General features: G+C 38.3%; 3 protein-coding genes across 3 annotated transcripts; 2 read left to right on the top strand and 1 right to left on the bottom strand.

Annotated features, from left to right (window-relative positions):
• Positions 1 to 32,609: 32,609 nt before the first annotated feature.
• On the top strand, positions 32,610 to 34,555 carry LOC141641435 (protein FAR1-RELATED SEQUENCE 11-like). The gene is made up of 3 exons (XM_074450095.1): positions 32,610 to 32,738; positions 33,221 to 33,699; positions 34,268 to 34,555. The coding sequence occupies exons 1-3, from the start codon at positions 32,696 to 32,698 to the stop codon at positions 34,553 to 34,555; spliced, it is 810 nt and encodes a 269-aa protein (XP_074306196.1). The 5' UTR covers positions 32,610 to 32,695.
• Positions 34,556 to 34,950: 395 nt separating this feature from the next.
• On the top strand, positions 34,951 to 36,449 carry LOC141641434 (protein FAR-RED ELONGATED HYPOCOTYL 3-like). Its single transcript, XM_074450094.1, has 2 exons — positions 34,951 to 35,405; positions 35,867 to 36,449. The coding sequence occupies exons 1-2, from the start codon at positions 34,951 to 34,953 to the stop codon at positions 36,447 to 36,449; spliced, it is 1,038 nt and encodes a 345-aa protein (XP_074306195.1).
• A 1,487-nt stretch (positions 36,450 to 37,936) lies between these two features.
• LOC141630592 (uncharacterized) lies at positions 37,937 to 38,958 on the bottom strand. Its single transcript, XM_074443379.1, has 3 exons — positions 38,840 to 38,958; positions 38,459 to 38,737; positions 37,937 to 38,375 (listed from the first exon to the last, which is right to left on the bottom strand). The coding sequence occupies exons 1-3, from the start codon at positions 38,939 to 38,941 to the stop codon at positions 38,007 to 38,009; spliced, it is 750 nt and encodes a 249-aa protein (XP_074299480.1). The 5' UTR covers positions 38,942 to 38,958; the 3' UTR covers positions 37,937 to 38,006.
• Between the last annotated feature and the right edge of the window lie 33,131 nt (positions 38,959 to 72,089).

Below are 72,089 nucleotides of genomic sequence, written 5' to 3'. Positions count from 1 at the left end.
ACTAAGTCGGTTAACACGTAGTTTAACATGCAATTGGGTCGAAGTAGGAATTAGGTTGATTACGTGTGAGAGCATACAAACAATACAACCAAAGAAATACAATAATAAATACAATAATGAAAATTACAATAATTACATTGGATTTATTGATTTATGTCGAAAATACATTTAAAACGGATAGTTTTAGAAAAGGAAGAATAAATAAATTGACGAACAGGAATTAGGGTGATAATACGATTAATAGTTAATTAATAGGTAACTAATAAACTAGGCCAAGGCAACACGGGAGTTCAGGCGCAGCAGAGCTGCGTCCCTTGGAAGAGGCGCAACAGTTGCTGCGTCCGTTCCTTGGCTCAGTTCTGGCTGTGAAGCCGGAATTGCAAATCATTAATATTCGTTGGTGATTTTAATGATTGATTACAAATAATTGACTCAGATGAAAGTGATTAGCAGGTTATTTACATATGATTAAGGGTGATAAAAACAATAAAACATGGAAGGAACCGATTAGAACTAATATTTACAAGATTAATGAGGATAATTAACAAATTAGACTAAACAAGTTAATTAGACTAAACAAGTTATTAATGACGAATTAATGATGGTGAGGATAAACAACAGATGAAAATATATCAACGACGAATTCCAGAGACTCAATATTGATGAATCGAACCTCTAAAACCCGAATTGATTTTAATGACGAAAACCCGCAAATATGAATTACTTGGGATTTAAGTCGGGAACTAAAAGATGAAAAATTATTAATGATGTATTAATGATATGTCAGATTAATATGCTTAAGTTATTATGTCAAAGAAACAACGAACGATTGAAAACAAAAGAAAAACAAACAAATTATCAAAAGACGAAGGAAGAAAAAAGGAAGCAGGAACTGCGGTAGCCTCACAAAGAGGCGCAGCAGGTGTTGCGTACCTTCGAAGAGGCGCATCAGTTGCTGCGTCCTTTCTCGACGGTTGTCCTCTGATAATCCGTAAAAAGGGTTTAAACACGGTTTTAAGTGTGTTTTCGACGTAAATCTTACAATATGATTACAATAATAAAGAACGATAATTAAAAGAAGGATTATACACCCTCAGACTTACATGTTTGACGAAACGAGATAAACTAAGTATACGTTTAGTGATGCTCGACTCGAATGTAGACCAAAGTGCCCTCGTAAGAGGAAATTAAACAGATTGATTAAGTTGATTATTGTGGAGTTGGTCAAATGGGTAGGTCATGCAAAACGAGGCTGGTACTCAGAAGGATCCGAGCTTACGTGGTCGAATGTTCAAGCACGTAGACGCCAAAAAGTAAGAACGTGGTCTAGAATGCAAAGGGAGAAAAGAAGGGCGGACACTCGCGTGAGAAATATGTGAGACCGAAGGTCTCTATTTATACTAATCACATGGAGGAAGTTAGGGTTTTCGGATAAACTTTGGAAGTGAATCTCGAAAAGATATGAAAAGATACGAAAAATACGCAGAAAGGGACTTGGGAAGAGGCGCAGCAGGCACTGCATCTCTTGGAAGAGGCGCATCACCTGCTGCGTCCTTTCCCAAGTGGTTTCCTCCTGCGGAAGAAAGATTTCCTCGTTTTGGTTATGGAATAACGGATTAATCTTGTTTTCCTTAATATTTTGTGTGAACATTACGGGAAATTATTTGCGAAAGATTAAAAGATTGCGAAAACATGGAATAGAAATATCCGGAACATTCCAGAACATTCTGACTCGGTTTTAGAAAATGAAGATGGTTTTTTTACCCGGACACCAAATGTACTCTAATTACTGTCAAAACGACCGTATCAGCACGTAGATGACAATTAATAGGTAGACACAAGTGTTTGAGCGATCACTTGACGATAAACTTACGAACTGTCATAAATCGTTCCGCATACGAAACATGCGGCCCAATCATCACCGGGTGGTTTGCGGAAGGTGCAGAAATGAGGTATCTACAGTATCTCATCTGGAAGGACATCACCGAACTCTCCCACCACATGTATATCAGATGCTGTCAGCTATTCCGCGCGCCAATCTCTCACTTGGCAAAGATGCAAAGGACACTTCTTCCTCAAACATGACTTTACGATCATTACCGCGATGAACTTACTCTTAGGTCTCACAACAAACCCCTTATATGACACTCTAATACTCTTGGGACCCTTTAAAGACACTTTCTTTTGTCGGCAGTCTATCTTAGCATCATACTTACCCAACCAATCCATCCCAACGATGACCTCAAACCCATCCATAGGAAACTGTAGCAAGTTTACCGGTAAGTCTACCCCTCCAACCAACATGGACACATCCCTATACAACTTGACACAAGACACCGACTCCCCAGAAGTTATGAACACACTATCTTTTACAAGCTCAAACTCCCCCAAACCCATAGACAAAGCATGACTTCTAGATACAAAAGAGTGTGTTGCTTCTGAGTCAAATAAAACAAAAGACGGTGTATTATGAACAAGAAAGGTACCGGTAACCACATGAGTATCATTCTCAGCTTCCTGTTTATCCATCATAAAGAGCTTTCCGCTACTTTTTTGGCCTCCACCCTGGACCAAGGTGTTAGAAGTAGTCGGCTTAGCTGCCGAGTTCTGAGTCACACTGTTGTTCGGGCGCTGATAGGATCCTCCAATGTTGCGGTTGAAGCCGCCATTGTTGTTGTTCTGTCCTCCACGGTTGCCCCAAGACCCAGATGGTTTGTTGCTAGCAAAGCTCTGGCTCAGAGCCTAAGAAAAACTTCCATGGTAAGCCCCTGAGGCTCCTCCAGCTCTGGCACTGGTACAGTCGTACCTCTTGTGACCTATTCCCCCACAGTTGAAGCAAAGTAAGGTTGGAGTTGTCACTAACACTCCGGCCACTACCCCTTCCCCATGCTCGCGATCCCCCATAAAAACCCAGATCCTCCCGAAGAAGCTCTAGACTGGCCATAACTGCCCTTCTTGTGGCTCAAATGATTGCCACTCTCACTGTCTGCTTTCCTCTTTTCAGTGGTGATGCTCTCCATAGCCTCTTTGGATAAATCCACCAACCTCTCAGCTTGCCCAGCCCTCAAGTACATATCCTTTAGATTAGTAATAACTCTGGTTGGTAACCTATTCATGATCTTGGGTGCCAACCCCCTCTCGAAACGAAGAGCCAAACCCCGCTTCCCCAGCTGCATATCTTCTGCATAGCGTGATAACTCAAGGAACCGGTGATAGTACTCCGTAATCGTCATGTCGTTAGTCATGGTGAAAGAATCAAACTCGGATCTCAAATTGTGACGGATGTATTCCGGCATGAATTGCTCCCTCATACCGCTCTTCAGACCTGACCAAGGTATAGCACCGAGCCCCTCATCCCTATAGTATGCCCTGGCAACTTCCTACACGTTTTGCCACCATACTGCAGCCTCACCCCTCAGGTAGTATACTACATGTTCAACAGCTAACTCCGACGGACACTTCACAACTTCAAGGAGACTCTTCATCTCACGGTGCCAGTTATCAAGCAGCTTAGGTTCTCCGGTGCCCTCTTAAGTAGATGGGTTGAAACGGGCAATGATAGTGCTCACGTGGGTAGCATCCACCGGTTTCTCAGCCCCCTTACCCACATTCTTAAGAGCCTCTAGGAGTGCTTCCTGCTTCTCGATCATGCGGGCTAACTCATCTGTGGTCATCTCAGATGCTTGGATAAACGCGGCTGACCTCTTTGGCGCCATTTTGAGCTGATAAAAAGCAAGGAAACGTAAGCTTATAGCCTACGGCTCAAAATAAACATGATCCTCCACCAAAGAAGCACTCGGCCGAGTATGGTGAGATACTCGGTCGAGTATGAACTACTCAATCGAGTATTAATAATACTCGGTCAAGTGTTCCACTCCAGTAGCCAACGTCAAACACACAGAAAACATACTTGGTCGAGTATGGATGATACTCGGTCGAGTGTGCTCGAATACTCGGTCGAGTGATCATAACCAGTAGCTACTGCTACTTACACCCCAAACAACACTCGGTTGAGTGCCTGGTTACTCGGCCGATTACCCCCACTCGGTCGAGTACCCGTCCTGCTCGGTCGAGTCAGGCCAAAAAACAATCTGCAACAATCATAAACATACTTAAACATGCTTTTCTATCAAGATATATATACATATGTACTACTACCCTTTTGAAAGCCACGTGTTAAACAGATAACATGCTCAACATATTTCGTGCTCAAGATCTAACATAGACAAATTCTCAATGCACATTTCAAATAATACCATGTTCCACTTCTTTCATCTTTTCACCCAATCATTTCACAAAATTCAAGTTGCAAGTACCACACACACATGACTCAACATACCACAGTTTCCAAGACTCCCCCTTGTGACCGGCTTGAGATCGTAAGGGCCTCAATGTGACTTCGGGACGTCTCCCAAGTCTTTGCGGTAGTGTAATACTACGGATTTTTATAAGCTAAGTACTCGACCGAGTAGAGCCTACTCGGCCGAATAATGTTAAAAGTGTATTCTGTTTGGCTTCTGCCAAGGAATACTCGGCCGAGTATGATGAATACTCGACCGAGTAGAGGATACTCGGCCGAGTATGCCCTATACTCGGCCGAGTATCCGGTCTGGCGAGTATTATTTCGACGATTAGGTTCGGGAGTAATTAGGGATTTATATATTCGATAATCAGTTTCTAAGAACGTCATTTGCAAACCTAATCATTTTACGATAAACTAATCACTCCCAAATCTCCCACTGTGTGTGTATCCATCGTAGCTCTTGCATTCAATCTCTCGTTCCATCGTCGGTAAGTCCTTATCCCCATGTCATTGATGATTTATTCTAAGGGTTGATTTATGTATAAATTGGGGGAAAGGGAATAGTGAATTGTGCAATGTGTAATTGTGTTATATTATTATTGTATAGGAGAAGACTTTGTAGAGGAGCCATTCTAATTGTCCGATTCTCCATATTGCTGTTATTGTTAAGGTAGGGTTTCCCCTACTCAGTTACTATTGATTGATTAAGATAGTGTTTGTTGTGTAATTGTTGTTATCTGCTGATCATCGGAGTATGGGTGTTGTGGTGACGGTGGTGATGTGGTTGTGTTGTGACGGTTGTGGTGTTGTGGCAGCTGTGATGCTGTGGTGTGTGAGATTGTGGTGGAGTCACTTGCGGGAATGTCTTCACACCCTAGTTCACCCTCCGTGGAACCCGTCACCGGAGGGGATGTGCACATTAAGGGACATGGATTGATAGTCACTTGTTGATGAGCTGGACTTGGTGGGGATGGGCTGCGGTCCCCCACCGGCGGAGTGGATTACCTGTTGCGATGGGTAATCCGGCAGGGCTACACACTTCGGTGCGTAGTCAGTTACTATGGAGGATGATCAGCCGGTTACATTGTTTATTTGTCTTATCTTGATTGAACGGTACTGACCCCGTGTTGTTGTTTTGTAAAAACTGCGGTGATCCATTCGGGGATGGTGAGCAGATTATGACAGGTAATGCAGATGTTTAGCTATGGGACAGTCATGGGGAGTCATCACTTCGAGTCTAGCTTCCGCTGTTACGAGTTTAGCTGTCTTTGATTTCAGTTGTATTGAGGCCCTTACACTTTTATTTTGGGTTGGTCTGAGATAATGTAATCGTTAAACTCTATATACTTTAATATAGTTGTTTTGGATTGTTGCTTTTGATATAATAACCTCGGGCAACCGAGATGGTAACAGCTTCTCATGCTAGGGTAGTCCTTGGTACGGTACCTTGGTATGAGGGGGTGTTACAAAGTGGTATCAGAGCCGACGATCCCGGCACCTAAAACTAATGAACCCAATGAACTTAGGGAGTCTAAATAAAATGAACCCTGGGAGAGTTGTTTGGAGCTACCGCAAAGACTTGGGAGACGTCCCAAAGTCGCATTAAGGCCCTTACGATCTCAAGCCGGTCACTTGGGGGGAAACTGTTGTATGTTTGAGTCATGTGTGTGTAATACTTGTAACTTGAGCCTTGTGAAGTGGTTGGATGACATGGTGAAAGTGTTGGAACATGGTAGTATATGAAAGGTGGGTTTTGAATTCGCATATGATAGATCTTGAGCATGAAGTATATTGAGCATGATGAATGGTAGTGGTACATGTATAAATGAGCATGATGATGTTAATGTTTGGTTTGTTGGTAGTAACATGTGAATAAGGGCATGCGTCTATATATATATGAATGTTGTGTTTAATTTTCATTTGAGTGTGATAAGAGTTCAATAATGTATTGCTTTCTTGAAGTATTGAGTTGTTGTTGTTGCCTTATGCATGTTCAAATTGTTTTGGTTTAGAAAATTTGATTTGTATGACGATCGATTACCGAAGGGTTGTCTTAAAACTGTCATAAGTTGAGTTCTAGAAATGATAGTCCTGTAATTCCAATTGGAGGTGATATATTGTCTTCTTACGATTCTAACTATAGGTCACACGCCCAGATTGACCAAGTAACGAGTGAGATATGACTGTTTTACGAAAACTGGACGGTGCTGAGAACTGCGCCGATACTCAGCCGAGTATCTTTTATACTCGACCGAGTATTCCATATTCGGCCGAGTAATCTCTCTGTGATAATTCTGTTTAGCTTCTGGAGTCGTTAACTCGGCCGAGTAGTCTCATTACTCGACCGAGTACCCTGTACTCGACCTAGTATGCTACATACTCGACCGAGTAACTCAGTGGGCGGCCATTTTGAGTCGGTGGCTATGTTTTTACCTTAATTTTTAATCCGTGGCTATGTTCTTACTTTTGTTATGAGTCGGCAGCTAAGCCGGCTATGTTCTTACATTGTTTTGAGTCGTAGCGTATGTACACATGTATGTTTTGGGTCTTAAAGCGTTCTTTTATATATGTGACGATCTGGATACTTAAGTTACCAAAGGCTATGATGAGGAGAATTCCGGCTTGTGAAGGACATGTGTTGGGTAAGGAAGACATGTGTTAATATGGTTGTGAGGGATAGTGGAAAAAGGAAAGGGAGGAATGATGAGCTAATCAAGGTGAGGAACACGTTGGTGAGATATGGTGAGAGATATAGTTGTGTGTTGAGTAATATAAAAGTCAGTGTTTATGGGCAAGAGTGATATAAGTGTAAAGAAATGCGAGGATGAAAGGTCGAGATGAGGGATGCGAATAGTGGTAAATTGGGATGTTCAAGGATTTATGGAGGGAGACGGTTAGGATTGTGTTGTTTAAGGATATATGTAATGAAGGGTTGCTTTAGAGGGATGAAGTAGAGGTGTATGTAGTGAACGTAGATAGAGTTATGTCACGATGTGGATTTGTAGATAGTGACTGAGTTTGGGAATTTGGAATATCAAGGGGTGAGCCTAGTGTGTAATTGTTTGGGAAATTAACGGTATGAGGTAAATTTTTGGGTTTCTAGAGATACGAAAGGGGGTACGACTAATTGAAGAGTAATTGTTAGTGTGTGGACTTGATGGCGACAAGGGTGAGTGAGAAGAAAGATGAGAGAGGATAAATGATAAGAAGAATGATAAGATATTGATATGAATTAATGGAATTAGAGTTGTGGAGCTATGGAAAAATAAACAAATTACTAAAGAGTTAGGTAGAAAGAGAAAAGAGATGAATTATTAATTGATATTATTGAGTAAAAGGGGGAAAGAGGGATGGAAGTAAGTTGAGAGAACGTTGACCGGAGTTAAGGAGCATGAAGGTAGGAAATTATGGAGATTTACGATAGCCTCACTAGAGGGTGTGAGTTAATGGTTATATAGGAGAGCAAGACGACATGTTAGCCGTGAGTTTCGAGGTATTAAGGGAATAAGAAGCTTGTGGAGTGTTTGCACGATCTGAGATTTTGGTGGAGAGTTAGGTAACGATATGATAAAGGATAGAATTGGGAATAATGTGTGGGATTTATCTGTATGCATCCCTTTAATTTTAAGGACTATAACGAATTATAATGATGAAACTAGTCATAAAATTAAATTGCATAAACAAAAACATAAAGGATTAAGAAATAACCTTCGGTCCTAGCAAAAACGGCTTAAGAACAATATCAAAGTTGATATTCGCCTATCAGTTGCACCCAAGATGATATGAGAAATGCCCTTTTATTATGCTAGAATCGATCCAAAAATTAACTGATTAATTTTTAGGTTTTTTGTGTTTTTTTCGTAGAGATGAGAGGCAAGAGTGAGATAGATAAATTAGGTTAGAAAAATTAACCTAATTCCCTCTCTTAAACCGTGAAAAACAAGAGGAGAGGAATAGGTTTTCTTTCTTCTTATTTTCGGCCCACATACCGAAATAATAAGGAGTATAATTTCCTTATTTTCAGTTATGGCAAAAATGTATAAATGTGTTAAATATAAATTGTCATCTAGTGAGGATCGAACCCATGACCTCTTGGTTTGAGTACCCTCACTATTACCACTATGACACATTCATCTTGTTGATATTAAATATAACCGATTACATTTAAGTACGAATTAACATATTAATTCGTCCAAGCTAAGATTATATACATTAATTAAATATAACTTATTATATTCAATTTTTACGAATTGACAGTTAATTCGTCTCAACTAATATTATTTAATCTTCATTAAATAATTGTCTCATCAACACATTGACTAACTGTTTAGTCATATAAGGCATCAATGTGATTATATTTCAATAACCACATCTCTCAAACACATCCTATAGGTGTGACCTTTAGGGACCAGTTGATCACCGCCATCTGTATGATAATAACATCAAACTTTCTAGCAAGCCAACCGTTATTAGGTAATTGTTAATTAACTGATTAAAATACGAAGTATACCCTTATGAACCTGTAAGAGATTTAAAAATATTATCACACTGATTTGTGGAGGACACAAGCTCCAACAAACTCCCACTTGTCCTCACTAGTGTATGTGCGATAACCGATTCTCATATCCTAAAATTTCTCCCACTCAATGTAAAACAATTTGCAAAACCCGTATTCGCAAAGGTGGTATTTTACAAGCAATCATCATCAAGAGTGGTTTCCCCGACTAGAGAGTAACTTAACTGATAAACGAATCATCATTCGAGCATGGCCATGCATTTCAGTTACAACTCCTCGAGTGGCCATGAGAAATAACTATACCTGATAAGGGTTGGATATTTTCCTCAACTCGAATCCTGCTGATGTAAGCAGAGTATGAAATCACCCAGAAAAAATCTACTTAGCCTCCAGTTACGACAGACCGTGAGAAAGAAACCAAAGTCACCCAAAAACTGCCTTAATCTCAAGAGACAGTCGATAGTCAAAAGAATCGACTCTAGGAACACAATGGATGTCCTATCCACGATCTGGCACCGAATGTTTTTAAACATTTAGGACTCCATTACGTTGTCACAAAAATTTGTCCTACGAGGTATCGTTATAATCTCGCATTTGTGATCGATCAGTCAACAGTTTGACTTATGGCTCGTTGAACCCACCATCAATCGACTGCACAATATAATAGCCGGAGTTATCAGCTCACATGGGCGATTACGGACCAAACAAATATAATGTAATTCAGTTCACTTTGTGGCGTTCAATGTTGTCAGTACAATCCACATGAAAAACAAAATATTATAATAAAACGATGAAGTTATAAATAGTATATGAAAAAGATAATGTATCAAATTCATAATCAACTACTACAACTCAGGAACACGTTTAATTCCCATGGAAATAGCGTGCCCTACATGCTTATCATAATTCAACGATTCAGTAGTAGAATCTGCTACAACACTCTGTCTAGAACTCTTCCAGCTGACCTCAGCACTATTAAGAGTGAAGACGAACCCGGACTGAGATTTTGAATCATCTCGATCCGTTTGGAAGCTAGCATCTGTGTAACCGATTGCGCATAGCTTAGTATTGCCTCCATAAGTCAATACCCTATCCTTAGTCCTCCGTAGGTACATGGATTATTTTGGTACCGACTCATCATACTCAATCCATATGCCACGTCTAGACGTGTGTATATCATGGCATACATGATTGATCCTATTGCAGATGCATAAGGAACACGACTCATGCGCTCAATCCCTTCAGGCGTCGTGGGTGACTGAGACTTGCTCAACTGCATCCAGACGTCATTGGAAGGTTCCCCTTATTGGAGTTGGACTCCTGACTAAGTGATAACGTCCGTCGTGATCTATCTCGGTAGATGCGGATTCCCAAAATGCGTTGTGCCTCACCCAGATCTTTCATCTGGAAATGGTTCTTCAACCATTCTTTAACCGAAGATAGGAGAGGAATGTCATTCCCAATCAGGAGTATGTCATCGACATATAATATTAAAAGTACAATCTTGCTCCCACTCGACTTGATATATAAGCATGGTTCTTCGACCGATCGAGTGAAACCATACTCTTTTATCACCTGGTCGAAACGATGACTCCAACTACGAGAAGCTTGCTTAAGTCCATAAATGGAGCGCTTAAGCTTGCATACTTTCTTAGGATGTTCAGGATCTATGAAACCTTCGGGTTGCACCATGTACAACTCTTCCTCCAAATAACCGTTTAAGAAGGCGTTTTTCACATCCATTTGCCAAATTTCATAATCATGAAAAGCGGCAATCGCTAAGATTATCCGAATGGAACGTAGCATGGCTACAGGTGCAAAAATCTCATCATAATGCAATCCGTGCACTTGAGTGAAACATTTTGCCACTAGTCGTGCCTTATAGGTATCTGGTTGCGCGTCTACAGAACGCTTTATTTTGTAAAGCCACTTGCACTGTAGAGGTTTTACCTTATTAGGTAAATCAACTAGATCCCATACGTCATTCTCATACATGGAGTCCATCTCGGATTGCATGGCTTTGAGCTATAGCTTTGAGTCGGAACAGGCCATAGCACCTTTATAGGTAGCGGGCTCATTACTCTCTAGGAGTAAAACGTCATTCTCCTCGGCCATACCAATGTATCTGTCCGGAGGATGAGAGACTCTACCCGACCTCCTAGGTTCCTCAGGAATATTAACCGTGTCATCAGTTGGAGGAACAACTTCCTCCATCTGTTCCTCGGTTGTTGGTTCTGGAATCTCCGACAGCTCGAAGGTTCTATTACTCGTCTTGTTCTCGAGAAATTCTTTCTCTAAGAACGTCGCACTAGCCGCAACAAAAACTCGATGTTCGGTAGGCGAATAGAAGTAATGACCAAATGTTCCTTTTGAATAACCTATAAAGTATGTCTTGACCGATCGCGGGCCGAGCTTATCCTCGTGTCTCCACTTGACATAAGCCTCGCACCCCCAAACCCGAATAAAGGACAAGTTAGGGACCGTTCCCTTCCACATTTCATATGTAGTCTTGTCGACAGCTTTAGCCGGACTTCGGTTAAGTATATGAGCAATGACAAAGAGCAAAACCCCATAATGAATCAGGCACTATCGTGTGACTCATCATGGATCGAACCATATCAAGTAAGGTTCGATTTCTCCGTTCGGACACACCATTTAATTGAGGTGTTCCAGTGGAGTTACCCGTAGAACGATTCCACATCTTTAAGGTGTTGATCAAACTCATTTGAAAGATATTCGCCACCCCGATCCGAACGGAGTGCTTTAACCTTTCTACCCAGTTGGTTCTCAACCCCGTTCAGTATTCCTTGAATTTCTCAAAGGACTCACTTTTATGCTTCATTAAGTAGACATATCTGTATCTACTCAAATCGTCCGTGAAAGTGATAAAATATCTATAGCCATCTCTAGCGGTAATTGACATAGGTCCACAAACATCAGTATGTATGAGTCCTAATAGGTCACTAGCGCGCATTCCAACACCTTTGAAGGAAATTCGAGTCATTTTGCCAATGAGACATGATTCACACGTGCCATATGTAGAAAAATCGAATGCGGGAATAGTCCCATTATCGACGAGTTTCTTCACGCGTTTCTCATTTATGTGTCCCATTCGACAATGCCATAGATAGGTTTGATCTTTGTCACCAACCTTTAATTTCTTATTATTCATGTGTAATACTTCCGTGGTTTGATCTAAGATGTAAATTCCATTCATGGAAACTGCTTTACCATAAATCATTTCATTGAAAGAGAAAATACAGCTATTATCCTTTATTGAAAATGCAAAACCGTCTTTAGCAAGTACGGAAACAGAAATAATGTTCTTAGACAAACTGGGTACATAGTAACAGTTATTTAAAAATAACTCAAACCCACTAGGGAGTTGGATTACATATGTTCCCTTCGAGACTGCAGCAACTCGTGCTCCATTCCCGAGTCGCAGGTGCACATCACCCTTTTCGAGAGGTATGATATTCTTTAGGTCCTGCAATTAATTACACAGATGAGAACCACAACCAGTATCAAGTACCCAAGTTCCGAAACTTGCATGGTTAATCTCAATCATATGAATATAAGATGACATACCAACAGGAACGACGCGGCCTACTTTAATGTCCTCACGGTAGACGGGACAGTTCCTCCTCCAATGTCCAGTCTTGTGACAATGGTGGCACTCAATGTCACCGCCCTTGCTCTTTGCCTTGCCCTGTGAGCCACTAATCTCACCGGGCCCACTCTTATCGTTTCCTGGCTTTTTAAACTTTGGCTTACCTAAAGCTAGGTCGCCATGAGCCTTGCCCTTACCTTTACCCTTGTTGGAAATCGTGAGAACATCCTGCTTCATGCTCCCACTCAATTTCATATCCTTCTCGGTCTGTACGAGAAGGGAGTGTAGCTCATGAGGACTCTTTTTCAAGTCATTCATGTAGTAGTTCGCCCTGAAAAGGGAAAAACCATCATGAAAGAATGAAGCATTCGGTCAAAATGACATTGCTCTCACTGATTTTGCAATCAAGAGCCTCCAGCTTCTCGACATTCTCAATCATGTGAAGAATGTGTGGGCTAACCGGTTGGCCCTTCTGGAGTTTCGCATCAAAGAAGCGACAGGTACGCTCATATGTAACGATTCTCGGTGCTATTGAGAACTCGTTAGTGAGCGTGGTGAAAATCTTGTTCGCACCTTGGGCAATGAAGCGTCTCTGCAAATTGGTTTCCATTGCAAAGATGAGTACGTTCTTTATCGCACCCGCTTCCATAACGAAGTCACTATAAGCGAGTGACTCGTTGACTCCTGCATTGAGGCCTGGGTTTACCGGTATTGGATCAGTTAAGTACCTGAGCTTACCGTCAGCAATGGCAGCATTCCGTAGTGCTGCCTCCCAATTCGCACAGTTGGACTCATCGTTTTTCAGACGTGTGAACTGATTCATTTGGTCCATGAATATTTTCAGCCAGGACTCGCGTCCAAGTGTGGTACTAGGCATTTGGATTGCGTTATTTTCAGACATTTTGTTGTAACAGTAAAATAAACGTGTTCTACACTGCGAAAAGAAGAATAAATAATAAGCATGTGCATCGATTTTAATTTAAGTCTAATGATCTAATGTCATAACGCGAAGACTCAAAACATTTATACAATTGACCTTCCTCAAGAATTATATAAATGATCCCAAGACTCAATTATCTGTAAATTGATAAGCTAACCTTTTAGCTAATTCTACCGTTAGAATTCTTGGTCAATAAATTTCTGTAAATTCTATCTTTAGTCCATCATAATCACGAGAAACTCTTCGGACTATAATGTTGAGATAAACTAAGTCAACACAAACTACTTACCCAACGTAGAAGGAGTCATATTATGCCTACCAACGAAGAAGGGATTCATATTTGTTTGCCCTTATAAAGACTAATCTCAATTTCCGTTTTAGAGAAAGATCCCATCAACTTTATTTTAATTCATTTTAAGTGAACTAATATCTAGCATGCGAGAATGAATAAACTAAGGTGATGGCTTAATAAGTCTGTGACATCTGTATATCCATGAAAACTAACATACAACCTATATGAGTCAATTTTCATGCATTTTAGTAGTAGGTGGTTTGGTTTTAGGCGGAATATGATGCATAAACTATCATGTGAATGAAAAGCAATATGAATGAAAACGTAAAACAATAAAAGTCCTAGTGTGGCCTATCCTATCAAAATGAACATTAAATACAAGTTTAGAATCCATCCTTGGACCCGAGAGGCTTGTCTTGATGTTCCATCTTGATCCATGTAGCGGGAGTGAGCTCCAATCTCCATCTTTAGTCTTCTTTTGAAAAATACAATAAATAAAATTTACGTAATAAACCTATTTATTACATTCTAATTTCAAAACCCAAAACTAAAGGAAAAATAAAGGAGATTCGAGATCTCATAATTACATAAAAATTATGTTTCCTTCTTTACGAAAACATAATTAACTAAGGCCACACTAAGTATTACAAATTACAACCGATTGCAAAAAAAGATACGTAAATAAATTCATTCAACGATTTATTCAACAAAAATAAAATGCATTAACTAAAAATAAATTAAACACGCAAGACATAATTCTTTAATTATGTTGATTAATTTTATCCAAACCACCTATTTAAATCAAATTAAGTGACAATTCCTCAATTAATCACATTAAATTTAATCTTAATTCATATTAAACTTGTAATATGAATTTAATCCATCAATATTTTAAACTGCTTTAAAATAATTTGGTATCTTAAAATTATGAACCGTTTCACAACAATTAATAAAGGTAATGTACAATTAATATTGGCCAAAACAAACAAAAACAAAATCCCTTTTTTTTCGGCTGAACAGTAAAAAAAACAACTTTTTTTTTTTTTATAATTTCAGCACGGCTAAACTAAAAACAGAAAACAGCTTTCCTTATTTTGTACACGGTTTTATCTGTAAAAACCGAAACAAGACAATTTTTTTTTTTAAATCTGTCCTCTGTGAACAGTAACCACGTGAACAGTAACAAGAAAAAAAAAATCTTTTCTCGGATGCTTTTCAAATCGGCATAAACAAAAACAGCCGCAAAAAAACTTTAATTGGTTTTTCAGGAGAAACCGAAAGAAAAAAACAGAATTTTTTTTTTTAATAATACTGTTCATCCGTGAACAGTAACGGAAACAAAAACTAAAAAATCCACGGCTCATAAAAAAATTCCAGCCGATTATATTTTTTTTCACAAACCGTAATTATTGTTTACAAACAATTTTAAGAAAATCATCAAAAGTAAAATTCGTGGCCTTGGCTCTGATACCACTTGTGGGATTTATCTGTATGCATCCCTTTAATTTTAAGGACTATAACGAAGTATAATGATGAAACTAGTCATAAAATTAAATTGCATAAACAAAAACATAAAGGATTAAGAAATAACCTTCGGTCCTAGCAAAAACGGCCTAAGAACAATATCAAAGTTGATATTCGCCTACCAGTTGCACCCAAGACGATATGAGAAATGCTCTTTAATTATGCTAGAATCGATCCAAAAATTAACTGATTAATTTTTAGGTTTTTTGTGTTTTTTTCGTAGAGATGAGAGGCAAGAGTGAGATAGATAAATTAGGTTAGAAAAATTAACCTAATTCCCTCTCTTAAACCATGAAAAACAAGAGGAGAGGAATAGGTTTTCTTTCTTCTTATTTTCGGCCCACATACCGAAATAATAAGGAGTATAATTTCCTTATTTTCGGTTATGGCAAAAATGTATAAATGTGTTAAATATAAATTGTCATCTAGTGAGGATCGAACCCATGACCTCTTGGTTTGAGTACTCTCACTATTACTACTATGACACATTCATCTTGTTGATATTAAATATAACCGATTACATTTAAGTACGAATTACCATATTAATTCGTCCAAACTAACATTATATACATTAATTAAATATAACTTATTATATTCAATTTTTACGAATTGACAGTTAATTCGTCTCAACTAATATTATTTATTCTTCATTAAATAATTGTCTCATCAACACATTGACTAACTGTTTAGTCATATAAGGCATCAATGTGATTATATTTCTATAACCACATCTCTCAAACACATCCTATAGGTGTGACCTTTAGGGACCAGTTGATCACCGCCATCTGTATGATAATAACGTCAAACTTCCTAGAAAGCCAACCGTTATTAGGTAATCGTTAATCAACTGATTAAAATATGAAGTATACCCTTGTGAACATGTAAGAGATTTAAAAATGTTATCACACTAATTTGTGGAGGACACAAGCTCCAACATAATGTTGAGGTAGATTTTGTTGATGGATTGGATGTTCGTTATTTGGGATGATAACCAAAGAGAGGGAACGGGTTGTTATATTAAGAAGTAATAGTAAGAGAGTAGTCACATGAAGAATGTTGGTGTCATAGTATTGTCACTAGTGATTGAGAATGATGTTACTTTAGGGAAGTTAGTCGTTCTAATGAGGTTGATTTTGTGGAGGTGATTAGTATGTTTGGTTGTAAAGGAGTATAGGATGTGGATATATGAGGTGTTCGCTGGAAGTTGAGTACTGATGTTATGGCTATATTTGCCGGAGGGGTGATAATTGTGTGTATGAGAGGATATGTTATGAAAGGCACCCGAGTTAAGTCCGGATGAGAGGTATTCATTGTCAAGTGGTATTTTACGTGATCAGGATTGGCTAGTTAGATTCGATTATGGGTCCATAATGTGTGTAAAACTTTGTGTGAGGTCCTGGCCTCATGAGTAATGGTGTGGCGTGATAGTTACGAGTCGTTATATGTGTGTTCCGCGTCATATGTTATACTTATATGTGTATGTATGATATCTGTAAGTAATGGTGTGAGGTTCCGACCATAAGAGTCATGGTATGGATAATATTCATAAGGTTGGTATTTGTGATCCCATCTAATGTGCTGCGTCGTGATCTGGTAGAGCAGTTTTAAGAAAGTCTTGTGGTCAAGGAAGTTGTGCTGAGTCAGTGTTATGAGATTGTAAAAGTTGTGATGGCTATCGATGTGGTTTTGTGCACTGTGCATGGTAATTCGTGTTGTGATACGAGTATTTTCGTGTTGTCATCGATCGTTGTTTATTTACTGCTATTTCTTGTTAGTGTCGGTCGGGGCATTTAGACCGTTGTGTTGTTTCCCGATGTTCCTTACCAGTGTCGGTATGGGTATGGTTCTATTGGTTGTATAGAGTATGATATGAAAAAGAGTTGGGTATGGTTCTGTTGTTGTCATGGCATAGTAATATCCTGTTAATAGGACACAGTTCTGAGAGGTTGTTGGAGTACTTTTGATCTTGTGTTAGATGAGGCATTGGTGGACATAGTTGTGGCAAGAGAATTGTGGATCATGTGTGTCATTGAACTAGAACTACAGGTGGTTTAACACCTTTTCTTGGGACAACGAGTACGGAGTTTTTGAACTTAGTATCATGTCAAGTCAAGGGTGAGTTTTGTGGTAATAGAAGAGATGAACTTAAGAAGTTAATGTGAGTATGTGTAACACTTGAGGATTGTGAGATAAGATTGTGGAGATGAGTGTATATGTATATAGAAGTATGTCGTTGTGTGGTAATGTAGAAGAGATGGAGTAGTGGTTATACTGAGGATTCTTTGATATATGTTATGAGAGTACAGATTAATTGGAGGCACGAGAACTGCTAGAGAAAGAGAGTCCTGGATATAGGAATGGTTGTAGGCCTTGAGGTTATAGTGGTTTATCGTTGACATGCGTTGATAATGAGGTTTATGGGAGGTATGGCAATGGACCTAGTATTAGTGAGTTACGAGGACGTAACTTTTATCTTAAGAGGAGTAGGATGCGACAAAGAGAGTTTGATGATTGTACATGTTATAGTACAATTGGAAGTTTGAGTGTTGGTGTAGAGTAAGGTTGGATTTGTGTTGGGGTTGATTTTATTACAGGTAATGGCAGTGCTCGTAGTAGTATGATGTTTAGGAGTATGAGTAACGGATTGTGTGAGGATGTTTATGTGTGTGAGTAAACTTCGAGGATGAAGTTCGTTTAAGGGTGGTAGAATGTAACATTCCGTCTTGAGGGTTGATCTTATTTTGTGGATTGTCTTGGTATTGAGTTGCTAGTGAGTGTTATGGAAGTGAGACAAGGTTGGCAACATTATATTGTGGTTATTCGGTAATATTATGGAGTCAGTATTAGGAGGCTATGTTGAGATGTTATCGTGAGTCGTGTTGGGAAGTAAGCGTGGTTGTTGGACTTAGTGTTAGGTGTCTAGGTTTTATAGGTTGGGTTGGAACTTCGGGGACGAAGTTCTTTTTAAGGGGGGAAGACTGTAATACTACGGATTTTTATAAGCTAAGTACTCGACCGAGTAGAGCCTACTCGGCCGAGTAATGTTAAAAGCGTATTCTGTTTGGCTTCTACCGAGGAATACTCGGCCGAGTATTATGAATACTCGACCGAGTAGAGGATACTCGGCCGAGTATGCCCTATACTCGACCGAGTATCCGGTCTGGCGAGTATTATTTCAGCGGTTAGGTTCGGGAGTAATTAGGGATTTATATATTCGTAATCATTTTCTAAAAATGTCATTTGCAAACCTAATCATTTTATGATAACCTAATCACTCCCAAATCTCCCACTGTGTGTGTTTCCATCGTAGCTCTTGCATTCAATCTCTCGTTCCATCGTCGGTAAGTCCTTATCCCCATGTCATTGATGATTTATTCTAAGGGTTGCTTTATGTATGAATTGGGGGAAAGGGAATAGTGAATTGTGCAATGTGTAATTGTGTTATATGATTATTGTATAGGAGAAGACTTCGTAGAGGAGCCATTATAATTGTCCGATTCTCCATATTCCTGTTATTGTTAAGGTAGGGTTTCCCCTACTCAGTTACTGTTGATTGATTAAGATTGTGTTTGTTTTGTAATGACGGTGGTGATGTGGTTGTGTTGTGACGGTTGTGGTGTTGTGACAGCTGTGATGCTATGGTGTGTGAGATTGTGGTGTAGTCACTTGCGGGAGTGGCTTCACACCCTAGTTCGCCCTCCGTGGAACCCGTCACGGGAGGGGATGTGCACATTAAGGGACAGGGATTGATAGTTGCTCGTTGATGAGCTGGACTTGGTGGGGATGGGCTGCGGTCCCCCACCGGCGGAGTGGATTGTTGCTTTTGATATACTAATCTCGGGCAACCGAGATGGTAACAGCTTCTCATGGCAGGGTAGTCCTTGGTAAGGTACCTTGGTATGAGGGGGTATTACAGGTAGCTCCAAACATCTCTCCCCGGGTTCATTTTATTTAGACTCCATAAGTTCATTGGCTTCATTAGTTTTAGGTTCCAGAATCGTCGCTTTTATACCACTTTGTGACACCCCCACATACCAAGGTGCCTTACCAGAACACCCTAGCATGAGAGAGCGTCACCATCTCGGTTGCCCGAGCTTAGTATATCAAATTTACCAATCCAAAACTTAATTATTGAAGTATAATTAATTAAATTTTAAATGTTCAAAAATCCAAAAACCAAAGTACTGCTACGAATGTTCAACAACTAAAACTGAAAGCTAAATCTCTTGACAGCGGAAGCTAGACTCGTGTGATGACTCCCCACGACGGCCCCATAGCTAGTGAACATCATCACCTGTCATAATCTGCTCACCATCCTCCAATGGATCACCACAGATTTTACAAAACAACAACGACGTCAGTTACTATATAATCAAAATAACACAAGTACAGAAGGCAAACTGCTGATCATCATCCACCTCCAACTCCTGATCTCACATAGTAAATGACTACATACTAAAGTGTGTAGCCCTGCCAAATTAACCATCGCAATAGACAATCCTCACCGCAAGTGGGGGACCGCAGCCAATCCCCACCTAAGCCCCGCTCATCAACGAGCGATAACCCTATTTATTAATGTGCACATCCCCTCTTGTGGCGGGTTCTACAGAGGGCGAAACTAGGGTACAGAGCCACTCCCGCAAGTGACTCCACTAAGGTGAGGACGCATCTCGCGAACATCATCATCAACCATCACCACACCAACACCAAACTCCAATCCAACAACAACAGATAATCACAATGTCAATCGTACAAACAATGACAATACAATCTTAAATCAATTAAACAGTAAACCGAGTAGGGAAACCCTACCTTAGCACAACTGCAATGAGACACAAGCAATCTAGAACGACTCCTCTACGAAGTCCTCACCTAACAAAAATCACATAAACTCCAATTACCATATGCAAAACCCCTTTTCCTCCCCAATTCACAATTTAACGCAAACCCTAAAAGATCAATCAAAAGTACTAATGAAATCAAGGACTTACCGACACCAACGATACAATGAATGATGAAGAAGACTTGCTGACAATCCACGCACTCGAGAGACATTTGGAGAGGATTAGAGTTACGTTGAAATGTTTAGGTTTTGTGAAAATGATTAGAAACTGTTAATCCACAATTATATAACTCTAATCCTTTCTAAATCAAACCACGGAAATAACACCCGTCAGACCGGATACTCAGTTGAGTATAGAGAATACTCGGCCGAGTATCCTCTACTCAATCGAGTATTCCCATACTCGGCCGAGTATTCCTGGGCAGTGAACTGTCCAGAAACACACGACATCCTTACTCGGTCGAGTAAGCTATATTCGGCCGAGTACAGGCTTAAGAAAAATCGTAGTACTACACTTAATAAGTCCATAGTCCTTGTTTAAGGATAGTTTGTGATAATCAAACTTGATGGACTTACCTATGTGAATGTGGGGGAAATGCTCTACCCCCTATGAGGTTCTTAGGCTTTAGGACCTCTAGAGCATTCACGAGATCCCAGACATGTGAGGGGCACCTTTTATGACATTTCGCGAGAACGAACACAGATTTGAATGCAGGTTTGTATGCAGTTATCCGTTACAAACCACCGTGGAGAGTCCAATGCCGAGAGCAACTCGATACGGTTGTAGCAGGTAATTGTATGCACTGCGTGACAATTTAATTCCTTAGGAACATTGTCATCTTAAGACTTATGTTCTGTTGCCTTATATCAGCTATTCCTTTTCTCTTCTTTTGAATCATGTGGGGGATTGTTGGAGTTAGTGCTTGAAAAGAAGCAAATTATAATTCCCAATTTATTCATGGGATAGTTTTCCAAATTGATTGTGCATTCTCCCATATTTGATTTATGAGATTTTCCACATTGATTGTGTACTATCCTAAAATTACCATTTTACGATACTAACTTTGTGATTTACCATACCCATTTCACTACTATATAAACCCCCAACTCTACCACAAAAAAAGACGTAACAATTATTCTCTCTTCTATTCCTCTCTAAATATTTCTCTTGTATAAAGCTGATATTTGGTAATGTTCTGCAAGTAGTCCTCATTCTGAGTTTTTGTCTTACACCTTAGACTCAGACGTCGTGTAACCCTGGGGGTTGGTTGCCAAGAGGTCGTGTGTATCGAGCGGGGCAAATTCAACTTTAGGGCAGTGATTATATCACGCCACGACATCTTTCTCTTCAAGTTCTGTAAGTTTATTGTAAGTCCTGCTCCATGATCAACCTAGCATAAACCACCTCTTCGTCATCATTTTCACTAGCTTCCTCATCATAATCAGTTATATCATTAGCCAAATTCTCTAGAGATGTTATATTTCTAAGATGAATATCAAGTTCACTACTTTCATTATTATTTTGTTGCTCGATGATTCCTTGGCCCGTTTCTTGCTTCATTCAATAGAGACATAAATAAAATAGTTGTATCCAACTCTCTATTAAACCCAACTTCAGAATCATGTTCACAAAATAGGTGTACAATACCATATTCCCTTAAAAATGAGATAAGAGTATCAAAAGACATGTGATCAACCAAGATTCGTAAGCCATTATCCATATTTGTTATCGGATCCAAGAAATGAGTCTTGGTAATGTTATCATTGTTGTATAAGTTAGGGTGTTTGACAAATCGAACTTGGATGAATCGATGATCACGTAGTATATCGTTTTCCTTAAAGAGTATTTCTACCCTATATAGCCTTTGGGTTACAAGAAATCTCTCGCAGGATAATACACCGATTTCCCTCTTGTTCTAGGCAAGAAACAAGAGTATACCAATGAAGTTTTATTTTATTTGTTATACCAAAATCTGAAAAATAATTATATTGTTATTATTCTACGTTTTTTCGCATGCACATGTATGTGTATATATATACTAAGTCATGCACTCACATAGAAATTGTCAGTTTTTCCTGAAAAGGAACCTTAAAGGATAAGTTTGATACAAGCAAATGACGGTTCCCTGCATTTAATGCTACACAAACTAATTTCCTGCAACCCCAAAGCAAGGCCCCGATCGGGGCCGTAGTTTACTTGCTCAAATAACAAAAATTTGCTAAGTAATTGTTGTATAAACCAGCCCCATCCATTGACCCCGATCGGGGTCATGATGAATCATGCGAGATAGTGTAAAATACATGGAGTATAAATACTTTAATCTCCCAAAGCCTTACAGGAGTTCGTGATAAATACTTCCGTCTTAACAAACGATATTTAGCTATATATCACTATTTGCATTGTAACTTATTCCTAAAAGCCGCAAAATCAAACCTCGTTTATATGAGTGTGCACTCCACACTTCCGAACTCATTTATAACTGTCAGACTTGTTACGATCTTGGTTGAATCCCAATTGCATCCAAATGATTATCATGATTCACTTAAATCACCAACATTCCTCCCCCATTTAAATGCAATCCTTGATTCAAAACAACAAACCAAATCAAACTTATACATAAAACGAAAATGTCACGAAGATTGAATTTTCATCTTAGTGAATTATACATTCTGCATTCGAGTATCGGGGTGTCACAATGGATTGAACCCTTCAAAGTCATTTGAATACATGAAGATAAAACACATATAAATTTATTACAACTTCATAAGCTTATTAACCGACACTATATTACACGGCCTAGTGTCCCTATCCATTCATGAGTGCTTAAAAGCCAAGCCCGAGCTTCCTGAAGCGGCCAACTTCACACTCACATAGGTAGACTCTTTTCTTCATGCTCCTACAAAACCAGTTTTTTAAAAGATCCATTAAGAAGATAAACTTCATCCTAACATATCATGTAGGTCTAAGCACATACCTTCGGGATTATCTAAACTTGTGCTTCAACTTAAGATAATGGGCTTTCCACATTGAATTCTACCTCTAATGTTATATTAGAGGGGAATTAGGTGTCCTACCACCATAAGTTAAAAAGGCTTTAAACCCATCCCGATCATTGACTTGTACACCAAGTCCCTAGCCAATCCTTTGGTCAAATGATCAGCTAGATTTTGTTGAGATCTCACGAAACTCACCGATATCACCCCTTGAGTGATCAACTCTCGTACCGCGCTATATCTAACGCCTAGGTGTCGCGACTTACCATTATATACTTGGCTATATGCCTTAGACAAAGTAGACTCATTATCACAAAGAATAGAAATTGGTGATATAGGTTTAGGCCACAACGGAATCTCATAAATTAAATTTCGTAGCCACTCCGCCTCTTTTCCGGCTGAAGCCAAGGCTATGAATTCTGACTCCATTGCCGAACTTGTAATGCAAGTTTGCTTCTTAGAAGCCCACGAAATGGCGCCTCCACCAAGCAAGAATACACATCCACTTGTAGAAGAATGATCTTCCACATTGGATATCCAACTTGCATCCGAATATCCTTCTATTACCAATGGATGTCCTATATATGTCAAACCATAGTTCATGGTTTTCTTTAAGTATTGCAATGCACATTTAACCGCCACCCAATGATGAGTACTTGGGTTACTTTTGTATCTACTTAATCTTTCTACTGCATAAGCAATATCCGGTCTTGTACTCGTCATTGCATACATTAAACATCCAATCACTTGCGAGTACTCAAGTTGTGAAATTGCATCACCCGTATTGGACATAAGATTCACTCTTGGATCCATGGGGGTACTAACCGGAGAACAATTATCATACTTAAATCTTTTAAGTACCTTCTCAATGTAATGAGATTGAGATAATGCAATTCCTTTGTTCTTCCTTATAATCTTTATACCAAGTATAACATCCGCCTCCCCCATGTCTTTCATTTCGAAACTTGATGATAAAAAGGCCTTTGTGAGGTCTACTTGATTTTGGTCGGTACCAAATATTAACATATCATCAACATATAGATAAATTATAACACCATTTCCGGCATCATCAAATTTGCTATATACACACTTATCGGATTGGTTTAGCTTATAACCATTTGACAAAACCACTTCATCAAATTTATTATGCCATTGCTTAGGAGCTTGTTTGAGTCCATATAAGGATTTGACAAGCTTACACACCTTATGCTCATTTCCTGGCATAACAAACCCTTCAGTTGTCTCATATAAATTTCCTTATCTAAGTCCCCATTTAAGAATGCGGTCTTAACATCCATTTGATGGATCACTAAATTATTAATCGCCACTAATGCAATTAATAATCTAATAGTAAACATTCGAGCAACCGGAGCATAGGTATCAAAGTAATCAATACCTTCTTTTTGTCTAAAACCTTGGATTACCAACCTTGATTTGTATTTGTCGATTGAGCCATCGACTTTCATCTTCCTTTTGAAGATCCATTTGCAGCCCAAAGTTTTACATCCATGAGGTAGATCCGTTAGGACCCAAGTATTATTTCCCATGATGGAATCCATCTCATCATTTATGGCTTCCTTCCAAAAGGCAACATCTTGAGACTTCATAGCCTCACCAAATGTCTTAGGATCTTCATCAACATGGTAACAATACTCATATTGACATCCTACCTCCTCTCTTGATCCTTCAACCAAATGGGTTTGAAAATCTGGACTAAAAGACTTTCTTTTTCTAATCCTTGTATCTCTACGGAGTTCGGGTGACTCATCTTGAGGTTCAACATTTATGTTCTCCTCATTTGTTCCATTATTTAATGAAACAATGTCCTTAGGTCTTGGTAAATAAGAAAATCTATTTTCATCAAATATTGCATCTCTAGATTCAATTACGGTATTTACCGCAATTGATCTATTAGATTCTATAACATAGAACCTATATGCCTTGCAATGTATAGCATATCCTATAAAGATGCATTCAATGCCTTTTTCACCCAATGTCTTAATATTGGGCTCCGGTAATCTTACTACCGCCCGACATCCCCAAACTCGAATGTAATTTAAGTTTGGTGTCTTCTTGTACCAAAGTTCATATGGGGTTACATCATTGTTCCTTTTATTAGGAACTCTATTTAATAAATAACAAGCTGTTAACATAGCTTCACCCCAAAAACCATCACTCAATCCCGAGTAGGATAACATAGAATTAACCATCTCCTTTAGAGTACGATTTTTCCTCTCCGCTACACCATTTAATTGTGGTGTATACGGTGAAGTAACCTCATGTACAATGCCACATGAATTAAAGAACATAGGATCATAATACTCTCCACCTCAATCGGTGCGCAATCTTTTAATCATAATAGATTGTTATAATTCTACCTCACTTTTAAATATTTTAAACTTTTCAAGGGCCTCATCTTTAGTTGACAAAAGATATATATAACAAAATCTGGAATAATCATCTATGAAAGTTACAACATAATTTTTATTCCCTAAAGATGGTGAAGACTTAAAGTCACACAAATCACTATGAATTAAATCCAAGACAAGTGAACAACTATGAATATATAGTCTTAAAAGGTTGTCTTGTAATTTTATTCATCATATAAGTTTTACACTTTTGAACATTAGACTCAAAAGATGGAATTAAACCAAGTTTAGACATATTAATCATCCTTTTAAAGTGAACTTGTCCAAGTCTAGCATGCCAAAGATGTGGAATATTTTCATTATGACAAATCATGAAATTAGAAGCAACATCATTCATTTTATTCATAATATTTAACATAAACATTCCATTACATAAATATCCAAATCCTACAAATGTACCACAATTACTTATTACATATTTATCCGACTTAAACACTTGTCTATAACCATACTTTGACAAGAGACCGCCGGAAACTAAGTTTTTCCTTATTCCGGGTACATGAAGAACATCATAAAGATGAATAGATTTCCCGGAACTAAATATTAACACTACTACACCACGACCCAGTATTGGAGTAGCTGATTCGTTGCCCATAAAAAGAATTGAACCGTCATTAGCCGGTTCATAAGTCTTGAACCATCTACGGTCCTTGCATACATGCTTTGTAGCACCCGAATCAATCCACCATGCAATCTCATCATCCTGCACATAGAATGCCTCAGAAATTAGTGGTATATACTTTACAATATGTTTAATAGCATTGTCAAAATTCTGACCTTGATGAGTAGGAGGGCCTTTGTCCTTAGACACTTGCCCGGATTTGTTCTTGTAATTAGAACCCTTCTTGGTCTTCTTTAACCGACAATCATTTTTAAAGTGCCCGGTCTTACCACATATCCAACAAGCACCCCTGGGTTTCTTGTTTGTGTCATCATTAGTGTTAGGCATGGGTCGTTTTTTCCCTTTGAATCCCTTAGAACATTCACCTACTTCCATCATATTGATTGAAGATTGTTCCATAGTTTCCTTGCTCTTGCCCTTAGTATCCTCTTGCGCTCTAAGAGACTCCTCTATGCGCAAGTGCCCCCCTAGTTGTACAATAGACAACTCCTCTTTCTTATGCTTGAGCATATGCTTGAAATCCTTCCAAGAAGGAGGCAATTTATCAATTATACTTGACACCGAAATGGATTCATCCATTTCCATCTTGTGTTGGGCAAATTGTCCCAATATCCGGAGCAATTCATTATATTGCTTCATTACCGGCCTTGAGTCCGTCATCTTATAGTTCATGAAATTGCCTACATGAAACTTCTTACTATAAGCATCTTCGGCCATGTATTTAGACTCTAATTCATTCCAAAGTTCCTTTGCCGACATAATTTTAATAGACATCAAATAAAGAATCAGACATACCATTTAGAATGTGTCCCCGACAAATGTAATCATCATTTTCCCACTTGAGATGATTGCGGGCTTCCTCCATTGTTTCATCATCTCGATGCTCCGGCTTTGGGGTACTTAGGATATACACAACCTTGAGGGTGGTGAGTAGAAAATGCATCTTCTTTTGCCATCTCCTAAAATCAACCCCTTCAAATTTCTCAAGTTTTCCAAATTTGGATGTCATTTCCTTGACATTCGACATTGTCAAAATAGTAAAATACTCTTTAAGAATGTTGTATAAGTTAGGGTGTTTGAAAAATCGAATTTGGATGAATCGATGATCACGTAGTATATCGTTTTCCTTAAAGAGTATTTCTACCCTATATAGCCTTTGGGTTACAAGAAATATCTCGCAGGATAATACACCGATTTCCCTCTTGTTCTAGGCAAGAAACAAGAGTATACTAATGAAGTTTTATTTTCTTTGTTATACCAAAATCTGAAAAATAATTATATTGTTATTATTCTACGTTTTTTCTCATGCACATGTATGTATATATATACTAAGTCATGCACTCACATAGAAATTGTCGGTTTTTCCTGAAAAGGAACCTTAAAGGATAAGTTTGATACAAGCAAATGACGGTTCCCTGCATTTAATGCTACACAAACTAATTTCCTGCAACCCCAAAGCAAGGCCCCGATCGGGGACGTAGTTTACTTGCTCAAATAACAAAATTTCGCTAAGTAATTGTTGTATAAACCAGCCCCAACCATTGATCCCGATCGGGGTCATGATGAATCATGCGAGATAGTGTAAAATACATGGAGTATAAATAATTTAAACTCCCAAAGCCTTACAGGAGTTCGTGATAAATACTTCCGTCTTAACAAACGATATTTAGTTATATATCACTATTTGCATTGTAACTTATTCCTAAAAGCCGCAAAATCAAACTCGTTTATATGAGCGTGCACTCCACACTCCCGGACTCATTTATAACGGTCAGACTTGCTACGATCTTGGTCGAATCCCGATTGCATTCAAATGATTATCGTGATTCACTTAAATCACCAACAATCATAACCCAAGCTAGAAATTATCTCTTTAACCTTGAATGTGTTTATATTATCAGGTAGGTCGTCATACATGCTAATAATACCCCCAACATAAGTCATTTCGGGAATCATCCTCCAATTGCCATCATGATGAACAACGATACAAGGTTTTGGATCCATATCTGTTGTTATTAATAACAAATCACAAATAAGACATTACTGTTTCTACACCATCAATAGATTTTACAATCTTCTTGTGTAAGGTTGTCTTACACAAAAAATTGTATCTTTTATATAAAAAAACCCAATTTTTCCGGAACTATTGGTAAAATTATCAAATAATTAAAAAAAACCTAAGAAACATCTAGTATTCAAGAATTAGGCTAAATTTTGAACGAACTAAAATAACTAGTACCTAATAAGCATACAAATCAATGTATCCTAGATAATTGAAATAAACAATTGGATTGTGAAAGATTTGACACCAACACCAATTATAAGGAAAGTTCGAAAAGCATACAAGTACCTAGATATAGATTAGGCTAGAGGAGAAAAAAAAGGTGGAACCTGTGCTCTTTGGAGATGATTATGGAGAGAGTTGGTTATGGAGAAAGTTTAGTGGAAGGTTTTATCTTCTTGACAAAGAAAGGGCTTCATCACTTAGAATATTTTTGCCTTTTAACTTTCTGAGTAAATGAGACGGAGTACCACTTTTTGTGCTTTTATTTATTATTATTATTATTATTTCTAGAATATTTTTGCCGCCAATGTACCAATAAAAACAATATTTTTGCCGCCTATTATTTTTCTGGTGGGTCTAGTAATTACTTAACCTAACCTAGTAATTATTTATCCTAATGCTACAAATAACAATAAACTAACGGACGTTAAGGCATAGACCCTTATCACTAAACAGAAAATTATAGGTCTTTAACGCAAAAAAAGTGTAAAGTTTAGGTCCCATTCGTGTTGTTAACTCTCGAAAAAGGCGTCTTTGGAACTTCCATGTTGACTCTTATCCTTCCCAACAACCTAAGGATGGAAAAGACTTAAAGAACCACAGATGTTGCTTTCTTTCCAACCGGTTTCCTTGCGAGAAGCAAGGAGGTAAGAAACGAAGAAAAAGACATGTAGCCTCGTGGCCGGAACCATCTCTTCCCGATCGAAAAGGTCAAAATCCACGCTATATCCCAGTGGGGAAGCCCTGATCTCGGCCGAACCTCCTTTGTTTGAGACTCACTTTATTTTGGCGTATCTCTCTTATCATTAATTGTATACATACCCCATTTGTAATTGTTAAAGGACACGAAACCCTAGATTTGGAAGCTCTCAATTTTAGTTTGAATTTTTTTAATCTTTCCATAAGGAGGTCCTAATCTTTCCTTAATTGACCTTTAATTTAATTTTAGTTTCTTGAATCCTTTAAGTTATTTGGGCTGTAAGTAAGATTTATGACTATAAACCGAGCTATAACGTGATAAACAATATATGATAACAAATACAATACGACTTAATCATCTTATCTAATTGAGATAAGGGTTATGAAAAGATTTTACGACTATAAACAAGACTTCTTTTTAAAGACTAAATTAAGTACGAGTACATAAATAAATGAATTTAAAAATATGTGAAATTAAATGCATGAGAATGAACTAACTAATAAGTTGAAATGATCGTTATATCTAAGTAAGATTGCAAAATACAACTACACATCGACATGTACTTATAGAGACAATATCGACATGTAATTGGGGGAAGGAAGAATAAATATAAAAAATCTATACTATATAATTAAAAGGCTACCTTAACACATTTAATTTTATTCCACATCATCTTAACATTTAATTTTATTCCACATGGGATTTGTACATTCATTAGTTTCTATCATTTTTATCTATAGAGTAATAACTAAATCTACACAATGTAATATAGTTAAAGGCTAACTAAGGCATTGACATTCTTATAATTAATTTTAGTTATTATTTGATTATATAAAGACCATAATAGAAAAAGTTAGAATAAGTAAAAAAATATTTAAAATAGAAACCGCGAAATCTCTCAAAATTTGATAATTTAGACCCTTCAAAAGTAAACGAGGATTAAATAGGAAAACAAATAAAGTGAGTTGACAGTAGTCATAGTACGGAGTACCATATTATTATGTTTAATTTTCATAATTTACATCCTATTTTATCATTTGTCATGTTTCCAAATAATATGTGTTTATACAGATAGTATTAACCAAAAGAGGAAAACTTATATAAGACCCGTGATTTTTTCATGGGTCTCAAAACTAGTTGTTTATTAAATCAGTTCAAGAAATTGTAGCAGCAACGAAGACTAGTGAATGTTATTTAATAAATCACGGGTCTTATATAAGTTTTCCTCTTTTGGTTAATACTACCTGTATAAACACATATTATTTGGAAACATGGCAAATGATAAAATAGGATGTAAATTATGAAAATTAAACCTTTGGATCAAAAAAAATGAAAGGCTAAGATTAAAACAAAATAAAACAATGAGATATAAAACCAAACTAACCCTAATTAAACACTACCTCCCATTTCATTTCCTCACTTCACTTCCTCTCTCTAAACACACTCTATCATTCTCTCTAAACCCTAAAATTTTCCCGCCGCCCTCTGCCTCTCCTACCGCCGACACCGCCTCCCTCTTCCTCTCCTCTCGCCTCCTCATCCCTCTCCACTTCTGCCTCCCTCAGACTCTACCCGACACCACCACTTCTCCACTTCCACCTCTCCTTTCCCTTTTTTTTTCTAGATCTATAAAAGGAGTGTGGTTGTTGTTTTTAGTGTGTCATGAGTGTGGCCGGTGGGGGTGGCGGGTCAGGCCGTTGCCTCCTCGTTTCTCCTTTTTTTTTTTTTTTTTTTTTCAGATTTGGTAGTTGGTGGTTAATGGTGTCGTGTTTGATGGTGGTGGGTGGTTAATGTGGTCGTGGTTGTTTTTAATGGTGTCGTGTTGGGTGGTGGTTAATGGGGTCGTGGTAGCGTTGTCTTTTTTATTTATTTTTCAGATTTGATCTTTTTTTTGGGTTGTAGGTGGTTGTGGTCAGAGGCGGACTATTGTGGTGGTTGCCGTTGGGGTGAGTTAAATGGGTGGTGGTCTTTTTTATTTTTTTCAGATTTATTTTTACGCCTTTTTTTTTTTTTTTCCGATTTCTCTTCATTTGCGGCGGTGGTGGTGGACGTGGGTATGGGTTAGATGGGTGGCGGCAGAAGTGGGCCTCTTTTTTTTTTTTTTTTCAGACTTAGTGTGTGGTGGACCGTGGTGGTGGGGGTGGCCGTGGGTTTGGGTGGTCGTTTTTTTCAGATTTAGGTTTTTTTTTTCATCTCGTCTGATTTTTCTTTATTGGCGGTGATGGTGGATCTGGGTGGTGTTGTGGAGGCGGTGGGGGTGGTTGGTCAGGCGTGGGGATCTTGGTGGTGGTTGGCGGTGGAAGGACTAAAGCCACACAAATTCACTTTATTAAACTTGCCTCTTTAATTATTAAAATTACATAAAATATATATATATGGGAAATATATAAAGTTTCACTTGTATACCAATAAAGTTTCACTTGTAGACCATTAAAGTTGCAGTCGTAAATTAGAGGAATTATGTTTCACCAGTAAACTACTAAAGTTACAGGACATGGACTAAAATTTCAGTCGTTAAAGTTATTCTCCTAAGAGAATAAAGTTTCATAATTTATGATTAAAGTTTCATAATTTATGATTAAAGTTATATAAACTTTAAAATTATATTAATACATAAATTCAATTTTTATATTAGAAATGACTTAAAAAACATTAAAGTTTTACTCGTTAAACATTAAAGTTTCACCCCGTAAATATTAAAGTTACGTCGATAAATGAGTGAAATTAAATAAATTTTAGTCACAGTTACTTTATTACATAAATCCAAAATTTTTTATTAAAAATGACTTAAAAAAATTAAAGTTTCATTTTTAGGCATTAAAGTTGCACTCGTATACCATTAAAGTTAGAGTCAAAAATCTGTTAAATTTAAAAAATATTAGTTATAATTACATTATTTCATAAATCAAATTTTTTTTGTTAGAAATGGTTTGAAAAAAATTAAAGTTACACTTTTAAGCATTAAAGTTTCACTTGAAAAACATTAAAATTATATTCAAAAATACTTAAATTTTATAATTTTGTTAAAAAATGACTTTAATAATTTAAAGTTACAATTCTAAAGAATTAAAGTTTCATTCACATATTAAAGTTTCACTTATAAAACATTAAAGTTTCATTCTAAAAATTGTTTAAAAGTTTCAAATCTCAACCATCAATCTTAGAAGATCAATGGCTTAGATTAGGACTTAGGGACTCAAATATATAGGTGGACTCATTTGAACTTCACTCTATATATATATATATATATATAGAGAGAGCCAAGTTCAAATGAGTCCACTCAAATATATGAGTCCCTAAGTCCTTTTTTTGGCCATTGGATTAGGTGAAACCAAGGGTTGAGATTTGTTTTGAGTTTTACGTAAAAAAAAAAAAAAGAAATCAACTAATAATCATAATCAATACACTTTTTATTCTCCCAACACTGATTACCTCGTATTCATTAGCACAACTGTAATATCCCTTTCACGTTCAATTGTATTGTTCTCTCTAACCCTTTCTTCTTCCTCATATTACTCCCTAAAAAATTAATCTTCATACTGGTTTAATAACATCCTTTCATCCTTTAGTTAGTTCTTTAATATTTACTTAAATTTTCGACCATATTCATCCTCTATTTAGTTCATCACTTATATTTCATGGCTGATATGGAGATTGTGGCTTATGAGGCTGTTGAGAATGGTAAGATGAGTACTTCTAATTTAATTGTTCTATAGAGATATTTTACTAGTTATCATTGTTAAACGTATGTATAGTTAGAAAAGGAATTGTGTTTATATGAGTAGTAATATTTGCACGGTGTGAAATTTATCTTTATATTTTTTTGCGTGATGGAAGATGAACATGTCGTGTTTGTAAGTAAGACATATTAGAAGAGGCAGAGGAAAATAGGTAAGCGAAAAAAAGGTTACGAAACTTTTTTTTTATTTTTAGACGATGGAGGTAAGGGAGACGAGTAGTCGTATGCTTTAGTTTTTGGTTTAGGGTTGGTGACAACTTTTGGCTTTATTAAAGTTTCAGTTGTTTTACATTAGGGTTTTTTAGCAGATTTTTGGTAATTATTATGTTTGTACGTTGGTTTAGTTTCCGTTGATTAATGTTTTTCATTTTTTATTTTGTACTGAACTTTTTTTTTTTTGATTATTTTGTGTCGTCAGTTGCAGCTGATGTAGATGATGAAACAATTCCACCGGTGTCAGAGGAAGACTTTTGTAAGCAGTTGGAGGATGTATTTACTCCATACATTGGGATGGAGTTTGGGGATATTGAGGAAGCTATAACATTTTATAAGGTGTACGCACTTGGGGTTGGGTTCGATGTGAGAAAATACACAACTAAAAAGTGGCGTGACGGTACTATAAAATCAAAATTATTGGTTTGTAATAGGGAGGGGTTTACAAAATCAAGTAACGAAAGTCCGGGTAAGGAAGAAGATGGAAGTAAGCAGGAGAGAAGAAATAAGCTTAAGAGGATTGGTTGTAAAGCTCGGATGAGGTTATTTTCGAAGAATGGTGTGCTTTTAGTGGACCGGTTTCATGAAGAACATAATCACGAGCTTGTTGCTGTCAAAGATAGAGAGTTTCAAAAATTATCCAAAAACATTTCCAAGTATCACATGGGACTAATTGTCTCAAATTCAAGGGTTAGTAACTTAAAGTTTTAAAAGTTAGAGGTTAAAGTTTCACAATGTACTTTTAAAGTTTCATTAGTGAGTGTGGGTTATGGAGTCATAGTTTTTATGTTGTAAGTTGTTGATGTTTAAATTTTTGTATATTACAATTTCGTAGTTCACGCATAAAGTTCCATTATTGAAATATGTAGTTGAATTTCCGGAAATAGATTTAATGTTTCATAAAATGTGAATTAGACTTTCAAAATTGTCTTTAAATGTTTCACTTTGCTATATTTGACATTTGCGGACATGAACTGTGTTGAAGTTGCAAAATTTGTCGTTAAAATTTTAAAGTTAACATCTAAAGTTTTAGTGCTCAGTTCAAATGTTAAAAGACATGAAAGATAATGTTGTAATTTTTTTTTCCATCATCTGAGTTAAAGTTTCTTAAAAGAGTGTTGAATTTTTGAATGGAACGGTTAAAATTTCATTGACAGTTACGTTTGTGAGAATGAATTTAACTGGACAGGGTTAAAGTTTGAATGTTCGAGTGTGAATTTAATTTCTGTTCTGACGTTCGTTTGTTAATTCATTGCAGCTGAATATTGGAGCAACAAGAACTTACAGAATGTGTAAGGAGGTTGTTAATGGGTTCCACAATATAGGGGCTAGTTTGAACGACTTCAAAAATTTTCAAAGAGACATAAAGTGTTTTATTCATGAAAGGGACGGACAACTTTTCATTGATCACTTCAAGAGCATGGCAGAGACTCGGCCAGACTTCTACTTCGACTATGATGTTGACGTAGATGGTAGCCTACGACGCGCAATTTGGGTGGATGGCATTGGTAGGAGGAACTACTCTGTCTTTGGAGATGCCGTTTAAATGCGACCCTACTTACTCCACTAACAAGTACAAGATGGTTTTCACTCCCTTCACAGGGATTGACAACCATAAACGATCAATAACTTTCTGTTGTGCCCTTATAGCGAAAGAAACTACGGAATCGTTTAATTGGGTGTTCGAGAGGTTTTTGATTGCTATGGGGGAAAGGAACCAGAGTACATAATAACAGATCAAGATCCTGGAATAATTGCGTCAGTACCCGAAAAATTCAAGACAGCACGGCACCGGTTCTGCATGTGGCACATTATGAATAAGGTTCCTTGTAAGTATGGTAGCAAAAGGAAAGATTACCAGGTATTTCTAAAAAAGTTAAATGCTATTGTATGGGACGAGGAACTTGAAGCGAGGAGTTCGACAATATATGGTCAGCAATAATGGAGGAACACGTACCCATTGACATTGAATGGTTTACGGACTGCTATGATATAAGGAGGCAGTGGGTGATGGCGCACTGTAAGGACTTGAGAATGGGTGGTATTATGAGGACGACACAGCGGTCGGAAAGTGAAAACAGTTTTTTCAAGAGGTTTGAGGCGAGAAATGGTACTCTTGTTGAGTTTTGGATGCGCTTTGAAAGTGCTTTGGACCAACAAAGACACAACCAAAAGAGGCTTGATAACGAAAACCGTCACTCAAACCCAAAGTTATGCAGTAAGTTGGCAATAGAGAGTGATGGTGCGAAGATTTACACACATGATATTTTTGAGGAGTTTCAAGAGGAGTTAAAAAATGCAATTGGTGGATTTAGTTGCAAGGGTTTCTTGGAGTCGAACAACTTAGAGGTTACTACGTTGAAGGATTCATTGGGAGGCCGTAATTTTGATGTTCAGTATAACCCAGGTATGAGTAATTTAGTACGTTGTTGATTTATTACTTGTTAAGAGGTGTTTTACATAGTTGAAGTATTAGAATTTCATGAAATTGTCTTAAAGTTTCAAAGTTTAAGTAATAAAGTTTTACATAGTTGAAGTATTAGTACGTTGATTTTTTACTTGTTCAGGAGTGTTTTACATAGTTGAAAAATTAAAATTTCATGAAATTGTCTTGAAGTTTCAAAGTATAAGAAATAAAGTTTTACATATTTGAAGTATTAGTACGTTAATTTATTACTTGTTAAGAAGTGTTTTAGATAGTTGAGGTATTAGAATTTCATGAAATTGTCTTAAAGTTTCAAAGTGTAAGTAATAAAGTTTCTATTAGTCATGAAAGTTTCAATTTCATTTGATAACTCGGGGACTTTTGAGGCGAAATGTTCTGTAAACTTTTTGAGAGGAAGGGACTACTCTGCAGGCACATAATTTGGATTTATTCCGGTAATGGGGTTAAAAAAATTCCGGAATCTGCAATTGCTAGGAGATGGACAAAGGATGCATTGCGGAGTGGACACAATAGTACAGGGGAGTGTACAGATGACATGGATATTGTAGACAGTAAGCAACTTCAGATGACAAAATTGTGGTCGGAAATTCACGAAACAATTGGGGTGCTTGTTGATAAGGAAAAGGAAGACGTTGAAGGTCTTACTAATTTAATAAGGGAATTTAGAGAGAAGCTGACACCGGTAGGTGAGAAGTTGAATAAACAACAGCAAATGGAGAAATTGCTTGGTTGTAAAGCTAGTAAGGAGATTTCTATACTGCCACCTAAATATTCCAAAAACAAAGGGAGTGGAAAAAGGATTTTGTCTAGTAAGGCGAAGGCCATTGCAATTGCCAGTAAGCCGAAACGCATGTGCAATAATTGCAAGCAAATGGCACACCATGACAAGAGGAACTGTCCTAACCCTTTTGCTGAGCATCCACCGCAATTGTCGGAATCATCTGAAGAAGAGGAGGAGGAAGAGGAAGAAGTAGACGACTTGTCGGAAGAGTAGGAATTTTTTTATATTAAAATGTATTCCTTGGAAGTAGATGTTTGTGTAGTCATGGTCTATGTTCGAATTTTTTTATTTTTAAATTTTGAAGTTTATGGTGAAATTTAAGGTAGACAATTTCTGGATTGAAAAATCCAATGCAGTGTTGAAGTTTCACAGTTATTCTGTTACAATTTCGAGGTTCAGGCATGAATTTTTAAAACTATTGCTTTGAAGTTTCAACAAGAGTGAGTTGAAGTTTCACAGTTGGTGCATAAAGTTTCAGAATGTGAATAGCTTAGGTTAAAGTTTCAAAAGTTATGAGTTGCAATTTTAGAATGTGTCGTCAAAGTTTGAAAAAGTGACTGGATTTTTTAATTTTATCCGTTTGGTTGAAGTTTCAACTTCAGTGAGTTGAAGTTTCAATGTTGACAGTTAAAGTTTCACAATGTGGAGAATTCACTTGGTAGTGAAATATTGCAGGTTGAAATTCCAAAAGTTGTGTATTAAAATTTAAAAATGCGATGTCAAAGTTTTAGTAGTTAAAATTGGAATTTAAATATTATAAGTTTAAATATTGTTGGCTGAAGTTTTAAAATTTCTGATTTAAAGTTTTAAAATCCTTCGTCAAAGTTTCAGAAGTTTAGTTTGGAATTTTATTATTACATCCTTAGTTGAAGTTTCAACATGACTGAGTTGAAATCTCAAAGTTGAGGCTTAAAGTTTCAGATTGTCGACTATTGAAATGGAAATTAAATATAATTGGATGACGTTTCAAAGGCTGTGAGTTAAAATTTCGAAATGCGTCGTCAAAGTTTCAAAAGTTGTCTTTGGGATTTTATTATTGTATGTTTGATTGAAGATTCAACTTGAGTCAATTGAAATTTCGAAGTTAATGTTTAAAGTTTCAGAATGAGGAGGAGTCACTTGAAATGTGAATAGATTAGGTTAAAGTTTCAAAAGTTATAAGTTACAATTTCAGAATGTGTCGTCAAAGTTTCAAAAAGTGACTTTGGATTTTTTAATTTCATCCGTTTGGTTGAAGTTTCAACTTCAGTGAGTTGAAGTTTCAATGTTGACGATTAAAGTTTCACAATGTGGAGAATTCACGTGGTACTGAAATATTGTAGGTTGAAATTCCAAAAGTTGTGAATTAAAATTTTAAAATGCGCTGTCAAAGTTTCAGTAGTTAAAATTGGAATTTAAATATTATAAATTTAAATATTGTTGGCTGAAGTTTTAAAATTTATGATTTAAAGTTTTAAAATCCTTCGTCAAAGTTTCAGAAGTTTAGTTTGGAATTTTATTAGTACATGCTTAGTTGAAGTTTCAACATGACTGAGTTGAAATTTCAAAGTGGAGGCTTAAAGTTTCAGACTGGAAAATTCAATAAAGTTACAAAATTTTTAAACTAACATTTCAAACGATGGCCAAAAAGTTTCAACTGAAAACTTGCAGACTTTTTTCATTTAATGTTGATCCTGCTAGAAAAGTATAGCTAGTACAAATTTAACTACATTCAAAACAGTACACAAGATCAAACAGTAGTAGGCTACATGAAATATTAATAAAACATTGTTATTTTTTATTCAAGATCTTCGAAACTTTACGCCTAGCATATACGACTTGCCATAAGCTTTCCTTTTGAGCAATAAATTTCTTCACATTGTCCATGGTTTCTGCTCGAACTTTGTTCATATCGGATAATACAAGGGTCGCAGCCAGTTGGATACACAGATAGCGCCGGCCAACCTTCTTCGGAAGGTCTTCGTGCTCGAAAGGGGCACCCTCGTAACATAACATGTGCATCATTGTAAATAATCCAGACTCGAGATCGTTAGGTTTTGGACTCTGCCAACTTAATTTGATCTGGCGTTGCCTAAACTTAGCAACCTCTTCTGCTCCTGATACGCCTCTTGATTCCAGGTAGTCACTCATTGCACCGGACTGCACATAAGTAAGATGTAGTCATAAGTTAAGTTACATATTAGTTGCGTCAATATTCATCGTAGATATAGTAAGAAACTTACAATGATTTTAGACACCTTGAAGACTTTGGAACTCTTAAACTGCAGGTATAGCTGATGGTCAAGGACATCAATAGTCCTTGAAATGAAATTGATACATATGCAAGCAAAATGATCGTCAATATTTACTGGTACGAAGATGAGCTCTGCATTCAAGTTGAAGGTATGACCACAGTGCTTGATGTACAAGTCCCAAATATGGAACAACGTATCGTAATACGCACCAGTCTGCGTCTCCTGTACACCGGCTTCTTGGTTTTCCAACCATCGCATCACCACGTCCTGCGAAATATTTGTTCTTCTGACTGGGTACCGAATATTTCCATTTGAATTATATAAAGTTCATCAACTAAATGTCATCTGAATTTAAAAGTAGATGCGTACCGTGTGGCGTATGCCTAGGAAAGCCATTCTTTGTACTTCGTTTGCATCTGACTCTATTTGATTCAACAACTTGGACCAACATTCAATAACAGTTGAGGACATTTTGCTATCAGGTAGCAATGACATAATCTCATCCCTACAAAGTACGGCATTGACTCCGTAATCGCCAATTGTTCCTGCAGCGTGAAATAAATGCGTCGTAAAAGTTAACTTTGGGATATTAATATTAACTGCTTGGTTGAAGTTTGAACTTTAGTGAATTGAAATTTCAAAGTTTATGCTTAAAGTTTCAGAATGTGGAGGAGTCACTTGAAATGTGAATAGTTTAGATTAAAATTTCAATAGTTGTGAGTTAGAATTTCAGAATGTCTCGTCAAAGTTTCAAAATGTGATTTTGGTTTTTTATTTTCATCCGTTCGGTTGAAGTTTCAACTTGAAATAAAAATAAAAAACCAATGCAACTTATATGGTAAGTGCTTACTCACATTACAAATATACTTCAATTGGCTATATGAACCAATACAGGTTAGACAACCAACTTACCTCGGGTCCAAATCGTGGTCGTCAAGGAAGCAGTAATCTGCTACGTGCTTCCTTATTGTGGTCATATCCTTCACTAGCAATTGGTTGCCCCTAAGAGTCTTAGATATGACAAGGGTTGTCAAATCAAAGAACACCGCATCAAGAGAGCAACCAAGACCATCACCGCTCCCCTAGGACGACTTTTAACACTGATAACTCGATTCTTGGGAGAATGAGCTATTGGAGTTGTTGGTTGAGGGGTGGTTGGATCGATTACACTTAAACGGGGACGCTTGGATCCTTCAACTCGTGGTTGGCTACTTCTTTTAGGGCTAGCATTTAGAAGCCGATTTTGTGGATGTTTTTGGTCTTTGCCGCATGACAATAAGTTTACCTTCTTTGAATGATTTAGCCGCAGAAAGAACCTCTTCCCTGGACTTGTTAATGTCACTAAGTACAAGCGTCGCAGCAATTTCAGCCCTGTACAAGTTCATTGCGTCCGTGGTGCCTAGCCCGCAGTCAAAGGGTTTGCCATTATAAACGAGCATGTGAATCATCATATAGGTACCACAGTCATTGGCTGAGTATCCTAGACCTTGCCATGCAAAGTTAATGTTAACAAGTTTAAACTCGGATACTGACTTGCCTTTGTCTAACCCTTTGGAAACCAAATACTTGCCCATTTCGATTGCCTGTATGTATTTGAAAATGGAAATGAATATAGATAATAAGCAAACATGTGAGCATTATATGTAGAGGGCAGATATATGAAATTCCTCAACAGCTTAAAGTTAAAAAAAAAACCAATTAAACTTTCATGAATATCAGTTAAAGTTTCATTGAACTTGAGTTAAAATTCAAAGAACTCGGGTTTTAGGTTTTGTAGATTAGATTTTCTGTGAACTAGTTTAAAGTTTCAGAAACTATAGTTAAGTTTCAAATTTTGGGGGTCAGGTTTAGTTTCTGTAGATCAGAATTTATGTGAACAAGTTAAAGTTTCAAATATCATACTTAAAGTTTCATAGTTAACGTTTAAAGTTTCAGTTTCAAGATTGGGTGTTAAAATCATTGGTAATTGTTAAAGTTTCATATTGTTGAATATAACATTTCAAAGTTGGCGGTTAAAGTTTTTGACTTAAGTTTTGTGAGTGAAGTTTCAAACTAGTGGTTTAAAGTTTCAGAGAATGTATGTTGAAATTTGAAATTGGAAGTATCAGTAAATGTCAGTTAAAGTTTTGAAGATGACGTTTGAAGTTTCAGTAAATGTGAGTTAAAAGTGCAAAGTTCAGGTTTTAATTTTTTGTAGAATAGAATGTATGTCAACTGGTTAAAAGTTTCAGAAATTGTAGTTAAAATTTCAAATGCCACAGTTAGAGTTTCACTAGTAAGATTATGTTAAAATCCATGTAGACTCTTGAAGTTTCATTTTTTGGGGTATAAAATTTCATAGTTCGCTGTTAAAGTTTCTAAACTAAATCTTGATTAAATTTAGCAAGTACTGGTTTAAAGTTTCAGACAATGTGTGTTAAAATTTGGAGTTGGACGTTTAAAGTTTTAATATCGACTTTTTGCTAAATTTTCAAAAGTTGATGAATGACTTGAAGTTTTAATATTGTTGTAGGAGTAGAAGTAAAGGTACAAAGCTTGGGTGGAATGACTTACAGTTATAAATGCAATATTTGAGATAGGTAGAGTATCGAAATCTTCGCTGTATGAACGGTTGTCAAGGTATTCAACCTGCTTTGCGGGGAAATTTATACATACACAACTATAGTGAGGCGAATCACCGATAACCCGGAATGAAGACCGAGGAAATCCAACATAAACCTATTAATAAAACTTACAATTAAAAATATTAAAATTAAAAATGGAGATAATAATGGGTTTAAAAAGGTTACACATACCAAATCAGAATCCAGCTGAAATTGAGATACACAATCACTGACCCAAATGTCCCATGTTGTGAATATATCTTTAGTTAGGTCTAGCACTTCCCCCTTTTGTTTGGCTTCCCAAATTTGCAGTACAAGACTCTGTCATAAGATAGGGAACTCATAAAAATTTCACACTTTGTTGTGAAAAGTAAGTAACTGTGAAAAATGCGCACATACAGTGTGGCTAAGGCCAAAGAAACAGCGGGAAGTTTGGACTGGGGCAGTTTTATCAGTCATGATCTTGTTGAGTAACAGAGACCAGCAGTCGATAACATTGTTCGTGATCTCAAGACCGGGTTCTAACGACCAAATGTCCTCCCTCGGAATGAAGTACAGTCTTGTGTAGGATACGATTGTTTCCCTACAAAGAATGTGCAACTAGGAAGTAAATACACAACAAAAGAAAGGGTATACAGTTCTTATAGGTAAAACAATATCAACTAATATAAAGTTCTTATAGGTGACTTACGCTTTACTATAGTTCTCCGATTTGTTGAAGATGTAATCCATTACATCCTTCCTCCCGTTAAAAACGGATGTGAATAGTCCATTGTTGCGGCGTAAAACATCAGACACAAAAACCTGGCTCGGATCGGGTCCACCACAATCAAAAGAGCAACCGAGGTTCTCAGGGACAATAGACATGCAAGAAAGTTTGGTTTTTGAATGAAATAAGAATGGATGGTGAACACCATCAGTTTGAGGGACATATATTGCAGGAGCCTCTTTATTTACCACATCCAAACCTTGCACCATATCATTTGAACGCTGTTCGTGTCGTCTCTTTTAACAACGGCCCGCAACCACATCCCCCCGAAGAAAGCGACTCAATTTGAATCTCTTCTTCACGCACCTCCCGAGAATGGCATTTACTTCAAAGAGTAGTATAAACCGGCGAGAACCAATCGGTTGTGTAATAGACAAATCCGGTACTTTTTGTTGAATTCCTTGGACATCCCCAACAGCTTGTACGTCCATCAAATCGATAGCATTATCCTTGTTTTGAATGGGTGTAGAAATTTCTATGTTGTTCAAGTGTTGGTCTCGATGAGTTTTCAAGGAACTCACCATCGCCTTCGCCTTCCATCATATCAACCCCTTCCTCTAGCCTTGCGAAATGTGTATGTCTTTATCTCCCGAAGTAGTATAATAGTCATTGGTGACCATATGAAGGGGCGATAATTCTTTTTCAATGATATGACACTTCATCATTTTTGTCGTGAAAAAGTACAACAAATGAGGTCACATAAAACGCTACTAATCTGCTCCATTGATTTAGAAGCCTCATCTTGTCGATTTGGATTGGCCACGGGATCTTGCTTAAACACAAAAAGTGCGTTGTCAAATACAACTTTCATTCGAACGGATATATCAGCTACCTCATCAACATGAAATTGAAGCTCATCAGATTGAAAGAAGGCTTGTGTGGACTGTGAAGGAACAAGCTTGGTTGGATCAATCTCTGGAGTTGTTAGACGCTTAATCTTCGAAATCGCATCTGAGTACCATGCATGGAAGACGATTGAGTTACGCTGCATCTGTAGGTAAAGCTCATGTACAGCCTGCAATGCAACAATACAATCCAAATGTATTATTAGAATTGCAAAGTTCAAGTTTCAAATTATACAAGAATTTATGCCAAGTGGTTTAAAGTTTCGGATAATGTTTGTTAAAATTTCAAAGTACACAAACTAAACCTTCGAGATAATGTTGTTAAAATTTCAAGTACACATTTAAACTTCAGTAGGAAGCTTGGGTGTTAAAATCAATGAAAATTGTTGAAGTTTCATATTGTGGTTATAACATTTCAAAGTTGACGGCTAAAGTTTCAGATAATGCTGTTAAAATTTTCAAAGTACACAGCTAAACCTTCAGATAATGTTGTTAAAATTTCAAGTACACATTTAAACTTCAGTAGGAAGCTTGGGTGTTAAAATCAATGAAAATTGTTGAAGTTTCATATTGTGGTTATAACATTTCAAAGTTGACGGCTAAAGTTTCTAATGAATGCCCAAAGTTATCTGAAACTTTAAACCACCTGGCATAAATGAATGCACATAGTTTTAATGAATGCTCATCAGATTTACTCGTTTCTAATTAAACAGAATGACAGATTGACAAGCTTGACTTACATCCACGGCTCTAGCATGCAACTCCTGGTCATCCTCAACACCTGAAGGTAGTTCGATCTGAATGAACTTCTTCTCGTTATCAGGATGAGGTGTGGAAGCCAACAACAACGGACGGGTGGCATTACTTGAGATGAGATTATTATTATAGGTAGGGTCAAGGCAGCGAGGATAGACAACTGGTGAAAATGTCAGCCGACCCAAAGACCCACCAACCAGCTCACCATCTAATCTAGAATTAATACTACTTTGATCCCAATATTTTATCAGTGGGAGCTCATGAGGTGAACTTTTGCCGCGGAAGACAAACCTCTGGAAATAGGTAATCATAAGAAAAGGAAGACAACCACGTAAGCGGTCTTATTATTCCTGGACTCGAGACAGCAAAGACAATGCCATCTAGCACATATGAACACCAGTCATATTGATTAATAAGACTAACATCTTCAACAGCTGAGAGAAGCTTCCAGTCGACACCGTTTGAGGTAAGGGCTAGGAATTCCGACATACTGAACAATACAAACAGTCTAATAAAGTCGTCCCTCCCGTCCTTGTCTGCCCTCATATCATCATATAGTTTACCTAAAGGGATGTATTGAGATGCACTTGTCACATTATATTTTTTCCTCCATTGTTCCTTCAATTGCTTATTTAAAAGCTCGACGACTCCTTCTTACGACCAAATCACTACTAAATCAAGTTCCTTAGGACCTAATGGTAATAGGAAGCAGTCGTGTACATCATGCTTCGACACGACAAACTCTTTAGATTCAGAAGCCCTAAAAACATGTGAGCCGTCATTAAAAGCTTCTACAAACAGGTGCACATGATCAAGAGGGTACTTGTCAAGACGTAACTCGAGCAACCCACCAAACCCGACTCTCTTTACCGCTTCTCTTTGTGCATTAGTAAGCTTAGATATCAATCTCACAAGCCTCTTACCTCGACATTTTACGATTGTGGAGGGGGTAGGTTTAACAAATGGCTTCTACGACCTCACAATCACCTTCACCATCCATCTGAATAGAAATTATAAAAAATGGGTTAAAGTTAAATTTCTTTACAAATTGGTGTATTGAAGTTAAGTAATTGATGCTGATTTATTTAAAAAAATTCTAAAACTTTAAGCCTCAAATTTGAAATTTCAACACACTCAAGTTGAAACTTCAACTAAGCAGATGGTATATTCAATTATGAAACTTTGAAAATTTAAGCCTCAATTTTGAAACTTTAATCCTTTAACTTTGAAATTTCAACTCACATTCAAACTTCAACTAAGCAGATAATATTTAAATTCGAATTCAAACCCTTGAAACTTTGACGATTCATTTTCAAGTTTTAACTAACACCCAAACAATAATAAACCTATTTCAATACTTGATTAATAAATTCACAATAATAAAATCAATAGGGCATGAAAACTACGAATGCAGGTGAAGACAAAGATGGGTATGCGAGTTGAATCAAATGATGAAGAAGACAATAGAACTATGAAGGAGTTATGAAGATGAAACCTTTCGAGTTTTTGGCATGCAAAAATCGAGTTATGAAGATAAATACACTCGTGTTTTGGGCATGCAAAAGACGAGTTTTGAAGATGAAGATGTAGACAAAAACAGAAAAAAAAAACAACAACGATAACAACAACAACAACAACAAAAACAAAAACAACAACAACAAAACAAAGACGATAAAATAATAATACAAGGATGAGGATTAATATAGAGTTAATGCAATTAAAAATAGAAGAAATTGAAGAATGATTAAGTATACCTGAAGTAGGATGATAATGAATTTGCAGAAGCCGAGTTGATTGGGAGTTCACAGGATTAAACAGAAGGAATTTTTTCAAATTAATCAGACGGTTTTTTAAATTGCAGAGGATGAAGAAGTTGAAACGTTAAGAAAGTAAGAAAGAAAGAAAGAGAAAGAAAGAAAGAAGAAGAGTAAAAATTAATAACGGTTGTCGTAAAATTAAAATTTAGTAAAGTGTGAGATTTGTTTATGGGGAAGGGGTTATTTTGTTTTTCATCATTACTGTTGTGCATAGAAAATTGAGTTGGGTAATTATTTTGTTTTTTATCTCAGCCATTGATTTATTATGATCCAAGGGTGGAAAATAGGACTTAGGGACTCATCTAAGGTAAGTGGACTTAGATGAACCTAATTCTATATATATATATATATATATATATATATATATATATATATATATATATATATATATATATATATATATATAGAGAGAGAGAGAGAGAGAGAGAGAGAGAGAGAGAGAGAGAGAGAGAATTGAGATCGTATGAGAACCATGGAGATAATGAGAACTGTGAAAACCCTTTACAACCCTTAGATTTTAGACAAATGAAGGGTTGAGAATAAATTTGTATCATCGTCCAACCTGACTCCCGCTTATCCTACTTATTTTCATGCTTCCTTCTTCATTCTCGTTGATTTCAAGTGCCATTACTGTGATTTCAACCAAATTACTTCGTACATCCGACTTCAATTTTGCTTTCTTCCCCAATTCTCGCCGATTTCCTCATCGATTTTTCTGATTTTTGCGCAAATTATAATTTAGGTAATTCCTCAATTTCCCCAATTTTATTTCTTATTCCTTAGTTCTTATGATTTTCTATGAATCAATTTAATTGATTAGGGTTGTGTAGACACCAAAATTTTACATTTTTGGTATCTATTTATTCTATAATATCTTTAGTATTTTAGAGATAATTATCAGAAAATAATGTGATAATATCTTAGAATATTCTAGAATATGTCGTCTTGCCCTCCAAGCCACTTTACTATAAATACAACTCCGCCTTTAGGGTTTAGAGGGGAGAGCAGATGGATTAAGTCTCAAAAACGACTCCGTCTTCTTACTATCAAATTATAGGTAAGATGGAATAAGTCAACAAAAAAGACTCTATCATCTCCCTACGGAATTAAGTCGATAAGACCCCGAAGTCACTATCAAAACCCCCTAAGGATGGAATCAAGAGAGTTACGGAAATTGTAACCCTAAATCTTTCAATAATAAAATAAATTCTTGTTTCCATATTGTTTTGTCCCTCTTTATTTATTATTGCATGTTCAAATTTTATGATTTACAAATTGACACGCTCGGTGGGACGATTTTCGCTCTTCATCTCCATTCTCCAAAGGTCAAATTCAGTAGAAGATTCGAGACCAAGTTGCAACCGACATAAAAGTCTCTACAACCCGTTTCGAGGGGGCATTTGTAGACACCGAAATTTTATATATTGGTATCTATTTATTTTAATAAAATCTTTAGTATTTAGAGATAATTATCAATATTGTGATAATATTTTAGATATTTGAAAAATCTTTATCTTGCCCTCTAAGCCAGCTACAACTATAAATACAACTCGTCATTAGGTTTAGAAAGAGAGCATGGATTAAGTCAAACTACCTCGTCTTCCTACTACCAAATTGTAGGTAGATGGAACAAGTTACAAAACGACCCCATCATTTCCCTACGGGATTAAGTCGATAAGACCCCATAGTACTATCAAAACCCTAAATCCCTTTGAGATGGAATCAAGAGAGTTACGGAAATTGTAACCCTTAATCTTTCAATAATAAAACTCTTGTTTTCCGTATTTTTTTTTACCTCTTTTATTGTTTATCGCAGGGTATTTAAATTTTATGGTTTACAAATTGGCACACTCGATTGAATGATTTTCACTCTTCATCTCCTTTTTCCAAGGGTCAAATTCAGTAGCAGATTCGAGACCAAGTTGCAACCGACATAAAAGTCTCTACAACTAGTCTCGAGGGGGCATCTGTAGTCACCAAAATTTTACATTTTTGGTATCTATTTATTCTATAATATCTTTAGTATTTTAGAGATTATCAGAAAATAATGTGATAATATCTTAGAATATTCTAGAATATGATGTCTTGCCCTCCAAGCCACTTTATTATAAATACAACTCTGTCTTTAGGGTTTAGAGGGGAGAGAAGATGGATTAAGTCTCAAAAACGACCCCGTCTTCTTATTAACAAATTGTAGGTAAGATGGAATAAGTCAATAAAAAAGACTTCATCATCTCCCTACGGAATTAAGTCGATAAGATCCCGTAGTCACTATCAAAACCCCCTTAGGATGGAATCAAGAAAGTTATGGAAATTGTAACCCTAAATCTTTCAATAATAAAATAAATTCTTATTTCCATATTATTTTGTCCCTCTTTATTTATTATTGCAGGTTCAATTTTTTATGGATTACAGGTTGTATTCTTGATCTTCTATTAAATGCACGAGTCTTTTAACATCTTGAATAGTAAGCAGTAAAAACCAATAGCAGCAGCAGCAATGAAACATCTTTAACAATCTCAAACTCATTCTCCACTAATTCCCAATGATGTTGATCAAATGTACCAAACACCCTATTGCCTTTTCTAACTTTTATAAACTATTTATTTATGACATGCTTGTTTCACTACAAAGCGAGCTTTGTTCATATTTCCTGGAGAAACATTGTGTTTTAGGGGTAGACAATTTGGATAACATAATTCCAATAATTACCTATGGTGGACTTTAAGCACTTGCCACATTTATAGAAAATTAGAAATTCGCTTTCCACCGAGCTAAATTTTAGGGTATGTTTTTCAATTCTGGACAACTGATTGTTTCTCAGAAACGGGTATGTTGTAGCTTGTCGGAGGGAGCTTTTTGTGTGTTTTCCTATTTTCTATATCATGAATTTCTTGTTCAAACAATCTCTAGATAGTCGGTTGGAGTACGTGTAATGTGTGCCTAATGCTCTCGATTTTGCAGTGTCCAAAATTTATGATTCATCTAAGCTATATTTTGCCTGCTGGATAGAATAGTTAAACTTCTCGTTAAATGACCGTTCACATAAAATAGAAATAGAATTGATCAAGTTTTAATTTAGCAATGGAGAATTAGCTTTCTAGTTACTAATTTTGCTTGCTTTGAAACTTTACGGGTGAATAAAAGTGTTGTCGTTTATACAAGTTATTGTCTGAGATCGTCGGTCAACCTATTTACCTATATATTAATATGATGAATGTCAAGTAGCCGTGAGGTTTTCGGTTGATCTCACAGTAAAACCATCTAAACAAGACTTGCTCCGTCATTTGTGCTTTAGCTCAAATAATGTAATGCCCCGAAAAACCAGACAGGCAGCTCAAAATAGCTCTTTATTAACAATAGGCAGCAACGGAATTACAAGGGTGTCACCGCCGTATTCCCGCTCCGGAGAATACAAAGCTTCTATAATTAAAATAAATACACTTCTAAGACTAAAACTAAAACTAAAACTCTATAATTATAAACTATACGTCTTATAGGTCTTATCTTTTATATGAAAATTCCTCACACTTGACCTTCCCCGATATTTGTACTTGAAAAAGAGTGGAAGTAACGGAATCAGCTAACCACAAGCTGAGTATGACTCCAGTTCCTCCACCGGCCTTATGTCATATCTTTTATTCATAAGATAATGTTTTGGTCCCTCGTACCACACGTATCATACTTACTAACTTAACAGTGTATAAGTGTATCACAGCTTACCAGAGGCATGATATTCAATCTCCTTTCGTCTTATCATACTAATACATATGAACCTTATACAAAAGACGGTATATCATTACTGAAGAGAATAAACATTACGTAATCACATGGGCCAACGCCCTGGAGCCAACACTCCCTTTTTAACATGGAGCCAACGCCCTCTTACAGTTTATATGGAGCCAACGCTCCTGAAGCCAAAGTCCTCGTTTCCAACGTTGCCCCTTTAGTTCATATGGAGCCAACACCCCTACTGTGTACACAGTTTTGATTTCCTCAGTAATGTCATCTCAAACCAATAATCGTATCCCGAATGCTATAATTGGCCAATGATGCATTATAACGACAGTAGCCTTATCAGAGTCATAACTTTATAAGATGATAAATAATATAACATGTGGGCAGTATAACAATCATAAGATGAAATTAACAAAAAAAATTGTTCCGAGTGTAATTCCGGAGCAGATATTCGTTACCACCCGTGGCTTGTAGAATAATGTCTTTGGTTGGATCCTTCTTGTCTTTATCGTTCTTCTCGGCCTCTCCTGCAACAATGAACGAACTGAGGGCTTGGCTTTGTGCCAAGCGTACTCACTCCGACGCTCAAGTCAGTAAACTTAAAGGACTAAGTTGTATGTTATTTAGAACAATATATTGTAGAGAGATGAGGAAGATAATACCAGTTTATGTGTGGTATTAGGTTCAGTTGTGGATCCTTTCCTCAATGAAGGTTGAGGAGTATTTATAGGCTTTCACCTTTTGTCACGTAGTGGCCAAGTGGCCAAGTGGCTAGCAGGTGGAAAGACTGATCTACCCCTCGGCCGAGGGACCTATGGCAGGCCGGCGGGCCCTGTTGACTCACCGCCGAGGGGTCTTGGATATGAGTACGCGGGTATGTGTCCCGGCTGGCGGGTTGCCATGCCGAGACCCAGGCTGACAGGCCGATGGGATGCATCGGCTAGGCTGTCTAAGCCGTTGACTTGCTGTAGGTATCTTTGACCTTGCTCAGTATGTTGACTTGGTCAGCGGTGCAGAATATGCCCCATCAATTTGCCCCCAGCGTAGTCTATGCCGTGGTATGGGCTCCGATGTATGTTCGAGCGTATATTCTGCGCAAGTAATTTGACAAAAATTTTCTGCATCGGCTTCTTCTGCGGCGGCCTCTGCTTAGGCCGTACCATATCCCCCCTCCACATGGATGTGTAAAGGGCATCCGATGTGGAAAAGAAAGTGACGCTGGCCGGGACCAGGGTTGAAAGTGCCGGTTGTCTTTGATTGCCCCCGGCCGGCACTACCTAGCTTGGTTGATCTAGTGGCCGGCGGAGAACAGATGCTTGGGAATTTTGCTGAGGAAGGTGAATAGGCGGAGAGATATGAATGGGCGTGTTGAAGACGCTTGGTCACTGTTGCATTGATTGACGTCTAACTGTTGCAACGATTGACATCCCGTGGTTGCATGTCCGACACGTGTCTGCACGCTGATTGGTTGACGCTTCATGGGCTGTTTGCTGATTGGTCCTTCTATATGGGTTTTTCCCTATAAATAGGGCAGTTATCCCGTGAAATTGGCCACCAATTTCATTCTCCAAAATTTTTCCTCTCTAAACTTTCAAGGGTTTCTTTGTCTTCTAATCTTCAGTTGTTATTCCGGCGAGTGTTTTTCTTCAAGGTAAACAAACAAACTCCCCACTTTTTATTTTGTTAAATAATTACTGCTATTATGTCTTCTGCTGACGCCGGAACTAGCACTTCTGCGCCGGAGGGTTCCCTGTCGCGTCTTGACGGGGAGGGGATACTTGACGCCATCCCGATAAGGTTTGGGGGCCCTAGGTCTCCTTCTCCCGTAGTTGATACACCAATTTTGGAGGAACGGGAGGATGAGGATGACGATGCTGATGAGGATGAGGGGACTCCTTCTGATGGTGGGAGGCTGTCCATCCCGGATCATGGCGAGCCCTGCACGACTGGTTTAGACCGTGCTTGGTCCCATAAGTTCGCCAGTTGTTCCAGCTAGACACTTTTCGGAGGCCATTTCTTCCTCGGTGAGGGGTACAAGATCGTTATCCCTAAGAAGGGTCAGGTGGTCTGTTGCCCTCCACCGGGTCACACCGGCGTGTATATCAGGCACCTGGAGTATGGGCTGCGGTTTCCTCTGAATAAATACGTCATGGCCATTATCAAAGCTATGAACGTCGCTGTGGCCCAACTACACCCGCTGGCCATGAGGACGATAGTTGGCTTTGTGTGGCTCTGTCTTTTTAGGGGGGAGGTCCCGACGGTCAACTTATTCCGCCGCCTTCATCATCTACGGCCGTCAATTGCCGGTAAAGTGGGGTGGTACAGCGTGCAGATGGAGCCTGGCTATATCTCCGTGAACAAGCTTACTTCCTGCAAAGACTGGCAACGGCGATGGGTGTACGTCCAAGTGCCGGAGGACTACCCATTGCCCCGGTCGACGATGCTATTGTGAAAAGCAAGTCCGACAGCGAGCACCTGGCCGATTTACACGAAACATTTTGTTCACTAAGGAAATACAAGATGAAACTCAACCCAATGAAATGCAACTTCGGTGTCCGAGCAGGTAAATTCCTCGGCGTGCTTGTCAGTGCCAGAGGCATCGATGCAAATCCAGACAAAATCCAAGCAATCCTAGACCTGCCGGAACCAAGGAATCGAAAAGAGGTTATGATGCTGACCGGGAGAATGGCGGCTCTCGCCCGTTTCATCTCTCGGTCAGCCGACAAGAGCACCCCATTCTTCAAAGTGTTGAAAGGAAACAAAGACTTCAGCTGGGGGGAGGAACAAAGCACGGCTTTCAAGCAACTGAAAGCTCATCTTCAGACTCTCCCAACTCTGTCCAGGCCGATACTGGGGGAGACGCTATACCTATACATAGCAGTTACCTCGGCCACGGTCAGCGCCGTGATCATCAGGGAAGAAGACAAACAGCAACACCCAATTTACTTTGTCAGCTAGGGATGTCAATGGGGCGGGGTGGGTGCGGAGGAGGGGTAACCCGCACCCGCCCCGCGAGTCTATAATGCGTACCCACACCCGCCCCGCGACCCGCGGCGGGTTGAACTTTTCAAACCCGTCCCCGCCCCGCGGGGACCCTTTGATCCGCCAAATTACCTATCTCCTCATAAACAATTTTTAAAAATATAAATCTAAAATCTAAAATATACTAGTCGTACTACTTATACAAATAAGTTTTCGCAAAATATACATTCAATTAACTAGTACACAAGTTTTTCAAACCATGAAAAAGTTTTACAAACAATGAAACGCATGTCCAAAGTAAACAAAGCTGCTTGATCAAATTAATAGAGCTTCACTCATTGTTCCCTCAAATCATCTAAAGCTCCGTTAGCATTCTTACCAAGTATCATTGGTTTGGGCTTTTTATCCTCTTGTTATAATTTTCTTTTATTATTATAGTATAATTACTACTTATTATTATAGGTGGGTTGGTAATTTGGAGATGAGTGAGGCGGGTATAAGCGGAGCGGGGCGGGCGGGGTGGGTGTGGGGCGGGGTGGGTATGGGGCGGGTTTCATGTGATACCCATCCCCGCCCCACGACCCGCGACGAATGATACTTTTGAAACCCATCCCCGCCCCATGACCCGTCAAATCATTACCCGCGCCCGCCCCAAGTGGGGCGGGTGCGGGGCGAGACCCGCCAAAACCCGCCCCACTGACATCCCTATTGTCAGCCATACACTGTTGCCCGCCGAGAGGAATTACCCACTAATTGAAAAAGCAGCCTTCGCCGTCGTCGTTGCCACAAGGAAGTTAAAACCCTACTTCGACGCACACCCCGTGACGGTCCTAACCGATCAGCCATTGGAGAAAGCTTTGGAAAAATTCGAACAATCCGGCAGGCTCATCAAATGGGCAGTGGAACTCTCTGGTTTCGGCATTCAGTACAAACCGAGGCCTTCGATAAAAGGGCAAGCACTTGCAGATTTCCTGGCCGAATGCACATATCAGGAAGAGCCAAACCCAGGCATATGGGAGGTCTACACCGACGGCTCCTCCACGACGAACAGCTCAGGAGCCGGCATCCTTATCATCAGCCCAAACGGGGACGAGTTAGAGTACGCCTTGAAATTCACCTTCTCGGCCTCGAACAACGAATCCGAATACGAGGCGGTGATAACCGGAGTCGAGTTGGCTAGGGCTGCCGGAGCAGAACACATTGTGTTGAAAACAGACTCACTGTTGGTTACTAACCAAATCAGAGGGGAGTTTGAGGCTCGGGACGACGGAATGGTAAGGTACCTAGAGAGGGTAAAAGCCGACATAGCAAAGTTAAAATCTTTCCAAATCCATTGCGTTCCCAGATCCGAGAACAACCGGGCCGACGCTCTCTCCAAACTGGCCAGCTCAACCATCAAGAATGTCAGCCGAACCGTGCTGGTAGATATCAGGAATGCGAAAAGCATCACTGAGACCGTCGGCATGGTGGGTAATATAGAGACCGAGACAACGTGGATGACTCCGATAATGAAATACAAACTTACAGGTGAATTGCCGGAGGGCCGCAACCCCTCGGCCAAAATAAAAAGGATCGCCGCCAGGTACTTGGTGTTCGAAGGGGAACTGTACAGAAGATCCGTAATAAGACCACTCTTGAAGTGTGTCGGTCCGGTAAACGCACGAATCGAGCATCGACAGAGATTCACGAAGGCATCTGTGGACATCACATGGGGGCAAGAACACTAGCCCACAAAGCTCTCCGAGCTGGCTACTTCTGGCCCACCATGCTTCAAGATTCCAGAACAAAGACCAAGAAGTGCACGAACTGTCAGATGCATGCCCCGGTAATACACGTTCCCTCCAGGGACCTACAACCGGTGCTCAGTCCCCTTCCTTTCGCACAGTGGGGGATGGACATGCTGGGGCCGTTCCCAACAGCCTCCGGTGGAAGGAAGTTCTTAATCGTCGCCGTTGATTACTTCACCAAATGGGTTGAAGCTGTAGCAGTACCAGCAAAGACCACAGCGGCCGTCAGAAAGGTAATCTGGGAAAATGTTATAACTCGCTTCGGGTTACCCCAAGTTATAGTGTTTGACCACGGCCGAGAGTTTTGGAGCGACCTGATAATGAACTGGTTAGAAGAGCTTGGCATCAAATTTGCGTACTCCTCCGTCTGCCACCCACAGAGCAACGGGCAGGCGGAGGCAGCCAACAAAACAATCCTCAACGGTTTGAAGAAGACAGTTGAAGACCTTAAGGGAAGGTGGGCCGATGAACTACCCGGCGTCCTGTGGTCCCTTCGGACCACGGAGAAAGAAGCAACGGGGTACACCCCCTTCCACCTAGTCTACGGTTCCGAAGCAGTCCTACCAATTGAAGCAACGGTGCCGACATTCAGAACAGCTACCTTTAACCCAGTCGAAAACGAGGAAGGCCTGAAAGCCTCCCTAAACCTGGTCGAAGAAAGCCGAGATACAGCACGCCTCAACTTGGCCGTGTATCAAAACCGGATGAAAAGAGCCTACAACCGAAGAGTCCACAAAAGGGACTTAAAGGTGGGAGACCTGGTCCTGAGGAAGTCGGCCGCCACCAACAAAGGAAATATTCATGGTAAACTGACGGCCAACTGGGAGGGTCCCTACAAAGTGGTCGAAGAGATGAGGCCGGGTACATACCGGCTAACAGACATGGGAGGTGTGCCTTTGATGAGCCATTGGAACACCGATAACTTGAGAAAATACTTTGTATAGCGGCGGAGGTGTCCAAACCCATTCTGGACACCCCAACGCATGATCGCAACGAACAAATGAATCACCCAAGTTTTCCATCGAAGTGTTTGTCCACTCCACTAATTGCCACCAGGCGGGCACTCAAATAGAAGGACTGCTATCGAGCCATAACCCCGATTACCTCGGCCTAAGCCGAGAGCGACGGGGACACAATGACCGATACGCCAGAAGAACTGCTATCGAGCCATAACCCCGATTACCTCGGCCTAAACCGAGAGCGACGGGGACACAATGACCGATACGCCAGAAGAACTGCTATCGAGCCATAACCCCGATTACCTCGGCATAAGCCGAGAGCGACGGGGACACAATGACCGATACGCCAGAAGAACTGCTATCGAGCCATAACCCCGATTACCTCGGCCTTAGCCGAGAGCGACGGGGACACAATGACCGATACGCTCAAAGAAATGCTAAAGACGTTACGCAGTTGAGATGAGCATTCTAACTGACTCGGCCATGCCGACGGTAAAAACGAAGGCACTCAATTAATAACGCAAGAAGATAAGTAAAGGATCGTGATCAGAGTCCCGGCCAAGCCGAGGACCAAAAAGATAAAACTTTATTGAAAATGATTGCGAGGAGAGTACAGACGACGGCCGTCCCCATAGGGATAGCCTAAACTCTACCTACCAAAGCTTTACAAAAAGCTAGGAAACAAAAAAACAAAAGGTTACAGACTTAGGATTTGAAGCGCCAAAAGATGGCAGGAAGAGAAGGCTCAATAATTGGCCCCCGAACAGCTAAAGCTATCCGAGACGCCAGGTGAGTCCGGTGACGACCGCCCGACTTCCTATGCCTGTTGCTGCCCTCCATCAGCAGTAGCAGCATCTTCGGTGGCCGGCTCAGAAGAGGGCTCGACATCTTCAAGTGCCTTTAGCCTGTCACCCTCCTTCACCTTTGCATCATAGGCCGCCTTGGCCTCAGCTATCTGAGCCGCCTTCGCCGCCTCCGCTTTCTCTGCAGCCGCCTTCTCCGCATCATCGGCCATCTCGTCCAGAAGCTGGTCGAATTTATCCCACGGAAAAGAGCCCTCGGGGACGAGTCTTTTTATTGCCTCCCTGGTTGCCTCCTCGGTCTGGTCCCGGAGTTGGGCGCACATTTTAGGGAGAAGAACATCTTGAAGCATTTCAATATCCTTCTCCTTTTGAGCAAGGGCAGCCTGCGCGTCCCTGAGCGCCTCCGCCTGGTTGTGGAACAGATCCTTCCACTTTTCTCCCTTGGCAACCACGGCGTCATAAGAATCCTTGTACCTGTCCCGCTCCTCCATCATCTTGGCAGTGGCGGCATCAGCTTCCTCCACTTTGGCCCTCTCGGCCCCTAGCAGCTTTTCAATTTCCTCCACGCGCCGGCTGGCAGCAAAGAGATCCCGTTTCGCCTTCGCGGCTTCCCCCTTTGCGGCAGAGAGATCAAGTTTAAGCTTTGCGATCAGTGGCGCAGCTTGGCCCATGGTCTTCTCCTGCTCCAAGATGTAGGAGCCGGCTTGTTGGGTCCACTTGGCCATCCTCTTATATAATTTCACACCCTCTGCCACAAGCTCGGAGGGAGGAATCTTCTGAGCCGAGGAGTCAACGATGACATTTCTGTCACCCGCCTTCTCGACAACCTTCTCAATAACCTTCTCAGGCTGCTTCCCTATTTGCCGTTCAGTAAGAACGACGGCTGCCGAAGGAGGATCTACAAAAAATTTACACAGAGCATCCATGTCACCAATGATGTTGATCAAATGTACCAAACACCCTATTGCCTTTTCTAACTTTTATAAACTATTTATTTATGACATGCTTGTTTCACTACAAAGCGAGCTTTGTTCATATTTCCTGGAGAAACATTGTGTTTTAGGGGTAGACAATTTGGATAACATAATTCCAATAATTACCTATGGTGGACTTTAAGCACTTGCCACATTTATAGAAAATTAGAAATTCGCTTTCCACCGAGCTAAATTTTAGGGTATGTTTTTCAATTCTGGACAACTGATTGTTTCTCAGAAACGGATATGTTGTAGCTTGTCGGAGGGAGCTTTTTGTGTGTTTTCCTATTTTCTATATCATGAATTTCTTGTTCAAACAATCTCTAGATAGTCGGTTGGAGTACGTGTAATGTGTGCCTAATGCTCTCGATTTTGCAGTGTCCAAAATTTATGATTCATCTAAGCTATATTTTGCCTGCTGGATAGAATAGTTAAACTTCTCGTTAAATGACCGTTCACATAAAATAGAAATAGAATTGATCAAGTTTTAATTTAGCAATGGAGAATTAGCTTTCTAGTTACTAATTTTGCTTGCTTTGAAACTTTACGGGTGAATAAAAGTGTTGTCGTTTATACAAGTTATTGTCTGAGATCGTCGGTCAACCTATTTACCTATATATTAATATGATGAATGTCAAGTAGCCGTGAGGTTTTCGGTTGATCTCACAGTAAAACCATCTAAACAAGACTTGCTCCGTCATTTGTGCTTTAGCTCAAATAATGTAATGCCCCGAAAAAACCAGACAGGCAGCTCAAAATAGCTCTTTATTAACAATAGGCAGCAACGGAATTACAAGGGTGTCACCGCCGTATTCCCGCTCCGGAGAATACAAAGCTTCTATAATTAAAATAAATACACTTCTAAGACTAAAACTAAAACTAAAACTCTATAATTATAAACTATACGTCTTATAGGTCTTATCTTTTATATGAAAATTCCTCACACTTGACCTTCCCCGATATTTGTACTTGAAAAAGAGTGGAAGTAACGGAATCAGCTAACCACAAGCTGAGTATGACTCCAGTTCCTCCACCGGCCTTATGTCATATCCTTTATTCATAAGATAATGTTTTGGTCCCTCGTACCACACGTATCATACTTACTAACTTAACGGTATAAGTGTATCACGACTTACCGTGAGGCATGATATTCAATCTCCTTTCGTCTTATCATACTAATACATATGAACCTTATACAAAAGACGGTATATCATTACTGAAGAGAATAAACATTACGTAATCACATGGGCCAACGCCCTGGAGCCAACACTCCCTTTTTAACATGGAGCCAACGCCCTCTTACAGTTTATATGGAGCCAACGCTCCTGAAGCCAAAGTCCTGGTTTCCAACGTTGCCCCTTTAGTTCATATGGAGCCAACACCCCTCACTGTGTACACGCTTTGATTTCCTCGCAATGTCATCTCAAACCAATAATCGTATCCCGAATGCTATAATTGGCCAATGATGCATTATAACGACAGATAGCCTTATCGTAGTCATAACTTTATAAGATGATAAATAATATAACATGTGGGCGATATAACAATCATAAGATGAAATTAACAAAAAAAATTGTTCCGAGTGTAATTCCGGAGCAGATATTCGTTACCACCCGTGGCTTGTAGAATAATGTCTTTGGTTGGATCCTTCTTGTCTTTATCGTTCTTCTCGGCCTCTCCTGCAACAATGAACGAACTGAGGGCTTGGCTTTGTGCCAAGCGTACTCACTCCGACGCTCAAGTCAGTAAACTTAAAGGACTAAGTTGTATGTTATTTAGAACAATATATTGTAGAGAGATGAGGAAGATAATACCAGTTTATGTGTGGTATTAGGTTCAGTTGTGGATCCTTTCCTCAATGAAGGTTGAGGAGTATTTATAGGCTTTCACCTTTTGTCACGTAGTGGCCAAGTGGCCAAGTGGCTAGCAGGTGGAAAGACTGATCTACCCCTCGGCCGAGGGACCTATGGCAGGCCGGCGGGCCCTGTTGACTCACCGCCGAGGGGTCTTGGATATGAGTACGCGGGTATGTGTCCCGGCTGGCGGGTTGCCATGCCGAGACCCAGGCTGACAGGCCGATGGGATGCATCGGCTAGGCTGTCTAAGCCGTTGACTTGCTGTAGGTATCTTTGACCTTGCTCAGTATGTTGACTTGGTCAGCGGTGCAGAATATGCCCCATCAAAAATAATATAAACCGATTATTTCTAATCTCTTATTTCAAGGTAAATAAAGGTAAACCATTACTTATATCGACGAAGGGTCCCGAAATCATAACTTATTGTGAAGGTTGATATAATACACGGAGTACTTGAAAACTACTAAGCTACCTTATTGCTATTGGCCTCGGTCTTTCCCGTACTGTTGCTAGAATCTCCTTAGCGTCTTTCTGTGCATAACCCAATTACCTTTGGAAATCTTAGTGTATGAGGATATGCTTAGATGTTAGCTTAGGTGAGTCACTTTGTATACATACGTGTCTAATTTGTAAATTTATTGTTTTTTTTTTCATAATTATCTAATAGAGTAGTAAAAAATCGTAACGGTTCCGACTCATATACTCTTAGACAAATTACTAAAATGGAGCCGTCTTCGTGTATACAGAAAAATATACGAGTTTAGTCTAGAAAGTCTTTGATAGTCTTGCTATTATATATATCTTAAAACTAATTTTATTTGGGGTATTACAAACAATTTTTAAATAAAGCAATTTGAGCTCACTCTTTAACAATGAGCTACCTATACTTTCATGTTTAGGAGTTGTTTTGAGTGTCTAGATATTGAACTAAATCTGGGAAACTGAGGCATTAACTATAGTTTGTTAGCAAGATCATTATGCATCAATTTTTTCTAATATTATGCCAATGTAGTATAGCAAACACAAGCATTCATTCCTATGATTTTTCTGCAGGTTATCTCTCTTTTACTCTCTTGCTACCCTTTGTTTGGTGTAGCGCTAGACCCATATATTTTGGTATCATGGATTCTCATGTGTCTGCAGTCTACTTTACATGATTGACTTTTATGTAACCTCTTCTACTGTTAGAGTTGATCAAGTTATTAATAGTTATAGTCTGCTAGGTTCACACATCACAATAAGGAAAAGTGAAACCATTTTAAGGTATAAGGACTATAATAACTTGCAGATCGTTAGATCGTTTAGGACCGTTAGTGGAATTTTAGTTTCAGGTCACTCATAATCCAAATGGTTGTTGAATGACAAGGAACATAATGCACAAGGCCCTCTTCAATAGGTTGGCAAACATCTGTAATGCTGATAGAGCTGATGGCTGCATCTTGCTGCAAGTAAATAATCCTTTTCTGAATAGAAAAGCAAGTGACATAAGCATATACAGAGTATTTACTTTGAGAAAAATGTCAGTGACTATGAGATTTAACTCTTTATCAGATAATAACTAACCTTCATTGTCTCTGCAATAGCCACTGTTTGTTTTGCTTATAACTTGCCTCATTGTTTTAAGGACAATTTCATTGCCTATTTATCCGAATAGCTATACTTTACTAGTGAGTAGCGACTGATAGGCTAATCCCTCATACAAATAAATAAGATACTAGCATTCTCACTTCATATTTGTTTATCGTATTTTAAAGGTTATTAGCTCAATGGTAGAGCGATGTGCACAGTTTGCACAAAAGTATGGGTTCGAATCCCATATAGCCTATTAAATAATAAATCACATTATTGAAAATACTATACGATTAAGATTAATGCAGTGTAATAGGTTTATAAAGCTCACAAGTTCAAAGGCGAGCTAATATATATGTAGAAACTATGACCATATATGCATGCCTTACTTGAAATAGTATTGCAATTTACAATGTTCGGTCTCCAACAATCTAAATATTAAAGAAACACTAATATTTCATAGCCAATATGGTAGTCGAACCCACATTTTGTGCATTTGCACAATGCACTCCCATTTGAGCTAATGGGCTTTCGAAATAAGTTAAATGTAAATAATAGTAGGCATAAGTTGTTCCAAAGAATTTCAAATGAGTAGGCAAGATCATAATAACTTACTTATCCAAAGAAGTATGGGATTATCATTGCATTACTTATCTAAAGAAGTATGTGATTATCAGTGCATGAAGTAGCCTTTTAGATGCATGAAAAAATAATATATGTGCATTAAACAACCTTGTACATGTATGAAATATGTAAAATCCCGTTGTTACATTAAAACAAGCTAAGTAACAATCATGTTCCTGCCTAATCCCAACCCTAAACCCTCCCATTTTAGGGCTTAGGGTTATTTATTTACCCTCGTTCTTATAATAAGGGAAACGCGGGCTGCCTAATCCAACCCTAACCTCTTTCTCGTCCTAAATTTTAGGATACCCGTTCCCCCCGTTTGATATCATTCCTCTTCAGAAAGGGTTCACTCTGCCGCTCTAGGGTGTATTTTGGTCTCGAGGTCTTTCAAATGACTTTCCGGAAAAGGGTTTGGGAGGAGGATTACCCCTTTTCCCGTTGTAAAAAAATGGCAACCATTTTATGTGCAATAGCCTTATCAGTGCATGAAGTAGCCTTATAGATGCATGAAAAAAGTAATATATGTGCATTAAATAACCTTGTAAATGCTCGAAAAAGCAATATATGTGCATTAAACAATCTTTATTTAGGATATTTTAAAGGCTGTTAGCTCAATGGTAGAGCGAAATTTTGCACAAAGATATGGGTTCGAATCCCACCCATATTGACTATTAAATAACAAATCACATGATTATAACTTGTCGACATACAAGTCGTACAGTACAGCTAAGATTAAGCAAGCCATAACCATACTAGTTCACCGTAAAACTTTGAAATTAGCACCCCTAACACCGCCACAATCCGTGTACCAATTCATCAATTTATATACAAGTCAAATAGGAAGGAGGTTTTATACTTCTATCAACCGAAAGCATAATTTATAAATAAATAAAATATTGACCACCAACATGTTTAATTGAACCAACCAGTTGCAAGATAATGGTGTGTCGAGTAAAGAAAGTAAAATACAGATGTGACTTAGGCCCTGTTCTTTCTGGCTTATTTTCACCTACTTGATTGATTATTTCGATTGATTCGATTCAAATTCGATTCGATTCGATTCACTCCATTCGATTCGATTCGATTCGATTCAGCTCCATTCGATTCGATTCGGCTCATTCAGCTCCATTGATTCGATTCGATTCACTTCATTAAGTTCAGCTCATTTCAGCCGTACTCATCTTAAATTTAATAGTTATTATTAATTTTGTTATCAATAATACTATTTTTTAATATTATTCTTTATTATTATTATTATTATTATTATTATTATTATATTTAATAATAGTGTTAATAATAATGTTATTAATAATGTTATTTATTATTATTATTATTATTATTATTATTATGAATATTATTATTAAAATGAATAATAATGTTATTAATGTTAATAATAATATTATTTATTATTATTATTATTATTATTATTATTATTAGTATTAGTATTGTTGTTGTTGTTATAATTATTGGTATTATTATTAAAATTAATAACATTTATTATTAATATTATTGATGGGGCACGCCCAACCGACTTGACCCAGTAGCCAATACGGGGTCATACAAGTCAACACGCTTGCCAACATGGTTACGGATTCGCTTGATACTCTACGAATCACGATTTGTTAAAAGCGAATTCTATCAACTGATTACTGAAAATACATATAACACATTTTCTATAAGCGAATCGCGAATCGATAAGGCGTATTCATAGCGAATATGGTAACCATGCTTGCCAGCCATCATTTGAGGTACACATAGAAATCTATAAATACCTCATTATTCACCCATCAATGGTAAAATACTTCTCACCAATAACTTCCTCTCTCTAGAAGTAAGACTACTCGAGCTACTATGAGAGGGCACGGAAACCTTAACTTCAAGCAAGGTCCCAACTATCCACCAGTACCGTAATACATCAGAGAAGGACCTATTGCGACCCCTCCGAGGCCCTATTTGTTACGCGTGAAAGATCCATCCGGAGAGAGCAAGCATAGGTTCGAGGTGCCATCGTCTGAGAGGAGCGCGTTGACCCGACCCGGATTCGAGCAACGCTTACATGAGTGTTTTTATTCGAAACAATTATTTTTACTAATATCATTATTAATATTGATATTATTATTTATTATTGTTATTAAAAATATTATTAGTAAAAAATTACTATTTTTTCATTATTATAATTTATGATTATTCATATACTCCTCCCTCTATCCCGGTCAATTGTTGTCCTTTGGTTTTGGCACAAAGACCAAGGAAAGAGGAGGGCCAATTATAAAATGACAATCAGACAAATTGAGTGTGAATGATCAAATTGCTCATCAAGTTCATTCTTAAAATAGAAAGGACAATAATTAAATGAGACACCCCAAAATGGAATGGGACAACAAATTACCGGGACAGAGGGAGTATAATATTATAATTTTTTTCTTAAAAATATTAATTTTAGTATAAATAGTATTATACTATGAATATTATTATTATTATAGTTGATAATAACAATAATATTAAATATTAAATATTATTATTATTAATATTAATATGATTATTTCAGTTCAGCTCAATTCACCTTTATTCATTCATTCGATTCGATTCACTCTATTCGATTCGATTCATCCAGCTCGGCTCCATTCGATTCGATTCGATTCGATTCACTCCATTCATTCGATTCAGCTTCGATTCGATTCATTCGGCTCGATTGATTGATTCGATTCGATTCGGCTCTAAAAAAGCCAGAAAGAACACAAGCTAACTATTATGAAGATGAAAGCATGATCCCTTGAAATAAGGAGCTGATATTTCAATCTCAACTACCAGTGATCAGCTCGGACATTTGCTCGCAATAAGAACCTTGCTCGACATTCTGTACAATGAGCAAAAGCAAAGCCCTCCTGACTAGACCTGGCAAACAGGTCGGGTCGTGTCGGGTTCGTGTTCGTGTCACCTTTAAATGGGTCATGACCCCCTCAACCCTAACCCAACCCAATTAGATAAACGGGTCACATGCGTCAACCCTAACCCAACCCATTTATTTTTTCCATAACCCAACCCGACTTGCGTAACCCATTTAATTTTTAACAGGTCGATGTCAACCCATTAAACCCGTGTAACCCAACTAACCCGTCCAACCCATATAACGCATTTCAAAATTAAAATTTACTGCAAGATAAATTCAATCTTAAATTTATTAAGAAGTACCAATAGTCCAATATCAAATTACCAATACCAATAATATAATGTTTCCTTCAAACTCACAGTAACATCGTGGCTCACTGCCTTATTTAGATAATAGATTAATAACTAATTATAACTAGTCAACTAGATATCAGATTGCCAGGTCTATTCGTTGGTATGAGAAGTCCAACTTCCAGAAGGCCCTGAACCATCTTCATCTTCTGCATCATCTGACTCGTCACCCACTTTCATCTTTAAAATTTGGCCACAAAGTTCCTCTACATCAGGCTGCATTGATCCTGATATTACAAAGAATAAGCCATTAATGAAGTATAGTTTGATTTACACAAAAAAGCCACGCATATTTTGGTAAAATGGAAGCATACATACCTTGTTCAAATGCCCAGTCCCGAAGACAAACAAGAGCTTCAGCAGTAGAAGGCTTAAGAGAGCTTCTATATGGATCCAGAATTCGACCCCCAATGCTGAAAGTTGATTCAGATGCTACTGTAGATATAGGGATTGCTAATATATCCCGCACCATCTGACCAAGAGTAGGATAGCGCACACAATGCGTCTTCCAATACTCAAGCACATCAACATCAGCATTCCGGGGCAATATAGGCTCCTCCAAATACAACTCCAACTCAGATTTTCCAGCAGAAGAGAAAGCATTACTCGAATAAGAATCATAATCCTACAAAAAATAAAATATGGGAGACTTAATCAAACATACAAGAATTCAACTATTAATATTCTAGATAAAATTAAAAAATATTATTAAATGAAATATAGACAAACATCATATGATTAAGCTTACCATCATAAAAGCATCAGAAGATGAATCCATTGGGGTAGAAGCATGCGCACTATTGATTGAAGACGGAATACAGTCACTTGCTATTGACTTATACTCATCGTACAACTCAAATAGCTTGTGTTTGAAAAAATCCAACTCAATAAGATAGGAATCCCCAAAAATCTTCTTATAAGCCCAATCAATGACATTAAACTTATAGCGAGGATCAAAGATGACAGCAATTCCCATAATAGTACTAAAGGTAGACCAATATTTCTCAAATTTGACAAACATTTTGTCAGCCATGTTTTTCATAAAAACATCCCTACTTACCATTTCATCCTTAAGGAGCAGTCTCACCCTTAAAACATGGGTGAAATACAAGTTGGCAGTTGGAAACTTAGTGCCAGAGAAAACACAGGTCACTTCATGAAACACTTTCAAAAACTTGCATATCTTAGCAACTTTATCCCACTCATTTTCAGTTGGACAATTTAAGTAATTCAGGTCAGTTTTAGCAAGGTTATTGAACGCTCTCTTATAATATAGAGCACTATCCAGCATGTGATAGGTAGAGTTCCAACGTGTTGGAACATCTTGCCTTAAGCCTCTAGTTGACTCAAGGTTAACATGTTTCACAGAAGAAAGAAACCTTTGCTTCCTTTGTTGAGAACCTTTGTTGTATTTCACGCTTTCCCTAACCTTAACAACTGCAGCATCCAATTCCTTCAACCCCTCTTGCACAATCAAGTTCAATATATGTGCACAACAACGAACGTGAAAATATTCGCCATTACACAACAAGTTTAAATCGTGCTTCAAATATTCAACCATTGAGTCATTAGCAGATGCATTATCCAAAGTTATAGAGAACACCCTATTCTCAATGCCCCATTCTTTAAGCAAAGTGGTAAGTTTAACAGACATAGCAGCACCGGTATGGGGTGGGGGTAAGAAACTGAAATTCAGAACACGTTTTTGAAGTTGCCAGTTCTCATTAATAAAATGAGCTGTAAGTGAAATATAACCATCAGTGGTGACCGAAGTCCAGCAATCAGAAGTAAGAGAAACTCTTCCACATGTTGTTTTCAACAAACCAACTAGCCTAGCTTTCTCTCTAGTGTACATCCTGATTATGTCAGACTTAATCGTGTTTCTCGCAAAAAACTTCACATCCGGGTTAAGATAAGAAAAACAGTTCCTAATAGCTTCATACTCAACAAGTTGAAAAGGAAGATTGTGTTTTGCAATGGCAATAGAAACCAATTGACGAAATTCATCACAATTGAACTTTGGAAGCCTAGTACCTAATGAACCAGTTTTACTTTGTAAAATAAACTGACCAATATCCCTAAGTGTTTTCCCTTTGCAAGCTTTTAAATGTCTAATCATATTACCAGTTCCATTCTTACTCTCAGCTATGTATGGTTTACCACATTTTTTGCACTTACAAATAAGATTACCATGAATGTCAGGCTCCTTTTGTATTTCAAACTGATCCCATACCGGAGATGTTAACTTTCTCTGACGTTTATTTGATACTGTGAACTTGAATATTTTCGCCTTTTTGGAACTCTTGCTGGTAACTTCCAACTCTTCATCGGAGTCAACTTCAATCGGAGTTGCGGCATCTGCCGTAGAAGTTTCCACTCCAACTGCAAAAGAAACACAAATCATCAAAGAATGAATTGACACAATTCAAAAACAAATCAGTATAATACTAAATATAAAATGTAATCAAAGAAATATAAGAAATTCAATTACAAAATAAAAGGGAATACTAAAAAAACAATCAAAAGAATTACACAAAAAGATGTTAATCAAGATGAACTTACAGTACAATGAAATTATAACAAACAAGATAATAAAGCCATTAAGTATAAAAATGAGTGATTAAGATTAAACTTAGTACCTATAACAAGAGAGAATAGAACAAAGAGGCGAGAAATGAGTTTCATCATGTTTTTGGACTGAAATTCTAGTAGAGAAAGGAGAGGAAATGATGATGATTGTACGGAGAAGTCAAAGGGATTTGATCTTGTTTTATACTGAGTGCTAAATGAAGGGGTAAGCAATAGGGTTAGGTTAAAATAAATCTTTACTAAGGTCGGTGAAAAAATTATTTTTGGTAATTTTTTTATTGGACTAGGCCCAAAAATGTATATGAGTTGCCTTTGATTTTAAACGGGTTGAGCAGGTCAATTGATGTATCATAACCCATTTAAATAAATGGGTTATTCGTGTCGGGTTCGTGTCGCAATACCCCAACCCTAACCCGACCCATATAAGTTCGAGTCGTGTTCGTGTCGACCCAATTATATAAACGGGTCAAAACACCTTGACCCGAACCCGCTAATTTCGTGTCGGGTTCGTGTCGTGTTTTCGGGTCGGATCAAGGATTGCCGCCTCTACTCCTGACAGTACAATGCACATAAAACACAGCCAAATTACGTTAGTGAATAACATAATGTTCTATACACTCATTTGTAAGTAATTAATAAAAAGTGCTCATCACCTAAGTTCCCGAGAAACCTGCTTCTAGAATATATAGCATAATAACCACGATTAGAGGAATTAAAGGCAAAAATTTAACATATAAATTTAAAAACCTTCCTAGCCACTAAAAAGAGGTGATTTAATTATAAGAACTCACCAGCTTGCTGTTCTTATTATGCATTTTAATGATCATGAACCGAAACAAAGAAAAAAGTATTGAGTAAACACACATACCAGCGGTAGCACCATAATGAAGAGCTGCAAGTTGACGGTGGTTCACAGTAGCAACATCATTTGTATCACTTAGAATCACTACACCATCACACCAACACTTCGGGGCATATTTTCGACAATGCAGCACCCTACTTATCTCCATCATGAACCAGACAAACCACGTAGATGCACACATTAGTACTCTAGATACACAAGTCAGGCCTTCGGATACACAAATCGATTCGTTGGGCAAAATATACATAACCACACTATGGCATAGAAAGCAAGAATTGATTGAGACCACCCTATAGCTCAGATACAATACTATATTTCACAAATGCACTAAATTATAGCTAAGATACACTATTTCACCTGAAAGAGACACGGTGTAGATACCTCATTTCTACACCTTCAACCAACCACCCAGTGATGATTGGGCCGCATTTTGGTACGCGGAACGATTTATGACAGTCCGTAAGTTTATCGTCAAGTGATAGCTCAAACACTTGTGTCTATGCCTACCCCTTGGTCGTCATCTACGCGCCGATACGGTCGTTTTGACAGTAATTAGAGTTCATTTGGAGTCCGGGTCAAAAACCGCTTTATTTTCTAAGAAAACCGTTTAAAATGCTGAGTCGGGATGTCTTAGAATATTCCGGATATTTATTCCATAATTTAATTTTATATCTTTTGGTGAAATATATCCCATAAATCATATTTTACGGATTAAGGAAGTAGAGATCTACCGCAATTCCATAAAAGAAATGCGGAAATCTTTCTTCCGGAGGAGGAAACCTCTGGGGAAATGACGCAGCAGATGTTGCACCTCTTGGAAGGATCGCAGCAGCTGCTGCGCCCTTTCTCCAGCTTGTTTTCGCTGTTTTCAATTTTTTTTCGTGATTTGTTTCCAAAGTTTGGGTCATTCCAAAACTCTCCACATATTTTAGTATAAATAGAGACCTCCGGTCTCCATATTTTTGACGCGGGTGTCTGCCCTTCTTTTCTCCCTTTGCATTCTAAGACCGTGCTCTAAGCTTTCGACGCCTACGTGCTTGATCAATCGACCACGTAAGCTCAGATCATTCTAAGTTCCAGTCACGTTGCATGACCGACCAATTTGACCACTACACATCAATCAATTTAATTTAAATCCTCTAACGAGGGCACTTTCTACATACATTCGAGTCGAACAATCACTAACGTTAACTTAGTCAATCTCGTTTCGTCAATCATGTAAGTCTGAGGGTGTAAATTCCACCTTTTTTAATTTATTTTTGTACTCATTATTGTAAGATTTAAGTCAAAAACATGTTTAAACCAACTTCTAAATCCCTTTTATCAAACTGCTTTTACGGATCAGCAGCAACCAGACGTCGAGAAGAAACGCAGCATCTGCTGCGCCTCTTTCAGAGGCTGCCGCTGCTTCTGCTCTTCTTTTTCTTCCTCGGTTTTTTTGTTGTTTTCGTTCTATATGTTTTACCTTCTTATTTTCTCTCTTTTCTTTGTACATAAAAAAAAATTTAATATATTCCTTTCAATTATCATGTTTTATTTACGACATAGATCCCTTATAATCAATATTTGAGGGTTTTCGTCACTACATCAAACCCAGATTTTAGAAACTCGATTTGCTCATATCAAGTTTCTGGAATTCGTCCTTTGTACATGTTTTACTTTGTTTATTTCCAGTTTATCATATCCTTTCAAAGTTCGTTTCCGTCTTCGTAAATAAATCTAATTCGATCTAATTCGTTTCAATTCGTTTCTAACCCGTTTTAATTCGTTTTAATTCGTGTTTATTGCTTTTATTACGGCTTTATATGTAATTAACCCATTAAATCACCTTCACTTGAGTCAAATATCGATAATAAATCATAAAACACACTAACGAACATTAACAAACCCGCGTTTCTGACTTCACAGCCAGAACTCAACCCAGAAACAGACGCAGTAATAGTTGCGCCTCTTCCAAGGGACGCAGCAGTGCTTCGCCTGTTCCGAGATGAGCTCTGTCCCTGAACTTCCGTTCTCGCTTTGACCTAGTCTTTAATAACGTAGTTAATTGGCTATTAATCATAATATCACCCTTAATCTGCCTATATTTTCTAACCTTATTCATTTTCCTTTCTTTTCTTCAAATTGTCCGTCTTAAGCGTATTTTTGACGTAAATCAATTAATTTGTAATTCCTTGTAATTTCAATTATCGCTATTTATTCACCGTATTATGTATGGTTTATTTATTTGTTTTTCACATGTAATTAATTCTAAATCCTAATTCGACATTAATAACTGCTAAATTATTTGTTCACCGATATAGTTTAATTCACATGCTAGGATCAAAACGTTGGATTTTGCATTGCATGCATATAATCGACAACATATCAAATATGAACGATTTCCCTAATCATTAGTAGAGGCCGCTATCGAGGCGGGCGGGATTAGGTGTTCAGTAAAAGGACTTCCTAATACATACCCTCACCCCTTACTCCATATCTCTGTGAACATCCGTGTTCATTGGTATCCACGAGAGTCATTCTAGACATAGAATGGTAAGGGTAACGAGTTCTTAGTGTTCATGTCACTACTTTGTGTCTTGACATGGCATGAGGTATTCGAACGGTTCCAATTTCCCATAAAAATTGGTGGCGACTGCACAAATGCAGGCTTATTCAACCTTTCACCGGTTTCAATGCCTCACAAATCGGTAACGGCTCATGACGTACTTTGGCTATCCAAGGTTCCGTGGGAGAAGTGTCGCCGCCTTAAACAATTTCATTCAAAACGCGCGGGTCCGCGCGATGCGGGTGGCCCATGTCCACAGTTTGGCGACTCCGCTGGGGATGATACACTTACGTGTTACCCAGGGTGAAACTTGAACGAGGTTAGAGAATATTTTATACGAGACAGTTGTCGGTTTTCATTACTCGGCCTTCTTAGGTCGTTTTATTCGGCCTTCCTAGGCTTAACCTAACCCATTCGACCAATCGACCCGTCTGGATAGTCCAAATTCTTATCTGGGCCTAAGGATAGATAGCGATTGACGTTAACCATACCGTGATACATACTCATGTTTGTATCAAGGGGTTTCACTACTCGAGTAAATGGACTAGGAATCGACCTTACTCATGTTTGGCACAGACCACCCCACAGACCATGGTTTGATTGTTTGGTATGGCAACCCACCTTTTAAGCCAAAACCCTTTAAATGCACTCAGCATACCGTTATAATGCCTGTATGAATGTGTGTATCATATACTTGATCACCTTTTATTTTTAAAAAAAAAAAAAAAAACAAAACCATGACAAAATTTCTGTAAAATCAAAATCCTTTTTAAAATGTAAATATTTTCAAAGATGACCTAAATTAGCGCAAAATGAGACGAAACTCTGTCCAAATCTTCAGTCAAAATTCGGGCCTCAAAACCCATTTCAAAACCTCACTTCGAGTCAACACTCCTACAACTGCACTACAGTTGCTTAGGACAAACATTTCAAATTTTGTCAAACCTCACTTAGCACAGTGGCACACCTCCACTTCACAAGTTGTCTTTTTTTTAAGTGTGCAAAAATGGTCGATCGTGTTTTGATTCGTCGTCGATCTCTTATCCAGTTTCCAAGATGCCTAGAACTAGTCACGCATGCGTTAATGGTCAATCCCAACAACCCGGAAATGGTAATGATCTAATCCTAGCTGCGCTCATCCGTCTCCAAACAAGCCAAGACCAAGCTTATGCTCGCCTCAATGTTATTGAAGGCCGAATTGTTGTTGTAGAAACTAGACTTCCTTCTACAGAGAATGATGTTCCCGACGCGAGCGTGCATGATAATCTCCCAGCCTTTGTTGGACAACCAGAAGTCAACCCTCCACTAGGTCCTACTGAAGCTGAAAAGCGACTCCAATACTTGGAGTAGCAACTAATGTACCTTAAGGGAGATGACATCTACAGGGAGAATAATCTCAAGTATGAGGTGGTAAATGCTCAATTGCTAACCAACTTCAACATGACTGACATTTCAAAGTTCAAGGGGCATGAAAGCCCTTTGAACCACATTCGTGCTTTCAAAGATTACATGTCTATCAAAGGCATCAAACCTGAGATGTTCCTAAGGATCTTTCCTTCATCTCTCGAAACCATTCCTAAGCAATGGTTTTACTCTTTGGAGCACAAGAAGATTTCCACTTGGGATGATGCCGCAATTGAGTTCACTAAACAATACGCGGATAATGTTGAGATCCAAGTCAATATGCGCACTTTAGAGTTTCTTACCCAAAATGAAAAAGAAGGCTTCACCGACTTCCTAAGTAGGTGGAGGAAGACTAGCACACAAATTGTTGAACGTCCAGACGAAGCCACTCTTGTGGAAAAGTTCGTGGATAATCTAAGACCCATTTATGCAAACCATTTGAGGTATCAAAACATAAAGTCCTTCAAATATCTAACTGTGCTAGGGACGAGAGTTGAAGATGACATCCGTAAAGGACTCTTGTCCAAAACGGTAGGTCGTGGATATCAAGGTTCGACGAGTCGTTCTTATGGCTCTACTAGCAAGACTGATGAGGTTAACCTTGTCGAATCATCTAAGAAGAATAGCCCGCAAAGGAAGTTCACAAACATTGCTGATTCATATTACAACGCTCTGAAAAGGTTGATGAAACAAGTTAAGCTCCAACCCATATGACCTACACCTGACCCAGAAAAGAAGTCTAAGTTCTGGGATGAGAATGCATACTGCGAATATCATAGAGGCAAGGGACACGATACAGAGAAATGTTTTAAACTGAAACATGTCCTTCAAGATATGATCGAAGATGGTCATTTACCCATACCTCCCGGAGGTAAGCCTAACAATACTCAG

Source organism: Silene latifolia, chromosome 2 (assembly GCF_048544455.1).
Source record: "Silene latifolia isolate original U9 population chromosome 2, ASM4854445v1, whole genome shotgun sequence".
Taxonomy (NCBI): domain Eukaryota; kingdom Viridiplantae; phylum Streptophyta; class Magnoliopsida; order Caryophyllales; family Caryophyllaceae; genus Silene; species Silene latifolia.
Note: the sequence above shows the minus strand (reverse complement) of the source record. Positions and strands in the feature narration are given on the sequence as shown.

Bases quoted from the DNA above. Each gene is read 5' to 3' on its own strand.
- LOC141641435 (XM_074450095.1), top strand. From the start codon at position 32,696: ATGGCTGATATGGAGATTGTGGCTTATGAGGCTGTTGAGAATG. The intron at 32,739-33,220 runs GTAAGATGAGTA...CGTCAGTTGCAG, and splicing joins TTATGAGGCTGTTGAGAATG to CTGATGTAGATGATGAAACA. The intron at 33,700-34,267 runs GTTAGTAACTTA...AATTCATTGCAG, and splicing joins TAATTGTCTCAAATTCAAGG to CTGAATATTGGAGCAACAAG.
- LOC141641434 (XM_074450094.1), top strand. From the start codon at position 34,951: ATGGAGGAACACGTACCCATTGACATTGAATGGTTTACGGACTGCTAT. The intron at 35,406-35,866 runs GTATAACCCAGG...ACTACTCTGCAG, and splicing joins GGCCGTAATTTTGATGTTCA to GCACATAATTTGGATTTATT.
- LOC141630592 (XM_074443379.1), bottom strand. From the start codon at position 38,941: ATGTCCTCAACTGTTATTGAATGTTGGTCCAAGTTGTTGAATCAAATA. The intron at 38,738-38,839 runs GTACGCATCTAC...AATATTTCGCAG, and splicing joins TCCTAGGCATACGCCACACG to GACGTGGTGATGCGATGGTT. The intron at 38,376-38,458 runs GTAAGTTTCTTA...ACTTATGTGCAG, and splicing joins TCAAGGTGTCTAAAATCATT to TCCGGTGCAATGAGTGACTA.